The sequence below is a fragment of the Euleptes europaea genome, chromosome 5 (assembly GCF_029931775.1).
Source record: "Euleptes europaea isolate rEulEur1 chromosome 5, rEulEur1.hap1, whole genome shotgun sequence".
Taxonomy (NCBI): domain Eukaryota; kingdom Metazoa; phylum Chordata; class Lepidosauria; order Squamata; family Sphaerodactylidae; genus Euleptes; species Euleptes europaea.
In genome coordinates this window covers 21,778,959-21,851,047 of record NC_079316.1, presented here as the reverse complement: position 1 = coordinate 21,851,047, position 72,089 = coordinate 21,778,959, and the positions used below count along the sequence as shown (strand labels likewise).

General features: G+C 43.2%; 1 protein-coding gene across 1 annotated transcript; it reads right to left on the bottom strand.

Moving 5' to 3' along the window:
• Positions 1–27,009: 27,009 nt before the first annotated feature.
• Positions 27,010–63,027, bottom strand: ZBBX (zinc finger B-box domain containing). Its single transcript, XM_056850377.1, has 19 exons — positions 62,916–63,027; positions 62,399–62,512; positions 54,769–54,856; positions 53,479–53,527; positions 52,257–52,366; positions 50,871–50,966; positions 46,728–46,904; positions 44,007–44,184; positions 41,912–42,032; positions 41,322–41,461; positions 39,491–39,591; positions 37,684–37,760; positions 37,004–37,152; positions 36,118–36,227; positions 33,863–34,025; positions 32,917–33,069; positions 30,163–30,414; positions 29,244–29,379; positions 27,010–27,082 (listed from the first exon to the last, which is right to left on the bottom strand). Exons 1-19 carry the CDS (start codon positions 62,981–62,983, stop codon positions 27,010–27,012), a joined length of 2,355 nt encoding a protein of 784 aa, XP_056706355.1. The 5' UTR covers positions 62,984–63,027.
• Between the last annotated feature and the right edge of the window lie 9,062 nt (positions 63,028–72,089).

The following is a 72,089-nucleotide window of genomic DNA, read 5'->3' as shown; positions in this document are numbered from 1 at the left end:
TGAGAGCTGGCTGAAAAATAGGAAGCAGAGAGTAGGAATCAATGGTCAGTTCTCACAATGGTGGGATGTGAGCAGTGGGGTGCCTCAGGGATCTGTGTTGGGACCAGTGCTTTTCAGCCTGTTCATCAATGATCTGGAGTTGGGAAACAGTAAAGTAGCCAAGTTTGCAGATGACACCAAATTATTTAGGGTGGTTAAAACAACATCGGACTGTGAAGAGCTCCAGAAGGATCTCTGCATACTGGAAGAATGGGCATTAAAATGGCAAATGAGATTCAATGTGAGTAAGTGTAAAGTGATGCATATTGGGACAAAAAATCCCAACTTCACATAAACACTGATGGGATCTGTGCTGGCAGCAACAGACCAAGAAAGGGATTTTGGGGTGGTAGTGGATAGCTCAATGAAGATGTCAACCCAGTGTGCAGCTGCTGTAAAAAAGGTAAATTCCATGCTGGCCATAATTAGACGAGGACTAGAGAATAAAACTGCTGATATCATACTGCCCTTGTACAAATCTATGGTGAGACCACACTTGGAATACTGTGTACAGTTCTGGTCACCATACCTAAAAAAGGATATTACAGAGGTTGCAGAAAAGAGCAACCAAAATGATTAGGGGACTAGAGCAACTGACCTATGGGGAGCGGTTAAGACGCTTAGGGCTGTTTATCTTGGAAAGAAGGCGGCTGAGGGGAGACGTGATAGAGGTCTATAAAATTATGCATGGTTTGGAGAGAGTGGACAGGGAGAGGTTTTTCTCCCTCTCCCATAATACTAGAACAAGGGGTCATCTGCTAAAGCTTGGAGGGTGAGAGATTTTATCAAAACAGATAAAAGGAAGTATTTTTTCACACAACGCATAGTTAAACTGTGGAACTCCCTGCCCCAGGATGTGGTGATGGCTGCCAGCTTGGAGGGCTTTAAGAGGGGAGTGGACATATTCATGGAGGAGAGGGGTATTCATGGCAATTAGTTAGAATGGATACTAGTCATGCTGCATACCTATTCTCTCTAGTATCAGAGGAGCATGCCTATTATTTTGGGTGCGGTGGAACACAGGCAGGATGGTACTGCTGCACTCGTCTTGTTAGTGGCTTCCCAGAGGCACCTGGTTGGCCACTGTGAACAGACTGCTGGACTTGATGGGCTTTTGTCTGATCCAGCAGGGCCTTTCTTATGTTCTTAGGGTTGCCAACCTTCAGGTGGTTAGGAAATCAGTACAGGGGCGACAAAATTGTACAATAACAATTACTGTTAAGTGCAACCAATGTTTATCCTATGGTGTCTAAATACAACTATACATATAAACATACAGTGTTATGTACAAGCATACAAAAATAACAAGCACAACCAAACAAGTCCACATGGATGGTGACACAGACAATAACAAAATTCACAAAAATGCAAGGTCTTTAGCAAGGTGCTGCATTCTTTTATAAGTCCCATGCAGGTAAGTGTGCAATTCTAGCAGGTGGTGGCTGGAGATCTCATGATATTACAACTGATCTCCAGGCAACAGAGATCAGTTCACCTGGAGAAAATGGCTGCTTTGTCAATTGCACTCTATGGCATTCAAGGCCCTCCCCTCACCAAACCCCACCCTCCTCAGACTCCACCCCCAAAATCTCCAGGCATTTCTCAGCCCAGAACTGGCAACCCCACTCGCTTCTCCAAATTCCACCCTCTCGAGGCTCCACCCCCAAATCTCCAGGAATTTCCTAACTCAGACCTGGCAGCCCTAAATTTGATACCAAAGAATCAAATAAATCAGATAAACAACGGTTGGCTTTTTTTTTTAATCGTGGTACAGGAATTCTAAGTAATTTACTCAAAGCAAATTATTCCACAGAGGCAAAATAAAAGTTTTTTTTTAATTAGGCTGTGCAGTGCACATTAGATAGTGAAATGGAGAGAAAATGAATAATATTATGCTAACTGTTTAAGAACACTCCTATTAGAGCCATGCATCATTTCAACACTGTCTGGAGACCATAGGGTTTGGCAGTTGACAACTAATTTTTCCATCTAGCAGAGTAGAAACAAAGAAGATGAATTGCTTACTCTTTAGCATTAAGTCCTTGGAAAAATAGTGCCTCTGAACAGGGAAGTTTAAGTTAGTTACTATGGGTAAAAGCTACCAGTAGATTTCTCTGTTACATTCTTTCTAAGTAAGTGCCCACTGCCATATCTTATAGTATTGAGTTCCATCAGTTAATTATGTGATGCTTCTTAATACCTGTCCGGAACCTACTGCCAATCATTGTGTTTCCATGAATGTGACAATTCTCTGTGTCCCCTTTCCCCACTTCATTCATAATTTTATACACCCTCCTTACCTTTCCTCTTGGTTGTTGTCTTTCTAAACGGGAGAACCCAAGTTCTTTAACTTTGCTTTGAAGGAATGGTAATTCAACACTGGGTCAATTTAGTTCTTCTTTTCATGTAACAGTATGTATTCCATAGAAAAACGTAACAGGAATTTGTGAAGCGAATATATGCAAGTCCATGCAAGTTCAAGTCATTGAGCTTGTGTGTGTGTTAAGTGCCGTCAAGTCGCTTCTGACTCATGGTGACCCTATGAATCAATGTCCTCCAAAATGTCCTATCTTTGACAGCCTTGCTCAGAACTTGCAAACTGAGGGCTGTGGCTTCCTTTATTGAGTCAATCCATCTCTTGTTGGGTCTTCCTCTTTTCCTGCTGCCCTCAACTTTTCCTAGCATGACTGTCTTTTCTAGTGACTCTTGTCTTCTCATAATGTGACCAAAATACGATAGCCTCAGTTTAGCCATTTTAACTGCTAGGGTCAGTTCAGGTTTGATTTTGATCTATAACCCACTGATTTGTTTTTTTCTTTTTTTTTTCTTTTTTTTTTTTTGGCAGTCCAGGGTATCTGTAACATTCTCCTCCAACACCACATTTCAAAGGAATCTTTCTTCCTATCAGCTTTCTTCATTGTCCAGCTTTCACACCCATGCATAGTAACAGCGAATACAATGGCATGAATTAACTTAATCTTGGTGGCCAGTGACACACCCTTACACTTCAGAATTTTTTCTAGCTCCTTCATGGCTACCCTTCCCAGTCTCAATCTCCTTCTGATTTCTTGGCTGCAGTCTCCCTTTTGGTTGATGATGGAGCCAAGGAATAGAAAGTCTTCAACAATTTCCATTTTCTCATTGTCAACCTTAAAGTTGTGTAATTCTCCTGTAGTCATTACTTTTGTCTTCTTGATGTTCAGCTGTAGTCTTGCTTTGGCACTTTCTCTTTTAACTTGCAGCAGTTAAAAGAGAAAGTGCCAAAGCACTTTGAGCTTAGTGCATTTATATGAGCTGAACCCCTTTCCATAATAGGATCAGAGATGCCAACATGGGTACATATGAATCTATTGTACAGGGGCAGCTTTCAATGCAACCCCACATTTCAAAGGCAGATCTGGTGCCAAGAGTAGGCATTACTGAACCGCTGCCAAGGTCCCATGGCTTTGGGAGGATTCCCCACAACACAAAGCAATAATAAGAACCTGCCCCCTCATAGTGATACCAATGGCCCCTGTGGTTGTCCTGGCCCCCTTCATGCCTCCCTTGGCATGCAGGCCACCATCACAGATGCATCAATTCCTCCTCTTTTTCTGTCCAGAAGATCACCGGGCATCATTATTCAGGTAACCCACAAAATCTGGAAGCAGCCCAACTCAGGGGGCCAAGGATCACGCTCTTCCTCAAGGTCTGAATCCAAACACGTGAAGGGCCCAGAAGAACCTGTCAGCAGGCCCGAATGGGAAATATATCAAATCTGTCTTGCAGCAGAATTTGCATACATAATTCACTGTATCTGGTGCTGAAGGTTTATTCTGTCAAATAAGTGTACAGTAATAATTTATGCTTTCTCTCAGCAATCAGGCAAACACTTAGAAATATGTAAATTGTTGGGATTGGAAACAGCAACACTTTGGAGCAAGTGGCAAATCTTCCTTAATTCCATGGGCATCAATTATATTAACAAAACTCATTTAGAATCATTGGTATTAAAGTGGGGAAGGCTCAAGACGCTGCCTTTAATTACCCCCATAACCGTCAAGAGGAAACAACATACATCTTATGCAATGTCCATTTTTATGTAGCATACGTAAATAAATCTTTACAATAATTTATTCGGCGAGTTGCTGGGGGAACCTTATTGTTGATATGACAACCAGCGGCAGAGTAAATCAGTTCACAGCTTGCTTCCAATTTGCCTGTCCTCCCTACCTTCATTAAAAGTGTTTCCTATCTGCTAGGCGACAGTGACATCTAGAGAAAAGGGAGCTCATGCGAGGCCACAAAGGAAGGGAAGGGACACCACATTAGAATGCATAACCACTTCTGGATCTGACTAAGCCTCTTGTCCTAACGCATTTTTAATAGAGACTCCACTCTTGATTCTACCCTTTTGCAACATTCTCGCAAAGGTTGTTTATGCATTGGGAGTTTAACCTGAGGTTCGTCGCTCGCTGGACCCTCACTTTCCTGTTGGGAATCTATGCACCAGCAGTCTCCAAGCTCAAATCAGGAAGTATTTGAATCACCGCCCCTTGAAATGCTGCTCCGTAATTGGCTGTAGTGAGAGAAAAGTTCCCTCCCCTGCAAAACCAATTAGTGCATTAAAATGCATTTTAAGAACATAAAACAAAAAAGAGCACTCTGAAAAGAAGGGGAGGGAGAAATCCAAGCCTGGTTTATAAAAAGCCTTTCTTCTGCTCAGAAAGAGCTCCAAGGAAGCCAGAAGCAGGAAGTATTTGAATCCCCGCCTCTGAACATGCTGCTTTGTAATTGGCTGTGAGTGAAACCAAGCTTGCATGTCCCGCACTTTGCCTTATGCATGGAGATTTCAAGCGGGCTGAGCTCAGGGGAGAGGGAAGAATCAGGTTAACAGAGGAACGGGAAGGTCCAGGATTTGTGAGGGCTGGCAGTGAGGTCATCTCTAATGGAGGGAAAACTCATGCATAATTCCAAGGAACAACCGAGACACACAGGTGAACGTGAGTGAAAGTACCCACACATAAATGACCAAAGTGTTTCTTTGGCATGACCAGTTCCTGTATGTTCCTATGGAGGATCAATTCTTGGTGCCCTAGAGATCCAGTGTGGTTTAGTGGTTAGAGTGTCAGACCTGGGAGGCCATGAAGCTCACTGGAAGATCTTGGGCCAGTCGCCTTCACTTAGCCTAACCTCACAGGATTGTTGTGAAGACAAAGGGAAGGGAGAACCATGCCCGCTGCCCTGAGTTCCTTCAAGCAAAGCAGAATAAAAATGTGTAGGCAGTAACATATGAAGTAATCACACGAAGGGCACAATGCTGTAGTCCCCATGCTGGCACCTTCCTCTCATGGGACTGAGTGATATCACATAACTGGCTCTTTCCATGTGAGTCCTTTAGAATCACTGGGTTGGAAGACACCACCAGGGTCATCTAGTCCAACCTTCTGCACAATGCAGGAAATTCACAAGTGCCTTCCCTTCACACCCCCAGTGACCCCTACTCCATGCCCAGACGATGAGGGAAAACCCCTCCAGGATCCCTGGCCAATGTGGCCTGGAGGAAAATTGCTTCCTGACCCCAAAGTGGCAATCAGCATTACTCTGGGCATGTAAGAAAGGGCCACAAGAGCCAAACACTGACGCAACCCTTCCTGCCCTCTCATGATCAACCTAAGGTCACAGAATCAGCATTGCTAACAGATGGCCATCTAGCCTCTACTTAAAAACCTCACGACCTCCTGATGAAGCCCGTTCCACTGAGGAACCGCTCTACCTGTCAGAAAGTTCTTCCTGATGTTTAGCCGAGTGAGATGACACCACAGGGAAGTGGGATCCCCAATTCCTTGGCATTGTCTATGAAAAGGATGGGAGGGTTGGGATCTGTAACAGATAATTTTCAGCCCCTTACTTTTCCCCGTGCCCAGGATTATTTGAGAGAAGCAATGATTGTGATACATGACTGCAGCGTAGATTGGTCTGTGTTGTAGCTGGAAATGTGCTGTTAAGAGAGATGTGTTTTAAACCATATGTTAAATTTGAGGGAAGTTCTTATATATATAAATTGTCTGGGTGGCCTAAAATGGTCACAATGCAAAAAAAAAAAAAAAAAAAAGGCATATGCATGTGGGAGAGGACTACGTAGCACTCATATACGTGTTAGGTTCTCCCATGATAATTGCCACAGCTGATGAGACAAGCCAGGTGCTAAATTCAATATTATCTTGCTTTTTTGGCAGTAGGAAATAATCCAAGTAAAAATTAAAATGGGGAGAGGCTGTGACTCCGTTTGTAGAGCATCTGCTTGGCATGCAGAAGGTCATGGGAGGTGATGTGAAAGGAGGTGATGTGAAAGACCTCTTTCACATCAGGCAAGGAGGTGATGTGAAAGACCTCTGCCTGAGACCCTGGAGAGCTGCTGCCGGTCTGAGGAGACAGTACTGACTTTGATGGACCAAGGGTCTGATTCAGTATAAGGCAGCGTCATGTATGTTCATGTGTGTTCATCACCTAGCACCCCTGAAGGTGAGGCAAGGGGCAGCAATGACATCATGTGAGGTACTGACATCACTTCTGGGCAAAAACCTGGATGTGATGTCAGTGTGTCAGGCAATGCATTTGGATTTCCCCAACACTGTCTGGTAATACCAAAGATGAAGAAGAAGAGTTGATTTTTATATCCCAATTTTCTCTACCTTTAAGGAAAACTGGCTTATAATGGCCTTTCCTTCCTCTCCCCACAACAGGCAACTTGTGAGGTGGGTGCGGCTGAGAGAGTTCGGAGAGAACTGTGACTAGGCCAAGGTCACCCATGCTGGATCAGACCAATGCCTATCAAGTTCAGCAGTCTGTTCACACAGTGGCCAACCAGCGGCCTCTAAGAAGCCCCCAAACAAGACGACTGCAGCAGCATTGTCCTGCCTGTGTTCCAAAGCACCTAATATAATAGATCTGCTCCTCTGATGCTAGAGAGAATAGGTGTGTATCATGACTAATAGCCATTTTTACTAGTAGCCATGAATAGCCCTCTCCTCCATGAACATGTCCACTCCCTTCTTAAAGCCTTCCAAGTCAGCAGCCATCACCACATCCAGTGGAAGGGAGTTGCACAATTTAACTATGTGTTTTATATAAAGGTAGGAAGCTACCATCAGGCCAGTGGTCCATTTAGCCTACTATTGTCTCCTTTGGCTAGCAGTGGCTCTCCAAGGTCTCAGACATAGGATCTTTCTCTCCCCTGTGACTGAAGGTGCAAGGGATTGCAAGGGAAACCTGCTTACAAAGCATGGTCTGTTACTGACTGATTGACCTCCTCCACTATCTCCCCATGCCCCAAATAACCAGCAACGTGGTGGTGGGTGGGTGAAATTGCAGGCAACTTATGGTGACGCCGTAGATGGCCAGAGGTGGCTTGCCATTGCCTGCCTCTGTGTCCCTGGACTTACTTGGTGGTCTCCCATCCAAGTGCGAACCAGGGTCTCCCCTGCTTAGCAGTAACACACAACCCTTCAGGCAGCAAGGGCACATGCAGTAGCAATTCCAGCAGCTGGGGAAATATTTAATGAACACAGCTGAGAAAAGTTTGGAATCATCCAAAAGTCTCCCAGGGCCTAATTTATAAGACTCCCCCCACCTCTTCACCATTGCCACGTCTCACAATCCTGCTAATAGCACATTTCCAGGCAAACTTAGTTACTATAATTGCTGAGTCTACTTTATTAACAGTTCTTCAGAGGCACTAATGCTACAGTTTTCAGGATCAGCATTTTGCATCCCCTCTTTCAATAGAATTCACAAAGCAGGCATCATCTGCAAACTTCTTATTGATTACTACTGTGGACATGCCATGTGGATTATTCAGCAAGAAGATAGACCCCCATTTGCAAATTAAACAGAATGAGTCATAGAATTTCGGACTAGTTCACCTCTGTCAGTGGAAAGATCAAAGTATTTCAGTGATGACAGCCAAAGTCTAGCAGCATGATTCTCACACTGGGTATAAGAAATCCCATGTTCAAATCCTGGACAAGCTGGCCAGTGATAGTACCTTTCGAAATGTAAGAGTCTGTATTGCATTGCGAGTGCACAGCATCTGTATGCAGAAAGGTCTCTGACATTTCAAGTTAAAACGACCCCAGGTAGCAAGGACAAGAAGGATCTCCTCCGGGGACCTCAGGGAACAGCTGATATGCAGAGCAGATGTACTGAATGAGCTGAAATGATTTAGCTTGATAAAAGACTGCTTCATGTGAGGTCCTCATTAACAGCAATGTATCCTACCACTGTACATAAGAATCTGAAAACTGGGGTGAGCGGTTATTAAAGATTTCTGCAGGTGTGCTCTTCTCCTTGCTCCCTCATTCACACTCTTTGCGTGGCACTCGTATCATACAAAGCTAGCCTTTCTCCCACTGAAGGAGACACTCAGACATTGAATCATAGAGTTGGAAGGGACCACCAGGGCCATCAAGTCCAACCCCCTGCACAATGCAGGAAATTCACAACTACCTCCCCCCACACACACCCCTAGTGACCAAGGGTGGCCAAGTTGCCCTCCCTCTCATTATCTGCCTAAGGTCACAGAATCAGCATTGCTGACAGATGGCCATCTAACCTCTTCTTAAAAACCTCCATGGAAGGAGAGCTTACCACCTCCCGAGGAAGCCTGTTCCACTGAGGAACCGCTCTGTTAGAAAAGTCTTCCTAATGTCTGGACGGAAACTCTTTTGATTTAACTTCAACCCGTTGGTTCTGGTCCGACCTTCTTGGGCAACAGAAAACAACTTGGCACCCTCCTCTATATGACAGCCCTTCAAGTACTTGAACATGGTTGTCATATCCCCTCTCAGTCTTCTCCTCTTCAGGCTAAACATACCCAGCTCCTTCAACCTTTCGTCATAGGACTCGGTCTCCAGACCCCTCACCATCTTTGTTGCCCTCCTCTGGACACGTTCCAGCTTGTCTACATCTTTCTTAAATTGTGGTGCCCAAAACTGAACACAGTACTCTAGTTGAGGTCTAACCAGAGCGGAGTAAAGCAATACCATCACTTCGCGTGATCTGGACACTATACTTCTGTTGATGCAGCCCAAGTCTGCATTTGCCTTTTTAGTTACCGCATTACACTGCTGACTCATGTTCAGTGTTCGGTCTACTAAGACCCCAAGATCCTTTTCACACACACTACTGCTCAAACATGTCTCCCCCATCCTGTAATTATGCATTTGATTTTTCCTACCTAAATGCAGAACTTTACATTTGCCTTTGTTGAAGTGCATTTTATTAGTTCTAGCCTATTTCTCCAGCCTGTCAAGATCATCCTGCATCTTGGCTCTGTCTTCTACCGTATTTGCTACCCCTCCCAATTTAGTATCATCTGCAAATTTAATAAGCATCCCCTCTATTCCTTCATCCAAATCATTTATAAAGATGTTGAACAACACAGGGCCCAACACAGATCCCTGAGGAACTCCACTAGTCACTTCTCTCCAAGTGGATGAGGAACCATTAACTAGCACTCTTTGGCCTTTGGGTACGATCTGTCAACCAGTTGCAGATCCACCTAACAATAATAGGATCTAACCCACATTTTCCCAATTAGTCAACTAGAATACTATGTGGAACCTTATCAAAAGCCTTACTGAAATCTAGATAAACTATGTCTACAGAATTCCCCTGATCCAGCAAGGTAGTAACTTTCTCAAAAAAGGAGATAAGATTAGTCTGACATGACTTATTCTTGAGAAACCCATGCTGGCTCTTAGTGATCAGATCCATCCTTTCTAAATGCTCAAGGACTGACTGTTTGATGATTTGTTTGAACACAAGTTCCCAGGAGGTCTTCTGTCCCAGCACTGGTCAGACTCACACTTGCATAGCTTCCACAAGCCTTTGCCATCATACCCTGGGCCCCACGTGCTTGGCTCTCCATAGTCTAGGCATTCTGATCGGCTGCTGCAGAGGAAAGGGGCAAACATATTGCAACTTAAGGCAACAGATCTCTTGCAGCCCCGTAATAGTGTGATCATACAATCATAGAATAGAATCATGGAGTTGGAAGGGGCCATACAGGCCATCTAGTCCATCTAGTCTGCTTAATGCCAGATCAGCCGAGAGCATCCCTGACAAGTGTTTCTCTGGTCTCTGCTTAAAGACTGCCAGTGAGGGGAAACTCACCACCTCCCTAGATAGCTGGTTCCACTGTTGAACAACTCTTACTGTAATGTGGTTGTTGTTGTTTTTTTGCTAATATGCAGCTGGTACTATTCCGCCCACAATTTAAACCCATTATTGCAAGTCCTATCCTCTGCTGTCAACAGGAACAGTTCCCTGCCCTCCTCTAACAGAGCATTCCTAAGGAGAGTTATTGCAATCTAAGCCCATTCATTTCAATGGACTTAGACTGGAGTAACTCTCCTTAGGAATGCACTGTAAGTGACAGCCCTTCAAAAACTTAGAGAGAGCAATCATGTTCCCACTCAACCTCCTCTTCTCCCCACTAAATATTCCCAAGTCCCTCAGCCTTTCCTTCATAGGGCTTGGTCTCCAGGCCCCTGATCATCCTTATGACTCATCGCTCTCCTCTGCACCCACTCCATTCTGTCCACATCTTTTTTGAAGTGAGGCCTCTGGTTAACATCTGCCCACTTTTCCTGTGTGTGATCCAGCTCCGTGATGACTGTGACTCACATGTCAAGAAAGTAACCAAACCCGTTACCCTTTTCAGGACTTTCTTAAATGCCTACTTTTGATTTCTTCCATGCCGTTTCAGCTAGTCACCCTTCCGCCACCCCCGCCCAGGCCTAACACGTTTACATACTTACATGTTAATGGGAAAATTAAACAGCATGACATCAAAGACTTCACATCTGTGAAAAGGAATATGTCTTCAAAAGACTTCAAGGAGGAAAAAAAATCTTCAGTGAAGTGAAGGCAATTCTTGTCCTGCGGGATTCAGTCACTCCTCTCAAAAACTTATTTGTAAGCTTCTCAGAATAGTTTGTGGCTGCAAATCCGTCTTCTACATTGGTCTTAAGAAGCATGAGTGACCAATCAACAACAAGCACTTAACTATGCCAAAGGGAACCCTGTATTAAATCTGAAGTAGGTCTTTGTTTATTTAAAACATTTAAATAATACCTTTTCACCAAATAAGGTCCCGAAGGTGGGAGCACAGTCACATCTTCAAAACACTTCACACGTATCATATGGTTTCAAGAATTACAACATCCTGTAAGTTAGGTCAGTATTATTATTCCCACAGTGCCGATGTAAGACTGAAATTGAGAGGACGGTGGCTTGCATAAGACCACCTAGAGAGTGAATGGCAGAGCTGAGGTTTGAACATGGGACTTCCTGAATTATTGCTTACTTTCTTTCATTGAATTCAAGGCACTACATGTGGAATTCCCAGAAGGTCTTCCACACAGCGACCATCCAACCCCAATACCTGTTTAGCTCCACCTAAGTTGCTATGTCATATTTGTTTACAAAATTTAAATCCGGACGTTCTGCCCTCATAATAAAAAACACATCTTAAAACCCATGAAAACACACCACTAAATAATTAAAGCCAATGCTAACACAAACATACAATAAAATAAAATAAAAACAACAATTAAAACACAGGACGGCAGGGAGCACTGAGGGAACACCTGACAGAACAAAACACTCTTTATCTGCTGGCTGAAGACGGCAACAGAAGGACAGACAAGTCTCCCTGGGGAGAGAGTTCCACAGTTTTGGTGCCATGACCGAGAAGGCCCTCTCCCAGTTGCCATCCACCTAATCTCAAAAAGTGGTGGACCTGAAGCAAAGATGACTGTAGTAGTTAGGTTAGATCATAAGACAATTAGGTTAGATCATAAGGCAATCCTTCAAGTATGCTGGTTCCAAGCTATATAGGACTTTAAATGGCCAGTCCACCTCTACTCAAGAACCCACATTACTATGGTAGCCAACCTCCAGGTACTAGCTGGAGATCTCCTGCTATTACTACTGATCTCCAGCAGATATAGATCAGTTCACCTGGAGGAAATGGCTGCTTTGGCAATTGGACTCTATGGCATTGAAGTCTCTCCCCTCCCCAAACCCCGCCCTCCTCAGACCCCATCCCAAAAATCTCCCGCCGGTGGCGAAGAGGGACCTGGCAACCCTACACATTAGTGATGTGTGGATGGAGGCTCAGTGACTTGCCTAAGTCCGCCTGGTAAGTTTATGGCTGAGATGGGATTCAAACCATGATATTCCCAGCTCACAATACCATGCTTCCCAAACCTTCCAGTAATAAAATGTTGGTCGACTGTTCTCTCTGTGCCCAGATTTCTATTTCTGTCATTTAAAGTAATACCGTTTTTTCACTTTTTTTAAAAAATGGTTGGGTTTTCTGTTTACAAGATACTACTGTATGCTCCAGATCTGATAAAAAATATTGGTTGCTGTAACCCACTTTAGGTACTGTACCCTGTCTTCTGCTTTAATTCTCTTCAGGATTTGGAGGCTGGTGCACATTCAAGTTATTTTTCTTTCCAATCATCTTTGGTATCTTGCAGAAGCACTTTTCATGCTCTCTTAGTAACGCCGCATGCTCATGATATAAAACAAGAGAGCTGGCACCTGTTTCCAGGCCTCCCACTAAGTACACTATCTGTTTTTCACAAATTGATCTCACCTGGGGTTCAGCTTATGGCAGAATCATGTTTCCTGCTGCACAACACAGCAAGCAATAAGTCAAGCACGTCACTGCCCACGCTCACACATATTCCGAGTTACGTAGGAAGAACGATTTGCATTCCCCTCCATTTTTTGTATGATACTCAAGAGAGTAGCCCCTCAACAATGCAAAAATAAGAACAGTTAAGCAAGAAAATGATATGTGTGTAATGACGTCAAGTCACAACTGACTTATGGCAACCCAGTAGGGTTTTCAAGACAAGAGACTAATAGAGGTGGTTTGCCATTGTCTTCTTCTGCATAGCAGTCCTTGTATCCTTGGTGGGATCCTATCCAAGTACTAACCAGGGCTAACTCTGCTTAGTTTCTGAGATCTGGCAAGTTCAGGCTAGCCTGGACTATCCAGCAGATCAGGGGAGGAAGACAATACCAAACACTAAATGAATCAGATTATTGACTATAGCAGAGGTTTCGACTTTCTGCCTTCAGCGACCTTTTTCCACATTGAACTATCTACTGACAAACCCTTGCATGTCTGCCATAGCAACCCTGCACAATAACGACGACGACGAAGAAGTTGGTTTTTATGTGCTGATTTTCTCTACCTTTTAAGGAGAATCAAATGGGCTTACAATCTCCTTCCTTTTCTCCACAACAGACAACTTGTGAGGTAGGTGGGGCTGAGAGAGCTCTAAGAGAACTGTGACTAGCCTAAAGTCACCCATGTGTATAGGAGTGGAGAAACCAACTCATTTCACCAGATTAGCCTCCGCCACTCATGTGGAGGAGTGGGGAATCAAACCCGGTTCTCCAGATTAGAGTTCACCGCTCCAAACCACTGCTCTTAACCACTACACCATGCTGGCTCTCTCTTGTAGAAGATTCTGCACAACATAGTTTCAGGTTACACAAAGTACTTATCATACCAATTGGGCCTGACAGTTACTCCATGTGAATAGAAAGCATGTCATCGAAAAATACCCAATAACCTTCAAGCAGCACTTTGTAGAACAAACTTGGATGCCCAGACCTTAACACAACACACTCTCAGATGGACCTCAAAAACGGGAGGTTTGTAATTTATTGAAAAATTGTAAACATCCTTATGTTAACCAGAGTCCTGATTATGTCAGACTGTCTTCAGTGGCGACTTTTAGTGGCAGCAGATGCTATTATCAATTAACTCACATTCTCAAATGTATTAACTTTTTCTTTTTTTTAAGTTTAGATTATGGAGGCATGCTTAGCATAGTACTTTATCTGATTTACTCAGTGGGACTTACTCTGGTTTATTCATTTATTTGCATAACTTTCTTTGTGGGCTTGTCTGTCTTAATTACTCCGTTTCTGTGTTTATTTCTGTCTGTCTTATACGAGGCTTATCTTTCTCTCTTTCTTCTCCTTTATCATTTAGTACTTTATTTTACAAATATATAAAATATACACAAGAATACATTAAAAAGATGAAATATGCAAGAGTAGACAATACCATCACCTTATTCCATTATATAGTAGAACCAAAAAATGATAATTAGTTAATAATACCTATCACACATACAAGCTATCTTGAGCATAAAGTAGAATCTCTTGGCAAGATTTATGAGATCTGTATGTCTGGTTCCCATAATTAATGAAAAGATACCATTGTTCTGCAAATGTTTCTGGCCTAAAATCTTTCTTTCCTCTTAAATACAACCGCTTTTATTTTATTCATTAAAGTCAGATACCAATTTCTAAAGCCATTCATTCATATCTGATAAAATGTTCTTTTCCCAAGACTGAGCAATGAAGATTCTCACTGTTGCAAACATATTTAGCAACCATGGTCTGAGTTTCTAAAGGGTTGCTACAGAAAAGAGCCCTAGAAGTGCCATACTTGGATTTTTTTTTAAATCTGCCTAACCTCAATCTTACCTATATGCTCAAATATATTATCCCAATGTACTTGAACCTCTGGGCATTTCCACCAAATATGCAGGAAGGTGCTAGTTGCCTTATCATATCTCCAACATCTATTTAGCACCTTTTTTTGGTGGCATATCTTCACTGTTTTCAGTGGGGCATTTCTCCCATATTTATATTTATTTTTAAAGGGTCTTGAACACATTGAACACATGAAGCTGCCTTATACTGAATCAGACCCTTGGTCCGTCAGAGTCAGTACTGTCTACTCAGACCAGCGGCGACTCTCCAGGGTCTCAGGCAGAGGTCTTTCACATCACCTACTTGCCTAGTCCCTTTTTAACTGGAGAAGCTGGGGATTGAACCTGGGACCAGCAGATGCTCTACCACTGAGCCACGCCCCCTCATTTGTCTCCACAGCAGCCAGGAAGCCTCTGAGGAGGAGGCATGCCTCCACCCCTCTCGGCTGCCACGGATCTACCCCCCTTCAGGACTGTGGTCTTAATCTCAATCACTTTTGGGTAAACTGGGATGCAAAATCAGGTTCCCCAAACCTATCTACACTTTGCAGATGGGTGAATTCAAGATGTCATTGCCACTTGTTTAAACTATCCTGCAAGTTCATGGCAGATATGAATCCAAACCTCTCAGGTGTTAAACTTCTATTCAGTGGGAGGGAAATTCTACAACTTTGACCCAACAAGCAACACACATCTTACCATCCTCATCCTATAGCCTGCCAAGGGCTTCACAATAACCCCATCACAACATTCAAGGGTCTGCCACCTGGACAGGCAGGTAAAATGGAGTTTGTTATGTTGGTAGATTACCAGGCATGATTGGTGTTCATCCTGGTAATGCAGGCCTGCACTGGATTCCATTTGACATCAGAACATAAGAAAAGCCATGCTGGATCAGACCAAGGCCCATCAAGTCCAGCAGTCTGTTCACACAGTGGTCAACCAGGTGCCTCTAGAAAGCCCCCAAACAAGACAACTGCAGCAGCACCATCCTGCCTGTGTTCCAAAGCACCTAATATATTCAGCATGCTCCTCTGATCCTGGAGAGAATAGGTATGCATCATGACTACTATCCATTTTAACTAGTATCCATGAATACCCCTCTCCTCCATGAACATGTCCACTCCCCTCTTAAAGCCTTCCATGTTGGTAGCCATCACCACATCCTGGGGCAGGGAGCTCCACAATTTAACTTTGCATTGCGTGAAGAAATACTTCCTTTTATCTGTTTTGAGTCTCTCACCCTCCAGCTTCAGCAGATTGACCCTGCGTTCAAGTTTTATGAGGGAGAAAAGCTTCTCCCTGTCCACTCTCTCCAAACCATGTCTCCCCTTAGCCGCCTTCTTTCCAAGCTAAACAGCCCTAAGTGTTTTAACCGATCCTCACAGGGCAGTTGCTCTAGTCCCCTTACCATTTTCGTTGCAAATATAATCTGGAATATTTCAAGGCTTCTCTATGACATGCAATGTATGCTACTTTGGGGCAGAAATTAGCCCATCCCACCCAACTCAAACATCTCAACGAAAGCAACAGACCTTAAAAAGTGTCCCACAGAATGACTGTGACAATTTTCCTCATTGGTATTTCAGTTTCACTACTCACTTGATACATTCCTGTATAATAATACTCCATAAGCATCTTTGATCAAAAGCATCCAATTTTCTTCCACTTCTAACTCCAGCAAGTTCCAGGTTTCTTAACTACACACTAGATGAGAGATTTTATAATGAGTATTATATACTTGATCTTCTCAGAGAGGCTCAAACGTGATTTTCTCTACCATGTGTCAAGGCTTCTGAAGGATCTAAGAAATATTTCCTGTCCCGATAGCAACCACATTAGTAAATTAATTATCTCAAATAGCTATAGAGGAGACATAAGTGTCATTATAAAGTGGGGAAATAGCTATGAGGAAACATTCCAATATTACTGGAATTTTGACTATTAATCATGTTCATAAAAGATATATATTTATTTTACCCAGTATAGATTCAGGTTAATAGCTTTCATTTTAGCTCAGATGTAATGCTTCAGTGAATAGCCTTTGATTTATAGGTTGAAGGAATAAATTAATGGGGTATCCAAAATCTTGTATAGCAGTCTTTTCAGCTCCTCCTGAAAGAAAATGGCCATGTCGTACAAGAGGAAAATGTTGATACCACTATAGCAAAAAGGAAAGTACTGGGTCCCACTGATTTCAATGGCCTTGGCCCTATCCGCCCCCACCCCCAGTTGTCATACGCCAGCATGTATGAGCTTCATACATAGCAACAATCTCGAGTTTTGTTAATGCAGAAAAAAAATATTCATCACTTGATGGATTTCAAGCAAAACATACACTCCAAAATGAAACTTTATTGTACTGTGGACATGAATAGACAGCTCTGTCCCCCAACCAATACCACCACAAACTGCTGTACTCTTTGTAGCCCCCAAAACACTGGGTTTTACCTGGACATACCCTGAAATGCACTCTGCCCCAACCCTTGACAGACAAGATTCTATGATTCTATGACCTTAAGCAGATGATGAGAGGGAGGGCATCTTGGCCATCTTCTTGGCATGGAGTAGGGGTCACTGGGAGTATGTGGAGAGGTAGTTGTGAATTTCCTGCATTGTGCAGGGGGTTGGACTAGATGACCCTAGTAGTCATCTGATAACCCAATGCTATGATTCTAAGACCTGACCCACAAGTTTTCCCAGCCCCACCCTAGGTACCAGTTGCCACATACCAAGAGTTAAAGGAAAAGAGCAGTAATGGCTCTAAAAAATGTACACAAACAAGTATTCAATGAAAAAGTGAATTTAGTGCCAAAGTGAAAACTACAAAAAAAAATTTATTATTGTAATTTACTAACTATGGCTCAACCCCTCCCTACCTTTAGCTATTCTTCTTCTGATAGAGACCGCATTCTCAAATTACTCCCTAAGAGCAAGAACAAACCTCCTCCGGTCTCCAAAACCAAAGACTTCACGGTCGTCACTAATTTGTTTAAAAAAAGCCTCCGTTGTGAGGCACATGCCATTAACCTGTCTCAATACTTGCAATTGGACATTATACCTCGAGGCTTGCGAATTCAAAAGGCTCCGGCTTTACACCAGTCTGACAAACAGTTTGGAGACAAATGGGTAGCCATCCTGAATAAGTGCTCTATCGACTTGATGACTTTGATTATTGAACACTCCTTAATGGTTAGGGATGCTGTGCAAGAACAGGCACTACAGGCTCAGGAGGAATTTAAAGCTACAGTGTCTGAGGACACTTTCAACACTCAAATTGAAGCTCTTCAAAAAGAATTAGCTGCCTATTCCTCCAACATTGAGGATTACAAAAACAAAAAGATCTCACGAGACCAGGAGGATTATGCTCAGGATCGGGTTTACTATTGGTTGGGCCAAGGCACACGCCGGCCCCGCAGGTTTCAAGGCAGACCTCCTCCCAATGCCCAATCAGATTCCTCTGCAGAACGCAATTCTTCCAGCACCTCCAGCCTTGGGTCATACGGCTCCTCGTATTCTTTGAGATCGGGACGCTTGGATTTTCGTCGGGACCCCAAACCACGGGGACGTCAGAAACCAAAAACTTGATTTTCAATTTATCCTCCAGAATCTTAACAACCGATGAGCAAAAGGTATTAGAACTCGGCATCAGCTTTGTTCCCACCCCCCGGTATTCCCGTTTCCAAAGTCAAGTTGATTTATTTAAGTTTTTCAGAATTCTAAAATTGAAGGAACAATTCCGAGATAATAAACCTTATTTCAAACCTTCGGTTTCATTTAAGCCTAAATCCACATATGTACCTAAAAATTGTAGCCATTTTCTTGCCACTTTTCAGTCTCTGGTACTTCGTGACTTACAGAAATTGGAGCATCGCAAAGCCAATCATACACAGCACCCCAATGTCTCCCTGGTTCACATGAACATTTTACGTGACTTATCACAGGACACTTCATTAATTTTTCGACCTGCGGACAAGGGCGGGAGCCTGGTCATACAGGATCGCTCTAAGTATGAACAAGAAAATTGGAGGCAACTCAACAATACTATCTATTACAAGAAACTCTCCACCGATCCCACTAAAAGAGTACATAACATCATTAAGACCACTATTTATGAAGCTTCCTCTCTCAATTACATTAATAAGAACACCGCTGATTTTCTACTAGTGGAATTTCCACGTGTACCGATTTTTTAGTCTCCCCAAAGTGCACAAATGTTTAGTCTCTCCTCCTGGGAGGCCCATCATTAGTTTAGTTGGTTTTTTATTGGAACCTATTTCTAAATACCTTGATTCTTTTCTACAAATCTTTGCCCAGGACACTCCCTCTTATCTTTCCGACACCAGGCACCTCATTCGCGATGTTGAAGATCTACTTATTCCTTCAGAAGCTGTTTGGCAACTTTCGACGTCTCTGCTTTGTATACAAACATACCTCTGGACGAGGTTCAGCACATCATTGAAGACCTATTACTTTCTCGTCCTGATCAAACACCTCCTACTCACTTCCTCATGAGCTTACTCGATATTTTATTTGAAAATAACTTTTTCCGTTATCAGGACACTTTCTTTCTACAAATCAGAGGCGTTTCGATGGGTGCAGCCTGCGCCCCATCTATTGCCAATATTTTCATGATTCATTTTGAAAAAACTTGTCTTTTTTCTACCACTTTTTTCACGAGTCAGGTGTTCTGGTTCAGACGGTACATAGATGACATTTGCACTATTCTTAACTCCACAGAAGGTTTTTCCCTTTTTTCCACGTGGCTGAACTCTCTACACCCTTCATTAACTTTCTCAGGATCTCATCACAACCATGAAATTTCCTTTCTTGATGTCTCCATTTTCCGACGGTCTGATAACAGGTTGGCTGTTAAGCCCTTCACTAAACCCACAGATTCCGGTTCTAATCTTCCATCCTTTGCACCTCCGTTCCAACTTACCTTTTAGCCAGTTTTTGCGCATCAAAAGAAATTCTACCAGAGAAGAAGACTTTCTTAGAGCTGCCAATTCGTTGGCGGCCAACTTTCGCAGAAGAGGATATCCATCTGACATTATCCAAAATTCTTTTGACAGAAGTAGTTCCAGATCCAGATCTGAACTGCTTCTTCAGTCTTCATCGTCATCCACTCAAGGCTCCTCTGCATCCAGAGTGGTAGCCTCTCTACAGTATTCACACTTATCCTTTGATATTAAACGAATTTTGATGCGCCATTGGCACTTGTTACAGGACATTCCTGGATGCAAAGAACCCCCCATTTTGGGCATGAGAAAAACCCGTTCCATACGGGATATGTTAATCAAAACTGACTTTCCATCATCCACTTCTACATTGTCTCCAGGACACCATAAGTGCGGCCACTGTTCTATGTGCCCCTATAGTTTACCTATTAAAGATGTCCATTCCACCTGTTCCAAATTTTCTTACACTCTCAAACAATTCAGTAATTGCGGCACGGCCATGTCTGTTTACGCGGTCCTCTGTCCGTGCCGTTTGATGTATATTGGCTGTTCATCCCGTCCTGTTCGCCTTAGGATCGGCGAGCATCGAACGCGCATTCGGGCGTGCAATTTAGAGGCTCCGCTTGTCCAACACTTTATTAATTCGCATCATCTGGATACTGACATTCTATTTTTTGTCCTATGGCATTTCAAACCCAAACCGTTTCACATTCAGGATGCCAAAAAAATCTTATTACAACAAGAGTCCCGCCTGATTTACGCTTTTCGGACTCTCACCCCCCATGGCCTAAACAACGAGTTCAACTTGTCCTGTTTTGTTTAAATTGACACTACCTCTTTAAATGTGCACCCTCTACTGTCAGACTGCTACAAAAGTGCTTCATTTCCTGTTTGCAGCACCGCTCACATGAGGACATATGCGCTTTTGAATTCCACATAGACGCATTCCCTAGGTATAGTTGCTGAATTCGCTATTTCCTTTTATATAATATATTTTTATATAATATATTGCTATTACATGGGTTTTTAGCATGCTACATATGTTATTTATTTCACAGATGACGGTCATCCGAACCTACTGTATCATTCTGTAGCCTACGGGCTGGTAAATGTTAGCAACGTTGGAGCTGAAGAAAGCCTTTGAAACGTGATACCACGACTAGCCACACGTTCTCCCCTTTATGTTGGTTCTTTTCCTCGACTGCATTTTTTGGACTCTTCTACTCATAATTCCTTTGGACTTTTGATATTGGACTTTATGTTTTGGACTGGAAACCTTTGTACCCATTGTGGATTGAATTCATTTTGGAGCACTATCATGTGCTATATGTTTGCCTGTTTCACTGCATGATGTAATGCTTTTCATTTCATTTATTTCTGAATATTGGCTTTATGCCATAAATGTTGTCTTACATTTAGAAGTGTTTTTATGATTTTTTATTGATAGTGTACTTCCTGTTTACGTTTTCATTTTGCTTGGTTTATTTCTGGTTTTTACTCTTACCCCGTGTGGTGTTATATTTCTAGAGCCCTCGTGCCGCCATTTCCCACAAGTACGTTAGTATTGGCACAGGTGTTTTTTATTATTGTAACCTCCAGGTACTAGCTGGAGACCTGCTGTTACAACTGATCTCCAGTCGATAGAGATCAGTTCACCTGGAGAAAATGGCCACTTTGGCAACTGGACTCTATAGCACTGAAGTCCCTCCCCTCACCACGCCCTCCTCAGGCTTCACCCCCAAAACCTCACGCTGGTAGTGAAGAGGGACCTGGCAACCCTACTACACATTCTTGCAGGAAATTTGGAGGGCTTATACAGCTTCAATAAAGAGGAGCGCTCACCGTAGGTTCAGGCAGGGAAATGTGGCAATAATGCTAGGAAACGTTGAAGGCAGCAGGAAAAGAGGAAGACCCAACAGGAGATGGATTGGCTCAGTCACGGAAGGCATGGCTCTCAGTTTGCAAGAACTGAGCAGGGCTGTTAACGATAGGATGTTTTAGAGGACAGTGATCCATAGGGCTGCCATGAGTCGGAAGCGACTTGACGGCACTTCACACACACACATAAAATGCTACCTGTTTAAAAGTAATATGGAGTAAAATCAACACGGGAAATTGTAATTTGAATGCATTCATCAGGAGGAAAATTTGCATGCAAAATATGCTGAAGGAACGTTACTTTGACTTGCAAAGCAGACCTCCCCCACCCCCATCTCTTGCAGCAGATGAAATATAAGCTGGTGATGCTTAAGTCTATTAAGAATTTTTTTTTAATTTGCACTGTAGAATGGAGATGTATATACCAAAGAAGGGCGGCTTTTGAAGTACTGGCACTTACGAACATCTGTTAAGTTGACAAAGGTATTTCACAGTGCTGGACCAACACAGAAAATCTACAATCATGACAGTTGTAAATTGTGTTTTAATTATGAGAATACACCTTTTTTACACAAACATTTTCAGACAATGGCCTTCATTTTTTTAAAAAAAGAAATGTATATATACTACTTTATCTTGGGGTGGTGAAATAATACCCCCGCCCCACACACACACACAACATAAACTTGGAAATATCCTTGGAGTAAATTTGCTACCCTGGTTGTACACCTGAGCCATGGACATAATTCTGATACATCTGCATGGCATTTTCAAAATTTTCTTTCCCACCATGTGGAAGAGTTGCCAGTTCTGGGTAGGGAAATTCCTGGAAATTTGGGGAGGGGGGTGGCACCTAGGAAGGGTGGGGTTTGGGGAGGGACTTCACCAGGGAATAATTTCATAGAGATCAACTCCCAAAGCAGCCATTTTCTCCAGGGGAACTGATCTCTGTCTGCTGGAGACCAGTTGTAATTCTAAGAGATCTCCAGCCACCACCTGAAGAAGAGTTGGTTTTTATACCCCGATTTTCTCTGCCTTTTTAAGTAGACTCAAACCGACTTACAATCGCCTTCCCTTCTTCTCCCCACAACAGGCACCTTGTGAGGTAGGTGGGGCTGAGAGTTTGGAGAGAACTGTGACTGGCCCAAGGTCACCCAGCTGGCTTCATGTGGAGGAGTGGGGAAACCAACCCGGTTCTCCAGATCAGAGTCCACCACTCTTAACCACTACACCACGCTGGCTCTTAACCACTACACCATGCTGGAAGTTGGCAGCCCTACCGTGAGGGCTGGGAACTTGATTTTGTTTTTAAGGAAGTTAAGATTGTTAGGGGGAAAGACCATTTCAGAGACCAGATACTCCTTTCTGCCACCAATCCGGAACAGAATTCTTCAACTGTTTGCTTCCTAGAACAGTTGCAAGTCTCACTGCCGGCAGCTGCATTGTGCATCTTTCAGACAGGTAAGTGGCTAATTATACACAGACTCTATATTTCAGTGGTAACCCTTGTCCATATGCCTCAGTGAATAAAACAATTGTGTAGCTAGAAGGCAAGGGAAGGCGCTCTTTACTAATTAGCATACTTAATCTCCACACGCAGATAATGGTTTTCTGCCACGTCCCATCAGGACGGAAAGTGGGTTTTGCCATTGCAAAGTGGCAAACAAATGATGTTCTGTCAGCTTCCAAATGCTAAACAGAAAGCAACTCGGGAGGGGGGGGAGTCACACACATATAAAATGAGAGCTAACCAAGCATGGTGTGGAATTGTCTAATCTCTGCCTTGGCAACATCAAGCCAACCTGAGAAGCTAATTGGTAGTGGATGTTAAGTATGCTGTGCAAATTTGCTGTTCACAGATGTGGCCTGAGTATTGAACAGTCACTATATATACTTCTGGTTAGAAAAGAGCAAGGGAGCCTGACAGCATTTCTTCCAAAGTAGAGACTGGCCATGAAGAGGAGAAGGAAGAGGAGGAGGAGGAGGAGGGTTACCAGGTCCCTCTTCACCACCGGTGGGAGATTTTTGGGGTGGAGCCTGAGGAGGGTGGAGTTTGGGGAGGGACTTCAATGCCATAGAGTCCAATTGCCAAAGTGGTCAGGCAAACTGATCTCTATCGGCTGGAGATCACTTGAAATAGCAGATCTCCAGCTACTACCTGGAGGTTGACAACCCTACTAGTAGCCAGTGATGGGCCTATCCTCCATGAATCTGTCTGGCCTCCTTTTAAATCCATCCATCAGATGGTTATCAGAACATCTCCTTAAAACAATGCCCCATGAGCAATCATGAAAAGAAAGGACTAATGTTGTTTTCCTCAGTTCCTTTCTTCCCAATTCAGATTGGGATGGTGGGGCAATCTATGCAGATTAGCAAGAAATTGATAGAGGATACCCACTTTCCCCCTTCATTTTATTGTGTGAAGGAGGAAGGTCTCCATGCTGAAGTGCAACATCGGAGCTTTATGACCCTCCTTAACCAATAAAGCTCCTTGTACATCGCCATCTAATGGTCCTGGTGTTTATATACAGTTAACACTATGCTGTCAAGCACCCAAATAAGCTACAGTACATGGGTGGCTTGCTGTGTTTAGCCTGGTTGATCACAGGGCCTGGATGGAAAGGAAAGGCCTTTAAAAAAAGGCAATTAGGAGTTATGAACAACTTATATTCACAAGGCCTCAGGAAACTTTGTTAAGAATGTGGTAAATAAATGCAATAAGTAAATAAAAGGTATCTGAGGAAATCTTTGTATAAACAACTGTCGTTAAAGTTGGGAAAAAAATACACCCAGAAGTGAAGGAAGCAATCTGAGAAAGGTTAATGACTGCAAGAAAAGGGAACCATTACTACTTTATCCATTTCACAACTTATATAGAAGTTTCCTTTGTGCTCACTAAACATGCAGCCGATGTCCTAATTGTAATCATGAAAAGTCTCTTTTTTATTGCAAGAGGCTCAAAGATGGTAAACACTTATCAACATGAGCCGCACGTCAGACCTCGTCTGTCAGCAGAGATTAATATTTTAATGACACATATAAATGAAGCTGGGCATTGCTGACAGGAAAATGAGAACAATTACAACAACAAAGGAGAGTTAAACTTGGTAGCAAACTCGAGATGATCTGGGAAACTACACAAATGTGAAGATTAGGTTGGTATTCATATCCATAGAACATGAAAGGGATCTGTGATCCCTTCCCTGTTCTCATTACAGAACTATCCTGATTCAGTGAACTTTCGCTGTTTTTCTCAACAGCATTAACTTGAGCCAACAAATTAACTCGACATCAATAAAACACGTTTCGGTAGCAGAGTGAGACGTGCCCCAAGTGTGGCTGACTGTGGAACCCATAAATTTGACGATACCACGGCCTAATAGTATGAATCTCTGTGAGGTTAAAGGGGATAAAACCTAGTTTTCTTCGTCAATAAAAAGTACATACAATGGCCATAAATTGCATCATGAATTATTTGCACTGATATTTGTTTTGATGGCTATGCAAGCTGCCATCTAATGCGTTATCTTTCCAAATAAATCTTTTGGTAAGTTATCACAATGTAAAAAGATTACTCTAAATGCACTCAATGCAAAAAAAATAATAATCTACAAATTGCAGTAAACAATGACCTGGAAAGGTTTCTTGGGGATATGCTCCTAACAATGTGGCATATATATTGCCAAATGATGGTAGGACAGTAGAATCAATGCTTTACAATAGAACAAAAATATAACACACATCAACAAGTTTTTAAAAAGGAGTCCAGTAGCACTTTAAAGACTAACAAAATTTCTGGCATGGTATGAGCTTTCATGAGCCACAGCTTACTTCTTCAGATACAGCTGGAATGTGATTCCATCTATCACACAAGTTTGAGACTTAAGCTCATTACAAAAAAAAACATTCATAAACAAATACTGTTAAAAAACTATTTATTTTTAATTATTATTTAATTATTGTAACTTTTAGCAATGGTAGGTGAGGTTTCTGTAAGGGTGAGCAATTCACTGAGCAATTCCTTTTAGCTTTTTATCCCAAAACACCACTATGAGCCTACAAGTTAGCATTTTAAAAAAATGAACACAAAACAGATATAAATCAAAATAACAACTACTATAAAAACGGCCTTTTTCCTCCCAGCAGCCAGCTAATTCTTTGCTCATCAGCAGCAGCCTTCAATCGCTCATGTAAACCTTGTGGAGAAGGTAACAAGCAGACTCAGCTGGACTACTCCTGGGGTTTTTGTGGCCAGCAAGATGGTCATGGATAGTCTTAGGCAGCCTATCTGTGACTCTGTCTGATGACTGCCTTGGTGTTCCTGTTCAAAGATGCCTGCAGTTATTGCCAAGTGGTCAGTCACAGAATCTTTCATGCTGATAGTTTCAGGTGGGTAGCCGTGTCGGTCTGCAGTAGAAGAGCAAGATTCCAGTCCAACAGAACCTTAGAGACCAACAAGATCCCCAGGGTATAAGCTTATATTCCAGGGTATAAGCTTTTGAGAGTCAAAGTTCCGTTCGTCAGATATCTTCCATCAGGTACTTGAAGGAGGGAGGCTTTGACTCTTGAAAGCTTACTCTGGAAATCTTGCTGGTCTTTAAAGTGCTACTGGACTCTGATCTTGCACTTTTTGTCATGTTGCTCCTACCTACTGTGGCTGCAAGGCTAGAAGGCAAGCAACCCTTTACTGCTGCCCTCACTAACTCATAATGAAATAAAAAGGCAAAATGTATTGTTGGCTTCATGGAACATGCGGTAAGAGTTGACCTGGAAACTGACAGGCGTGCTAACCCTGGTGGCGGAAAGTGCTGTCAAGTTGCAGCTGACGCATGGCAACCCCATAGCATTTTCAAGGCAAGGGACATTCAGAGGTGGTTTTCCATTGCCTGCCTCTATGTAACGACTCTGGACTTCCTTGGTGGTCTCCCATCCAAGCTCCCAGGGCTGACCCTGCTTAGCTTCCAAGTTCTGATGAGATCAGGCAGCATGGGCCATCTGGGTCAGGGTGTGCTAACCCTAAAAACGTAAAGGTAGTCCCGTGCAAGCACTGGGTCATTACTGACCCATGAGGTGATGTCACATCATGACGTTTACTAGGCAGACTTTTTTTATGGGGTGGTTTGCCATTGCCTTCTCCAGTCATCTTCCCTTTACCCCCAGCAAGCTGGGTACTCATTTTACCAACCTTGGAAGGATGGAAGGCTGAGACAACCTTCAGCCGGCTACCTGAAACCAACTTCCATTGGGATTGAACTCGGGTTGTAAGCAGAGCTTCGAGTGCAGTACTGAGGCTTACCACTCTGCACCATGGGGCTTTCTGTGCTAACCCTACGGAAAAATAAATTGTCTTTTACAAAGAAGTGTCATAAGTAGAACTGAAATAGAAAAAGCAAGCCTTTGTTTTTTGTTTTGTTTTTTTTGGTTTTAACCTGTATTTTATTTGTACCAAGTAGATTTGTTTGTCCATGGGCTCAAGTTAATCCACCAGACCAGCACTTTGACCTGACAATTTTATGGAATGGAAAGAAAATATGTTGGCAGGGTAGAGTCCTATACTTTCAACGTAGCTCCATCACCTGCTGCTTGTCCTCCCAAAGGTCTTCTTCATCATCTGTATGACTATCATATACTCTAAAAAAAACCCAAAAAAACAGTTCACTTGTTTGTCTCCAGAAACCCAATCACAAGCAAGGTTGTGATACAGATACATGATAAATTATGCAACAACAAAAAGACATAAGTAAATACTGTAGCTCTTTGTGGGCTGGGGTAATCATGGGATAGCTACCCAGAAAATTATTTTAGGTTGAAAAGTCCCAGTTCCTGTGGATTTTTTTACCAAACACTGACCAAATACACAAAAATAAACACAAACAACTTTTCTACAAATGACTAATACATAATAGGAAACAACCACATCCCTGTAATTAACTTTCTGATTCCATTCCCTAGATTTAACAGCCACTGGCTATCCATCAACCACTTCACACTTTAAAAAGGGGGAAAGAAATTTAATTTTTCCTTGACACTATAAAGAGAAAAGTTGCCACATCGCTCACGCAATTGACCGATCTATTTGACTGCAGATAACACAGTATCCTCTTCTCAGAAAGTTTCTTTAGCTGGTTTACCCAGGGAGTGATATATTCCTCATTGAATCAAATAGTACCTTTGAATTCAATCTGAGTGGATACACACCTAACTTTCCATGCAAAGCCCAATCTCCTAACTTTGTTTTAAGCGCCCCCCCACACACACACACACCAAAAGTCCTAGAGAGATAAGGGAAGCCAACAGTCATCGAGGGGAAGAACCTCCAGAGCCATACTCAAGGTATGGCCTATGCCCAGAGATCAACGCAAAAGTAGAAGAAAAGTTGGTTTTTATATGCTGATTTTCTCTGCCTTTTAAGGAGAATCAAACCGGCTTACAATCTCCTTCCCTTCCTCTCCCCACAACGGACACCTTGTGAGGTAGGTGGGACTGAGAGAGCTCGAAGAGAACTGTGACTAGCCCAAGATCTCCCAGCAGGCTTCATGTGTAGGAGTGGGGAAACCAACCCGGTTCACCAGATTAGAGTCCTCCGCTCATATGGAGGAGTGGGGAATCAAACCCGGTTCTCCAGATTAGAGTCCACCCCTCCTAACCACTACCCCACACTGGTTCTCTGTAGTAGGTAGAAAATCAAGAGGGGGAATTCCAATTCGCAAGGGACGTCTGCCTCTGGTCAGAAGGCTCAGACCTCGTTGTAAGTCTCTGCTTGGAACCAAGTCAGGAGGAGACTGGTGAATTTTCAGCCTGTCATTCATTGCCTTATTTGTAGGATTAGCAGCACTGTTAAATCACAGAAAACCAGGGCACTTAAATTAGAATTAGCCCTAGGCAACCCAAAATGCATATCATGTGAAATAACAAAAGGAGGCATTTTGAAAGCCTGGGGAAATTGTTATTGGCCTTTGTGGAGAAGAGAGAGCCCCACCCTTTGGGGGCAAAAGCCTGGGCTCTGCGAAAGCCTCTGATGCAACCCTGGTGAGAAACAGCCAGCTTTCATAAAGCAGGAGAAGAAAGGGTCCTGCACAAAGTTCTCCTGAAAAGGCAAGAGGATTTTTCTAAAAAAGAGGCTGATTTCAACGACCTAGTTTGATCCCAAAAGAAGTTGGTTTCAGGCAGCCGGCTCAAGGTTGACTCAGCCTTCCATCCTTCCGAGGTCGGTGAAATGAGTACCCAGCTTGCTGGGGGTAAAGGGAAGATGACTGGGGAAGGCACTGGCAAACCACTGCCTAGTAAACGTCGGGATGTGATGTTACCCCATGGGTCAGGAATGACCCGGTGCTTGCACAGGGGACCTTTACCTTTACAATTTAAATATATCTCAGTGAAGGGAAGATGAGGTGATAATTAGGAAAGTATATTACATTAGCAAATAATTAGGACTGATGAGCTTACATGTGAGAACCATTACTCCAGCAACCACGGAGACCTGCTGTAGCGCTTGCAGAGAAATCTCGGAACTGAAATGCCAGGCATTTGATACACAAGGAGCCTGCCTTCTGCCAAAAATGGCATGCCGGGATTCCCCACTCCTCCACATGAAGCCAGCTGGGTGACCTTGGGCTAGTCACAGAGCTCTCTCAGCCCCACCTACCTCACAGGGTGTCTGTTGTAGGGAGGGGAAGGGAAGGTGATTGTAAGCCGGTTTGATTCTTCCTTAAGTGGTAGAGAAAGTCGGCATATAAAAACCAACTTTTCTTCTTTCTAAAGTGCAAGTGGCACTTACCTTATAGTAGCTTACCTTATATTATCACTTTTACTGTACTCTTTTATTTCATGGCTATTCTGAAAGGCTGTACAGTCGTGACTTGTCTCCTTTGAATGTCTGTTGAAAGCAGATGAATCAGACAAGACGCCACTGAGTTTTTCCTGAAGATCTGAAATTTTATATACATTTTTTTAGCAACAGGCAATGGAAAAACTACGGCATCGAAAATTTTCGTACAGCAGGAGACAGAGCCAGGCGCTATTTTTCTTTGCTTTTTAAAAAAATTAAGTGGGACATCTTGTGCATTACCAATGAGAAAACACACTCCAAGTCAAAACAGTTCTAGAAACCCTCCGACGTAGCATAAGCCCTTACGATGTAACAGCTTCTATTAAGCGTCTTCCCTTGGGAGCTGGTTCAGCACTTTAGTGCTAAATTGGGAGTGCCAGGAGCAATACAGGGGGAAAAAAGATACCACATTTAGCAGGCTTGTGTGCAATGTTCCTTCATTAGGATGTCCCCGCTCCCCCAGAGCCAAGAATTCTCCCAGGCTGCATGCAGATTCTAATGGATGTGTTATTTGCCCACCCCAAACAGCTTTCCCCAATTTTCTTTTCTCCTCTGCAGAGATGCTCGGGCAGAACAATCACCTGATCGGTGGTGCCTCTCCCCTCCCTAAGGCCCAATGGAGAAATAAGAAAACTGCAGAGCCACACTACATCTGGACCAGAAGCTCTTATGCCTCCATTCTTTCTGCAACTGCACGCGAAGGCAAGAGAATTAGAGGGGTGGTATTGCCTCTATTCCAATATTCTGGACTATTTACTACTTTTAAAAAAATATGGCGCATGAAAACGCCAAGCTGAGCATGCACACACACACAAAACATAGATAAGCAAGCTCATGAAAAGACATCTTTTAGAACGGGTGCATACTGATATTGCATAAATACCTGCATTCATTTGCCATTCGCTTTCTAAATCTGCTAAAGCTTGTCGGTCGATGCTATCTTCCAAGAAAGGATCATCGCTTTCGGTGACATCAACGCCTTCGATTTCTGAAATTTCAGAAGCAGCTCGGGACAAAGGTGCCCGAGGAGAACTTTGGGGTCGTCTCTGAAAGGCTGAAGAAGGGCGAGGACCGTCCTCAGCTGCAGTTCTGCAGCAGGGTTTGTTAGCTGAAAATGGCCTCCGAGTAAGCTTTTCTGAAACATATGCACGAAAGAAGAATTTGCTTTGAACAACCCGATACAAAAACCCTGTCATCTAGAAAGCCTCCCTTTGGTTCCTTCTTTACTCTAGAAAATACATCACAGGTGCCAAAGTACTTTTGAGCACACTAACCAGTGTACTGCCATACCTAGAAGCATCTTCAAATCTTTAATAATACAATCAATGACCAGCAAATACACATACAAAGCATACTAACCTGTACCTATTTTCATATTACAGGTCTAAAAGATAAGGTTAAAAATGCAAGGCATTATAGGCTTAATGATGACCTCTTTATATAGTACATTGAACCACTTATTCTTTTCCTAGCCGGGTACGCCTGATTTTAATAGCTGCGGTGCAGAATTTAGCAGTCTGGAGAGAAACCTGAGGTTTTCCGTCTTTTAATAACAGCTTGGCCAGAGATAAATCCGATGGGCCTGGGAAATTTTTGACCAGTGGAAAAATAAATCTTATATGGACTTCCTGATAATATGGGCATCTAATCAGGACATGTTCTGTGGTTTCCACATCCCCTGACCCGCAGGGGCAGAACCTTTCCGCTGTGGGAACCTTCTTGTATCTTCCTTCCAGAACCACCGATGAAAGGACCTGGCATCTGGCAAGAGTAAAGGCTTTCCAAGCTTAATAATTTCCAGATGAATTAGATAGGCTGGAAACATCTTTAATCCGTACATGAAGCCTGTCCCCCCAAGTCATCTAGATAAAGTGATTTAGTTACATCCCTTCAAGTCCATTTAAAGGTTTACCTCTACTTGGGATTACACTGTTAATGGCTTCATCGTATGCCTTAAAAAAAGAATAAGATATACCTTTAAAATAAACCAAGGACATGGCCTCTCCTTCAGAGATTCATTGAGTGGTTGCTATCTGGGGCAGGGCCTTCTCTGCTTTGGTGCCTTTACTGCCTAACCCTTCCCAAATATATTTGCTCACCACTCACTTTTTAGATCACTTTGAGCCACTCAGTGAAAACTGATTTATTCTCTCAAAGTTTTTTTTTTTTTTTTAATGGCATTCCAAGTTGATTGGATGGGATTTATTTTCTACTGCTCTGGAGCCATTACTCCAGTTACATTCGTTATGAAATTGTACTTGGTTTTTTTAAAAAATTCTGAGCTGCCTTGGAGGACACATGCAGAAAGGCAAGGTATAAAAATTTCTTGTGTGTGTAAAGGGCCATCAAGTCGCAGCCGACTTTATGTCGACCCCTTATGGGATTTTCAAGGCAAAAGACTAACAGGGGTGGTTTGCCAGTCCCTTCTTCTGCACATCAATCCTTGTATTCCTTGGTGGTCTCCCATCCAAGTACTAATCAGGGCAGACCCTGCTTAGCTTCCAAGATCTGATGAGATCAGACTATACTATGCTGCCTTCCCTCCTGTATACCATTTCTTAGATTAATATTTTTATTGAGCACAAAAGTCTAGAAATGTGAAAAATTAGCGTTAAAAAAAATACGTGCATTATATCTAGACACTTGAAGACGAGCGATGGTAAGTGTACATTCACTGGCAAATCAGGATTTGCTGTTCAACGCATACCAGGGTTTTACTGCATCAGCCAGGATATTAATATGGTAATTGTTGTTAAGAGATATTCAATCAATTCATGAACTGCTTTAAGACATATTGTGATTAATACCCCCTTCCTTCCCTGAGGAAGACCTAAATAGCTCAGAAGCAATCTGCTTGAGCTGATCTGTGAGAAAGAAAAACTGGAACACTTACTGACTAGCTGTACTGGGCCTATGCACACTGGACTAAGCTCACAACTGGGAATATGTGTGGGCGCACACAAATGCTTCAGAGAAAGCCTTCTTCCATTACAGAAGAGAGGAAAACGATGTAGCAGGCCCCTGAACTACTCTAGGTTGCTTAAGTCCTACAAACCATCACCCACACCACCAAGATATTGTTCAGCATTGCTCATTCGCCTGGATTGAGGTTCTACAACAAAGCGCTACGGGACCTACCCAGATGTGACTGCTACAGACTGACCTCGCCACGATCAAAATACAGTTGTGTTGTTGACATTAAAAGTCTTCACACCATAATATAATGATAATTTAGTCAAAGTTATTATAGCCAGCGTGGCATAGTGGTTAAGAGTGGCAGACTCTAATCTGGAGAACCGGGTTCGATTCCCCGCTCCTCCACATGAAGCCTGCTGGGTGACCTTGGGCCAGTCACAGTTCTCTCTGAACTCTCTCAGCCCACATGGAGGCAGGCAACTGCAAACCCCCTCTGAACGTCTCTTGCCTTGAAAACCCTACAAGGCCACCATAATTCAGCGGTGACTTGACAGCACACACACACACATTATAGTTTAACTTTTGTTTTCCATGTCTTTAGTTGTTGAATTCGGAAGAGATTTAGCACAGCAAACCGATCTCTCTATGAAATTAAAAACTTAACATGCTGGGTCTAGTGTCCAATTACAATGCAAACATGCTGCTTTAGCAATGCTCTTACCACCGGGTGAGACTGAAAGGGCAGCTCTGGTACTCGGGCTCTGTCGTCCCAATCTACTCGACGGTCTGCCGAGCTCACGGTTCAGGACATCCTGCACTACGGCTTCATCTGCATGCTCACTAAAGCTGAAGTCCCTTATCCATTGGTTGGACCCTCAAGTTGGAAAGACAGATACAATTATGAGAATTAGAACTTCCAGGCAATGCATTTATGTATTCTGGGAACAAGCCCCTGACTCAGAAGGATTCCATACTGATTATGCATTTGCATTTGAAACCTACTCCATTCCGAGGCTTTAAGAGTGCTATACTGCCTACCCACAGTGCCTTTCTATATGCCATTTGGACAAAGATGGGGAATTGGCAGTATGCTTAAAGACAGCAGTTCCAGACTGCACATCTGAGTGACTCGGGAATGCCAGATCCCATCATCCACACTTTTACTGCAGAAGTTCACCAAGGAAAGACACCGCCCCCCCCCCATTACAAATATATTTTAAATGAGTACATAGCTAATTTCGTCAATGAAAAGTAAGTTAGCTTGTTCATCCAATGATTTCTGACCACTAATGGTTTATTAACCATTTCCAAAACAGCTTAATACGTATTACTAGAAAGTAGGCCTTCCTCAAAGCTTAGCTCGAGAGAAAACCATTAAATTTTCAGGTGACACACGTAACATAGCTTAAACCTGAGAATGGTGCATGCCTGTTTGCTAGCAGTTATGCCCATTTATGCTTGATTCACTCGCACACAAATTACACCCTAGACTTGGCATATGCAGATAAAGATATCGCTTTATACCTGAAGATGTAATGTAGGATACCAAGCTCTAAAAGCATGTGTGCTCAATAAGTGACACATATGGAAGTGGGGACACTTATTTTTTAATTTCATATGATTTGTATCCTGCCCTTTCCCAATGAAGTTTAGTTTTGTATTCCTACCTGAAAATGAAACACCAGTGCTTGCAGATTGTCTGCCTGTGCTTGGTGAAGGAAACAAGCCCGCCATGACTTCCTGAGAGCCTGTACTTGTTGCAAAGAATCCCTCAAGTCCTCGATATGGGGCACAAACGGGTTTCTCCTTTAGGGCCACTTCTTGCAACAACTGGGACGACAAAGGGATTGCAAAGATAAAACTATTGGCTGTTTTGAAGCCATGCTGTGTGGACTTCCACAGCATGCAGTGTTTTAAAACGATAAAGCCTGCTATGGGTCTGTGCAGATAAAAGTTTAACCGTGGTTTGCCACCTTAACCTTGGGTCAAGATCCCAAATGAACAATGAAATCAAGATGCGATTTGGTGATCTAAGCCTTGTCCCCAGAGGATGCGAACAGGGAAATCACCAGTCTGAAATGCCTGTTACCTTACAGAGAGGCAAAAAAAGTACGGCTCCGCTCAACACACACATAATACTTAACTATCATTAATGCAAATTTATGACTCAAGAACCCACTTCAAGCCTAATTTTTATATGCTGGTTTGCAGCCAGTCCACAACTAAGGTTCAACCATGGTTAAGGAAACAAACTGTAGATAAGATTAATGTCTGTGTGTGTGTTAAGTGCCGTCAAGTCGCTTCCGACTCATGGCGACCCTATGAATGAAAGTCCTCCAAAATGTCCTATCTTTGACAGCCTTGCTCAGATCTTGCAAATTGAAGGCTGCGGCTTCCTTTATTGAGTCAATCCATCTCTTGTTGGGTCTTCCTCTTTTCCTGCTGCCCTCAACTTTTCCTATCATGACACTCTTTTCCAGTGACTCTTGTTGTCTCATGACGTGACCAAAATACGACAGCCTCAGTTTAGTCATTTTAGCTTCTAGGGTCAGTTCAGGCTTGATTTGATCTATAACCCACTGATTTGTTTTTTTGGCAGTCCACGGAATCCGTAACACTCTCCTCCAACACCACATTTCAAAGGAATCTATTTTCTTCCTATCAGCTTTCTTCACTGTCCAGCTTTCACACCCATACATAGTAATAGGGAATATGATGGCATGAATTAATCTAGTCTTGGTGGCCAGAGTCACATCCTTACACTTCAAAATATTTTCTAGCTCCTTCATGGCTGCCCTTCCCAGTCTCAATCTCCTTCTAATTTCTTGGCTGCAGTCTCCCTTTTGGTTGATGGTGGAGCCAAGGAATAGAAAGTCTTGAACAATTTCAATTTCCTCATTGTCAACCTTAAAGTTGTGTAATTCTCCTGTAGATTAATGTCTGCACGGGGCCTATAAAGCATATGAGCTTGATACAAGTGTTCTTTAAAATGTCATGAGACCATAAGGAAAAAAATGTCAAAAATATCCACATGTATTACCTTGGCCCCTCTCATGCAGCACAGGTTAAGTAAATTTGGAGATATTGAAATCTGCTTAGTTACTCAGGATTGCCTTGATGCATAACAATGAAGAACATATTTTTCAAAAGGTCACAAGAACTGGAATGCCTCCACTATTCTAAGCCTAAGCAGCCTGCCTACCTTGCAATGGAAGCAAAAAAGAAAAATCACCCTTTTATGTTCTCAGTACCAATCAGACTTCAAGGAATAACTCCAAAAATTATCTTATCGCACAGAAAACCAGGTTTCCTTCAATATCGTTGGGGTCTAAGAGCATTTCCAAAGCTCCATCGTTGACTCAAGGCACTGGCCAGCCTTCTTTTTACCCCTCTCCTCTGTCAGTGATTAAATAGGAGCAGTGGCTATAAACTGGGCAAGCACGTATCAGCCCCGTGACTCAGCTTCTGCATTCAGGTTTTACAATGGGGAAAGGGGGAGTTCATATAAATACTATGCACAACTCATATATTGAACACAAATCACAAACTGTCTGTGCGGGCATCGGTATGGCAATGGTGAAGGAAGGAAGCTGGGTGTAATAAAGATGCCATTCCAATTTAGTGTTTCCTGCTTACATGCTAACTTTATGAAAGGGTTCATGAGCAAACTTGCAACAGGCCATCCATGCAACTGTTGTTGTTTTTTTTAATTTGTAACACAGTTCAGTGAAAAGCGATGGAGAACAATTCTTTCTTTTCTTACCACAGAACACTTGGTAGTTACTGGTGAAGCTCCCCTTGGCTCTAGTGGTCTCTTGCCATCTTCAAGGAATTCTGTCACAGGGGAAGGTTCATGACGAGCCAACTCAAGAGGACTAGAAATACGTGCCAGTGACATGCAGGAGCAATCCTTTTTTTCTACGCCGGGTTCTTCTTTTGTTGTTGCTCTTTCATAAGGAATGTTGGAAACTTCTTCTGTACCGGAAGGATCACAAAGAGCATCTGTTCTTTCCAACTGTGCAGGTGAGCTTGCTAAAGGAGTGAAGGAAAGGGACGGGGGAGGGGGGGAGGGAGGATTACGTCAGTGTAAATCCCTGCACACAGCCTCTCACATAATTCTCTCAAAATTGCCCCATTAAAAACACAAGCTATGTCCACCCGTATATAAAACCGGGGATCTGAATTTAGAGCATCCACCCAGACAAAAGCTGTTGCAATTAACAAAAATGGCTGGTTTCTGACTCCTCCCTTATTTTGGCTATTTCTGAATTCAAAAAAGCATTCAAAAGGTTAATCAGAAACACAAATAAGTTCAGGCTGCAGAAGAACTCCCTCGTCCAAGCGTAAAAGCTGGAGCGGTTGTTACTCCCTCCCCCCTTTCTTTCTGTCACACTTCACCCAATCATGTTTTCATTAAACAAGCAGTTACTCGATGGCAGACGCTTGGGTAATGTCCGTATCACATCCATTTTAGTGCTCATCTCGTACTTCTGATCTCTACAGTGCCGATTTCAACAGAGTGATCCACATCACTCACAGCAACAAGCTGGGGTACGTCCAGAGGTGAACTGTTTTCCAAACCAGCTTCGCCAACTTGTAGTTCTACAAAATGTTACTCAACTAGGCACACCAGAAGATGCCAAGATGATGTGACTTTGAGAGCAAACACACAAACTGCTTCTTAATGCTATATCCAAGCAATAAAGACCCTATCTCTGCTTTTGAAGTGTGAACAAGCACTAGATAACGTAACAATAGACAAAAAAAAACACAATGTTGACACAAGTCCTCCGATGTTTCAAGCCTACCTCTAGGAGTTTCTTTATGTTTATTACGAAGAAAAGTTAAATCATTTTCTTTGTCAACTGAAGAAGAAAGAGGTGACCTTATGGAAATGCCGACAGCTTGTGCCAGAAAAATGTCTGGTTCAGTTTTGTGATTTTCCGACATGGTACAACTTGATATACGAGGCAGAAAATGGAACGGGGGAAAAAATTACCAGATTGTCTCATGGGAAAAAAAAGTCTCTTCTTACAGATCTATGTGAGCTGACAATACATACGAACTACATAGTAAGACGTTTTTTATCATCTGTCATACTGATTTTATACTGCAGCCATTTCATACAAATCACTGACACACTAATGGGATAAATAGTTTTTTTAATTGAACATCGAGAAGGTTACAATAACAAACTACTTCGCATTTCTGAAAGGCAGTACTGTACAGAAACACAAATATTAGCGACATATTTAGAAAAGAGAAGAAAAATTATACAATGAAACCATGTTAACCTTTCTCCTTTTATTACTGAAATGTATTCTTTTGTGGGGAAATGCTTAGCAAATGGATTAACTTCGCAACAAAGATCTCGGCTGTCCAGTGCAATCCCCAATGGATATTCACAAAGCTGTGTCAGGGATTCTGACCAAAATAAATCTAGGCAACCGTGTGGACACATACTTCATAACCAGGTCAAAATCATTACCTGTAGTCATCAAACTCTTCAGATCCATCTTCCATAACCACAAAGTAGGCAAATTCTTTTGGCTCTTCCTTGCAAGCCTTATTAAAGCAAAATATATATATCGTTTAAAAAAAAATTCTGAATCACTCCAACCTGAAGTTTCAAGCAGATAACAATATTATCATCTGAAATCTAAAAAGGGTGTTTATTATGAACTGATACTAATATAAGGCACTATAAAACAAGGGAACTCATTTGTTACGAGAGCCAAATATAACATAAATGTCACCATCCCACATCAGGACTGGGGGGGGTGCTGCCTCGGCTGGCTGGATAAGAGCTTTCAAGGGGCCGGATTCAGACCCTGGGCCATATGTTTGACACCCCTGCTATAAAGTTTTGGTTGCCTGAGTGTCAATGCAATATTGTTCCTCCCCCATTTTCCTCTTCCCCTACAACATGGGGGAGGGAAGCCATTTGGAATCTCATTACTCGCTATGCCTTTCTTTTTATGCAACGTGAATGGAGGCAAACTCATTTTTAAGTTAGCAGAATCCATAGTTGTTGCCACTGATAACAACCAGTTTTTCCTCCAGCGTAGACAGCTGTGCATAGTATTTGTGCCAACAGAGTACATCCAGCAATTGATCACTAAAAAGAGAGGTGCCAAGATTCAGAGATCCCCTGTGTTGCCTTCCTAATTCCAGATTTGCAATAGCAGTGTTATGTTTACTGGTCGACAAAGCCAAGCTACTGAAGCTAAGCTCAAAGGCACACTCTTTCTGTATCATCACCTATCTCAAAGATGAGCTCTGGTGTTGAAAACAAGTTCCTGGAAATACTCCAGCTCATAAGAACATAAGAAAAGCCATGCTGGATAAAACCAGAAGTTCAGCCAGTCCCGCATCTTCTCCCAACACAGTGGCCAGCAGTTGCTGTAGAGGGCCAATGAACAGGGCATAGAGACCAAGGCCCTTCCCCTAATGCTGCCAATTCCAATGCTTGTAGACTGACACCCAAGAAAAATTAGGAACAAGTCAAGCATGAGGAAAAGCCCCCAGTTTAGATATCTGTATGTGAAGACATAAACCGATTCCAATACTTGTGGATCGACTCCCAAGAAAATCAGGAGTAACTCAAGCATGCAGAAAAGCCCTCAATTTAGATATTTGTATAAGAAACACATAAACCACATTGAAATATACAGGCAGCTCACACAGCTACATTCTACTGGGAGCGGCTGTGGCCCCTCAGTGGTAGAGCCTCTGCTTGGCAGGCAGAAGGTCCCAGGGTCAGTCCCCGGCATCTCTAGTTAAAGGGACTAGGCAAGTAGGTGATGTGAAAGACCTCTGCCTGAGACCCTGGAGAGCCGCTGCCGGTCTGAGTAGACAATACTGACTTTGATGGACCAAGGGTCTGATTCAGTATAAGGCAGCCTCATGTGTACTTTGTACTACATTTGCAGAATCACATTGGAGGTCAGTCCCCAGCACCTCTACTGTTTATCACATAAACCCACGCTCATATTTCTGACTACTGACAAGTGTAATACAGCAGTTCTACATCTATTGTTTTATGTGTTGCAGATTTTTAGAAGTTCATAAATGATCAGGGGTCTTCCCCCCCCTCCCGTGCCTCTTCCCACTGGAAGTTATCATCAAGACATATGCGGTTATACAATATAATCAGATGCGAGCCTGTGACCGACTGCCACGGAGATTAAGCTGTCTGAAATGGACATGGAGCGAGATCACTTTACAGATGTTTACGAGGGCTTTATCTGCCACAAATAAAACAGAACAGGACAGACTGTGCAATACGTACTTACATCTTCAAGGATCTCAATTTTCAGAGAAGACTCAAGGTTTACAGGAACTGCCTCTGGCTCTTCTTTCCTAACATCTGGCCAGTATTTTTTCATCTCTTCAGCTGGAATTTAAAAAAATCTTTTTCTTTTTTTTAAGACTTATGTACTAACACATGTTCCTGTTTCAGAGGGTAGCCACATTGGTCTGCAGCAGTATGGCTAGATTTGAGTCCCGTAGCTTGGGAGCTTTGACTCACAAAAGCTCACACCCTAAAAATCGTGTTGGCCTTGAAAGTGCTACTGGACTCAAATCTACATACTCTTATGTAACTGCGAAATACTCATGCAGATGAACAATTCCAAATTAAGAATACATTAAACATGAAATCAAAAAGGGCAAGAGTCCAGTAGCATCTTAAAGACTAACAAAAATATTTTCTGGTAGGGTAGGAGCTTTCGTGAGCCACAGCTCACTTCTTCAGATGTGAAGAAGTGAGCTGTGGCTCACGAAAGCTCATACCCTACCAGAAAATATTTTTGTTAGTCTTTAAGGTGCTACTGGACTCTTGCCCTTTTTGACTACTGCAAACAGACTAACACGGCTACTCACTGTGAATTAAACATGAAAGTACACTCCCTGGTTTCATATTCTAGGAGCGAGCAGTTGGGATACATTGTCAAGAGAAGGCAACTGACATTAAATTGAAAAATCCTAAAATAAAATAAGTGCTTGCAGCATCTCAGATCTCTGAGATGATAGCATTAGGGAACCACATGAATAAACTGAGAATACCACAGCAGCAGAACGTTCCAGAAAAAAAGGGGGAGGGGAGAATGGGGTACAACCAAGGATTATCGGAAGGGAAAAAAGAGGGCTCATTCAGATATAAGCTTCCCACATTTTATAGTTCTATGCTCCAACAAACCAACAGGCCATTCAAGATGTTCCTGTGAAAAATGCATGGGTCCTTCCCATCCCAATATTCTCCCCCAACACACAAAGACATATACCTAAACACAAAAAGACCCACTCAATCTAAGAAAACAGCAGGGTTATCCCACGGATTTCACTGGTATTTCAATCAGTCCTCATCTGCTGCACTGACTGGCAGAGAAACAGAAAGGGCTGAAGTACCCCGCACACCTGGGATTTGAGAACTAATGCCATTGAAAGAGGGCATAGGATCCCGAGTTACAGTCTTCCAGACACAGCCATCAAGAAAAATAAATTAAGGTAGTTAGCTTGTACCTATCATCGTGTTTCCTTCTTCTCAGAACATCCTCTGTCCCATTTTGTAGAAAACAAAAAATATCTACAATTTCTAATTCAAGGTTGATAAGAAGCAGTCTCCCGCTAAAGGATGGCATGTTCCACCCTTGTTTGGCTCAGTGAGAGAGCTGACCAAGTATTCCTAAAGCTAATGACCAAGTATTCCTAAAGCTAGACCAAGGTACTATTGGATCCATAACTGAAAAGAAGTCTTGTCATAAAAGCAACGACCATCTTGTGTCAAAAGCACAGGAGACAGAGAGGCATCTGCAGCCCAGAAATTTTGCTACAGCCTCTCACTTGAACAATGTTTCCTGGCCTTTCTCCATGCAAGCAGAAAGTCTCTACCCTTCTCGTCGCAGAGATGCCTTTTTCCTTATGGAGATATAAGGAAAATGGCTAGAGACTTACTTTAAAAAGAAATTAAAAAAAGAAAGAAAGCTTGGAATTCAGAGAAGCAAGTGTTGGGCTGAGCCCCAATTTTCATCCTCCCAAAAAACTGATTAACCAATTGGATTCTTATAATGTTTTGCCTATGGGAATACTAAAGTACTCCATAATGGATCAAGATGGCCAGCAAACCTGCTAAATGAGCATTTGCAACTTCTTCATCCTCTTCTTCTTCTTCTTCTCTAATGCAAGTATCATTAGCTTCATTTATTGGGGATTTGGTAGGCTTAAGTTCCTCTTCTAGAAAATCCGGCAACATATCAAGTGGATTTCTATATAGGTAAGAGAGAAACAAATACTTCAGAGCTGCAGTAATACACTGTGAATCCCAGCACATTTCAGCTGAAGTTTGGTCTTCAACCACTTTGCCTGGCTCTTCTAAGAATGGCTGCATGTTATTGCTGGGTTCCAGGCAGAGTACAGCAAATCACTACAAGTCAGTACCAAACGCAGCTCTTCTCAACACTAAAATTCATACCCGCAGTTTCTTCTATGAACACAGCAAGTAAAAAAACATTCCAACTTGCTTGCTAAGTAACGACACAAACCCTTAAAATTAAACCATTCCATTTAATATCCGTAACATATCCAACTACAAATCTATAATTTCCAATATCTTTCTACAGATTCTTTGATTAAACACTACATTACAAGAGGCAACTAGATCAGGAGCAGGGTTTGTTTTTGTGTGTGTGTGTGTGTGTAAGCAACTTAATGAATACCTTTTATACTTCTTAAGCCATAATTTTTCCATATATTTCAAGCTATCCTCTCTGAATTGAAATTCCATAGTTTTCCTCGTAACTGGAGGACTCGTCTGCGCCTCACAGGTTTCCGTGTTTTCTATAAGCATACAGAAAAATATATTAGCTACCATTCAAACGTATTCACGTAACAATCACAACTCATAATCAGTAAGAACTCTTAAGTTCTAGCAACATAAGCAGAAGGGGGAAAGCTCAGGAAAATAACTCTAAGGGTCCGATTCATTAGCCCGGTACACACCCTGGTACACATGTCCAACCCATGGAGCGTACGCATAACCCTGGTCATGCAACCACTGCAGATGCTTCACTAATCAACGACTGGCGCTTGTTAACTTACCAGTGTAGATGCATGTTCAGTAGACCCGAACCCAGCAACCAGGACAATGCTATCGCAGAACTGCCAATTTTCATTCTCCAAACCAGATTCATTAATTGGATGCATACAATTGAATGCTGACAATCCTAATTAGGTAGCTGTTAACTAGGAGCCCTGTGGCGCAGAGCGATAAGGTGCAGTACAGCAGTCAAAGCTCTCCAGTACTGATCTGATTTTGATCCTGACATCCTTTCGAGTTTGGCAAAATGAGTACCCGGTTTGCCAGGGGTAAAGTGTAGTTGACTGGGGAAGGCAATGGCATATAAAACGGTAAAGGTCCCCTGTGCAAGCACCAGGTCATTCTTGACACACGGGGTGATGTCACATCCCGACATTTACTAGGCAGACTTTGTTTACAGGGTGGTTTGCCAGTGCCTTCCCCAGTCATCTTCCCTTTACCCCCAGCAAGCTGAGTCCTCATTTTACCGACCTCGGAAGGCTGAGTCAACCTTGAGCTGGCTACCTGAAACTGACTTCTGTCGGGATCGAACTCAGGTCGTGAGCAAAGCTTTGGACTGCAGTACTGCAGCTTACCACTCTGCGCCACGGGGCTCCAATGGCATACACTCCATAAACACTATCTGCCTACATAAGAAAGGCCATGCTGGATCAGACCAAGGTCCATCAAGTCCAGCAGTCTGTTCACACAGTGGCCAACCAGGTGCTTCTACGAAGCCCACAAAAAAGACAACTGCAGCATCAGCATCCTGCCTGTGTTCCAAAGCACCTAATATAATAGACATGCTCCTCTGATACAAGAGAGAATAGGTATGCATCATGACTAGTATTAATTTCGACTAGTAGCCACGGAGAGCCTTCTCCTGCATGAACACATCCACTCCCCTCTTAAAGCCTCCCAAGTTGACAGCCATCACCACATCCTGGGGCAGGGAGTTCCATAATTTAACTATGCCTTGTGTTAAAAAATACTTCCTTTTATCTGTTTTGAATCTCTCACCCTCCAGCTTCAGCAGATGACCCCGCATTCTAGTATAAGGAGAGGGAGAAAAGCTTCTCCCTGTCCACTCTCTCCATACCAGGCATAAGTTTATAGACCTCTATCATGTCTCCCCTTAACTGCCTCCTTTCCAAGCTAAACAGCCCTAAGCGTTTTAACCATAAATGTCGTTTTGTAACATCACCCCATGGGTCAGTAATGACCTGGGGCTTGCAGTAATGACCTTTACTTCTTCTTTTTTTTACCTTACCGCTCCTAAGAGTATCCTTCATTCATCTTGGGGCGGATCCAGACTAAATTTCCCACTGCTCAATTGAACTTTCCTGCTTGTCCCCTTCTACTGCAACCCAAAAGTTCTCCACAAAATACTCCTTCTGGTGGGGGGTAGGGAACCCAGAGGAATGGCATTAAAAAAGACTACAGTGGGAAGTGAAAAATCAGAGGGAAAAGTAGATTACAGAAACATTTAGTCTGGAATCGACCCTTTGCCTGGAGCGGCTGCAACTGCCATATCCTGAACAGAAGATCTGACATTCTGCTTTTAAAATAATACAGGGAATTGTTGTATTTCGTTTCAGATGTGGAAATGATACCGCACTTTTCTTGAAAGACCAGTGCAAAATCAGAGTTGTGCTTATTTGTTCAGAGTGAAGGAAGTGCTTCTACGCCAAATGTGTTTTTTCCTCAAGCGTTATTTAGCAGCTATTGTTCTATACCTGACCCAGACTGACAGCCGCGTTCTTCCACAGGCTTCCGAGGGGAATTCCCACTTCTCCACTGATTTAGTGCTTCCTGGAAATGCTTTGCAGACTCTTCTTCATTAAAGGTACCATCAAGTAAACACCCACCAGACTGGCACTTGGACATATCTCCTGTTGGTACTGTAGAAACCACCTGGATAAAGTTCAAGAATTACCTGTGACTAACTGAACTTCATTGATTCCAATATACCCTAGGCCAAACAATTAATAGAGATGCCAGGTGACAGCTTTATTATTATAGAAAGCCCCTATGTGTTTCGCTGTAAAAGCTCTGTCAAGGAAATGAACACATGAACACATGAAACTGCCTTATACTGAATCAGACCCTTGGTCCATCAAAGTCAGTATCGTCTACTCAGACCAGCAGCGGCTCTCCAGGGTCTCAGGCAGAGGTCTTTCACATCACCTACTTGCCTGGTCCCTTTAACCGGAGATGCCGGGGACTGAACCTGGGACCTTCTGCATGCCAAGCAGATGCTCTACTGCTGAGCCACAGAAAGGCAGAGAGAAACAAAGTGCTTTTGGTGGAGAGCATAAGCTATGTAGGTTATAAATAAGCCCAACTTCTCACAAACACATCTGCAAGGGGGGCAAGAAGATCTCAGGACTCCATGTTTAGAGGCAAACCCACTAAGATTAAAACATTAATAGTATTAGCCAAAGATAATGCTATATATTATTCAACTCTCAGCTTGGAGCCAGTGGATTTTGTGAGGCATTTTAAAAGCCTCTTCTACCAAACTGCAGCAGACAATTATTTTTCCTTTCCTTTTCCCCTCAGAAATGAGGCCTGCTCTACCTATGCATTATGTAACAACGCCGTACTGAACTATATTTAGACTTGTTTTTAAGAGAAGCCTGTTATCCATTCTTCACTCCAAATTAAGGCTTTTAAAAAAAGCATAAACAGAAACATTTTGCAAAGGATTCAAAGACCTACAAATGAAAAACAACATGCCGAGAGAGTGTCTTCATTTCTCTAGAATAATACAAAACTGTGAAGTTGGCTTGTGTGAACTTGTGAGACTACTGGTCTATCTAGTACTGTGCGGTCTACCTCTGCAGGCAGCGGCTCTCCAAATGCCCAAACCAGAGGTATTCCCCAGTTCTGGAAGTGGAGACCCTTTGTTACTAGAAGGACAGAGATTAAATTTGGGACCTCCTGCTTGCAAAGTTTATGGACTATGATGGAGCTACAATTCTGATTTGTTTGTTTTTTTGTCTTAAGAAACAAAACAAACAAAAAACGTATTTGTTTAAGGGCCTCCCTGTTCTCTGCCTGAAGCTACAGCTAGCTGAGAAAATGCAATTCCCCAGCAGGACAAAAAGAGGGTAAAAGTCCACCCCCTCATTTTCAACTACTTCCCATTCTCCCAGTTACTTCCCAACTCATTTCACAAAGAGAAATACATTTTTTCTCCTCATTTACAGGGAGGTGGGAAAAGGAGGGGGCATCCCTGTGTACATTTATAAACATAACCAAGGACCATTCACAGTCCCCCACTCACCAAGCTTTTTCAACAGAGATGCTTGCAGTAAGCAATTTTCCCCCTAATAAAGTCCAGAGGGAGGGGCACGTATCACTGGTTTATAAAACATTGATTGCAAAGTTAAATTTTGCTTCGTGCAAATTTTAGTGCAAACACACGGCTATCTGCACATGGAAAGCTAGCAACTCAGGGAAAAGGGTTTCAGACTACACTTCTCTATAGCAATGGTACAGAACAATAGAAAGCTGTATGCTGGAGTACTTCAGCTCATTGATGTGATGGATGAAGTCCAAGGATAGAAATACTAGGAACATCGCACAGCTTTGCATCCTCGTGTGTGTGTGTGTGTGTGTGTGTGTGTGTGTTAAGTGCCATCAAGTTGCTTCCGACTCATGGCAACCCTATGAATCAAAGTCCTCCAAAATATCCTTATCTTTGACAGCCTGGCTCAGGTCTTGCAAATTGAGGGCTGTGGCTTCCTTTATAGACTCAATTCTTCTCTTGTTGGGTCTTCCTCTTTTCCTGCTCCCCTCAACTTTTCCTAGCATGACTGTCTTTTCCAGTGACTCTTTGTCTTCTCATAATGTGACCAAAATACGATAGCCTCAGTTTGGCCATTTTAGCTTCTAGGGTCAGTTCAGGCTTGATTTGATCTATAACCCGGTGATTTGTTTTTGGGTTTTTTTGGCAGTCCACAGTATCCGTAACACTCTCCTCCAACACCACATTTCAAAGGAATCTACTTTCTTCCTATCAGCTTTCTCATAGGGTGGGTTCTGAAAAACCTAACTGATATGCGGAAGCCTCCTCCAAACACATGGCTACTCCTCAAGATGTGTCAAGCTAGAAAATACGCATAGGGATACACTACTGTGTATCGACACCACTTCGCATATACTTACTTTGCATATATCAGGCTTTACCTTGGTGCTTGAACAGATGTGTAACTTCTGATTTGTAACCTACACTTAGCTATTAAGATAGGTCAAAATAACTATCTAAGAGCACACTCTAGCCAAAGTTAAGTACTTAGTCGATTTCAGGAGGACAGGGAAAGCCAAGTCCACTGAAATAAATGGAGCATAACTGTGCTGGATTCGGAGTGGACTGCATCCGCAACAAATGAACTTTTGATACACTTTTGATAAGAGACAGAATGGTTCCCATAACATACTTCTTAGATTACCTCTATATCGTCTGTTGGCATTTCTGGTAAAGGTGAAGAAATGTCTAGTGGATCCTCTGAGACATTAACTTCTTTCTTCTGTTCATAATTTATCTTGCCGTTAGATTCATCAGGATAGATTTCTTTCAGGAACAGCTGAGCGGCCTGCAGTTTCCCCATGGGAACATGTGGTTTTGCCTATGAAAAAAGAGGAGTCGCATACTGACTTCAAAAGAGAACACACACTACAGAGGGTTTTTTTTTTTTTTTTGCCATCTTCTGGGCATGGAGTAGAGGAATGGGGGGGACGTACTTGTGAATTTCCTGCATTGTGCAGGGGGTTGGACTAGATGACCCTGGAGGTCCCTTCCAACTCTATGTTACTATGATTCTATCCCAATGACTTGTATTTTTGGCTGTCCAAGATATCCGTAAAACTCTCCTCCAACACCACATTTTGAAGGACTCTACTTTCTTCCTATCTATTAGCTTTCATCATTGTTCGATCCTCCTCTTTTCCCATCTCTGCTCTTTGTCTTTCTTAATACAACTTTCTTCATACACACACACACACACACACTTATTTTCACTCACTCCCCGCCAACCCTGAGCTGTTATAAATACAGCTCTTTTCTTACACTATTTGCTCAAGGCCCAGATCTCTATTCCTCAGGAGCACTACACAGTCACAGGCACTGGGGGGTTCTATTAAAAACCAGCTAAGGGTGGCGAAAATACACCTGGCACATAAGATGTATTTATGCTTAGATAATCTATAGGTGTCTTTCAGACATTAAAAGATTGTTGTTAAGAACTGTTTCTAGAAGGGTCTGTTGCCCCCTTTTTATGTCCACACATTGTTAGTTTAACAAAATCAACTTTCTTTACTTGAAAAGGTCTGTCTTAGTTCATAAAAAAATATTGAATCAAGTTTGTGTTTTGTGTATATACAGGCTTAAAAGATCCCTCAACCAAAACTGGGTCGGGTTAGGTGCTGAAAACCTGTACTTTTCCTCTATTACTCAAGGAACAGAGGTGGTGTCGCCTTACGTTGGAGGAATGTGCCACCATCTGCTAAGAGGAAGGATAAAACCCAAGGTAGTCAAAGGCTGAACAAACAGAAGGGCTTACTTACGCAAAACGCTAGTTTTGTCTACACTAATCAAACATGAGAAAATCTAGCACTCAACAGTCTCCAAGACAAAGGTATCTGCAAACAGCACCCCCCCCAGCATATTTACAATGTGATTTTTCACCAAAAAAATTCTACCTACCCAAATGGCTAATGTCTAATACAAAAATGGAGACTGCTCCATGCAGTTTACCCTTTTTCTTATTTAAAATATGCTCCTTATTGCTTATACTTTAGGCAGATGAGGCACCTGTACCCCTGGCAATGTCTCTTCCCTGCTTGGAAGGCGGTTCGCTTAACAGATGTTCCATCAGAATCAACAACCTGCGCAATATACTATGCAAATTCACCGACCTTCTGCGAGAATTAGAGAATGCTCTTACATTACAAAGAGGCAGCCTGACTACTTTGCATTGCCTGTTGTGTTTAATGTTTGACTCTCTCCGTTGCAACCGCAATGTGCATATCTGTCCTCATCTTTCACTTACAGTGCCACCCTAAGTAGAGCAACACATTTCTAAATCCAATGAGTTTGATAAACTCAGAGTTGTGTAACTCTCCTTAGGATTGAATTGTAAATATATGGAGGCATCCTTTCCTATTCCTTGATTATTAGCATTCCCAATATTTTCATCAGTGTAACTACTAGGATCAGTTCTAGGCCATTCATGTATGTATTTATTCAACATCCTTATTTAAAAAAGCAAAGTGCGGGTGGGGGGGGGATATCAGCCGGCATCAAAGGGACAGCAACTTTAAATTGAACCAGAGGAAAGACAGCTAGAAAGTATTTCTAAAAACACCAAAAAATAAATATTATAACAATTTCCTAAAGCATCCAATCAGATCATGAAAAAGATTACACAGAAAAAGAAAGGTCCAGGAAGAAAAGAGCTTTCGCTCCAGCATCAAAAGCTCCCTCAAATCAATTTTCTTCCCTGAACAAAACACAGCACACACAACTCAATCCTTCCATCCATCTCATCTCGCATTCCAACATTTTGTCGTCTCCCTATATGTCCCATACATAACAACCGGGCGTGTCGATAACTTGTCCCTTTCCTTCACGCCTCGCCCATTAATTTTTGCCTGTATACTCTCTTAAGCATACCCTAGCTCCTTTATATCATTAAAACTTCCAACATTCCTCGGTTGGAACCCTGGCAACATGCTATATTTGCAATCGGCTTAATTTTGTAGAGTGGACATAAATTAAGGTTCGGATTCTAAGCTCTGCTTCTCTTTGCGCTCATCTTCATCTATTACGGCAGTGGAACTCTGCTGCACAGCCCTTCCCTCTGGTGGTAGCTGCCTTTCTGCCCTCACAGGAAGACCCTGGCACAGCAGAGGATTGCCCCAGATGACAAAGGATGCAGCAGAAGTAGAAGGAAGAAGTGGGATCCAAGGCTGGAATCCTATAAACACTTCCTTGAGAGTCGTCCCTATTGAATAAAAGGGGGTTTACTTCTGAGTAGACCTGTTTAGGATTACTGCAAGGAACCATTGGTAAAGAAATTCTAATAGGTGTAAAGCACTTCAGGTCTCCATCAGGGAAAAAGGAGGAGTATAAATTAAGTAAGTAAATCAGTGTTTAACAGACAAGTTGGGTGACAATATTGTGGCATGCTGTTCTGATGTTCCTTCCATGTAGCCCTCACTTTCCCCCTTGAATTATCTTTTTCCCCCTTTCTTTTTTCCAAAGAAGAAACCATTATGAACACATGAAAGCACATGAACACTTGAATCTGCCTTATACTGAATCAGACCCTTGGTCCAGCAAAGTCAGTATCGTCTACTCAAACCGGCAGCAGCTCTCCAGGGTCTCAGGCAGAGGTCTTTCACATCACCTACTTGCCTAGTCCCTTTAACTGGAGATGCCGGGGATTGAACTGGGGACCTTCTGCATGCCAAGCATAGGATCTACCACTGAGCCACGGCCCCTCCCCATTGAGTCATTGAGCTGGGCTTAATCTCTAAAACAGGGTCCGAGGCACTGCTCTGCAAGGGAAGAAAACGATGAACATCCAACTGAGAGAGATGCAGTATGTACACTTTTCCAAAGCAGGATGCAGCATTCAAGGAGGAAGGAAATGATCCACATTGTTCACAAAGATTTACTCAAGCTAAAGCTTCTCATGCTGCTGCCAACAGTTTTAGAAAATGATCTTGTATGGGAAGGTGCCAAAATCATGGGTCCCTCTTAGTCTATGACTGCCCCGTTAGCAAGAAAGGCAACGATCAGGGGAGGAGGACCTACACGCTGTGGCAGTGGCATGGGAAGAATCTACAAGGAAGTTCACCCCCCCCGGAAGAAAAATTACAGAGGAATGAAAATTCAAGCCAGGGTAGGGTGGGGTGGGGGGGAATGACACACAAGAGATGGTGCAGGAAACCCGTAAGCATTAGAAAATCCGTGCTACCCGAAGCACACTGGTGGGCCTAAGCATTTGCTCTCAAAGTCACAACCCGGCGGAAATAAAGCATTCCGCCAGCAGGAACAGCCAAGCAACCATGCAACGTTAATGGTTTCGTCACAGACACGGAGACTCACAAAAACAGACATGAAGCCCTGTCATGATAGCTGGCTTCAGGCAAATGGTTCACAAACTGTTTATACAGCGAAAACCTCATGGCGTGTGAATTTTTCTGCTGCCGTGGGTGGAGGGAAATCACCCTGGGATGAGTAAGCCACCCTGGGATGAAATCTTCACTACCACGGTCCTGCAAAACACAGAGCTGCCTCAATCTATGCATGCATTGACAATTATCTGGTTTAGTTTCAGGTTCAGCCTAAAAGCAGCTACGGCATTTTAAAAAGCCCAGACAGCCTTCTGTTGTTGTTTTTTCTGTTGACTCACAAATGTTTCAGAATAAATAATTAAGGATAAATGGATAAGGTGATCATGCCATGACAAATTAAAAGAAAAAGGATTTCTACATAAGACAAGCAAAAGAACACACGGGGCTTCTTAGACAGAAAGATTTTACAATTATAAACTAGAGTCTTGCATATACAGACAAAACACACATACCTGCAAGCAAGTTGTTCTATGGCGCTTCAGTGCCCCCTTCTGATGGACTCTGGCAAAGCAGCTAGGACAATAAACTTCTCCACAATCTAAACACACCTTGAGAAAAGGGATAAAAATGAAGTCAAAATCCCCCCAAACCAAGTTTCTACTTTTCTCCTGCTCATCTCACAAAACCGTTTGAATCATAGGAGGTACAGGTGGCAGCTATAAATGGAATCTAGGCTACAACTTGTGTTCAATCACCCTTTTGTTAAGTATAGCTTCTTCTCAGACCACTATCAACACAGAAAGGGGAACACATTGTTGTCTACAGTTGCCTGGAAGAAGTTAACGGTAAAACCAACATGAATTTTAGAGGTGAGGAAGCAACAATGTAATTGACACGGAAACCAGTTTTCTGGGGGGGGGGGGGCAGGATATTAACACAAATAAACAAAGAACAATAAAGATCCATACACAGAGCTTGAAACCAGTAATCAAGTTGAATTGATTTTCCACTTGACAAGAGGGCGAACATGAAGCAAGGTAGCTTGCACTTTCTGGTGATCGTTTATGCCAAGAATGCACAGATGATGCTGAACCATTTGATAGGAAGGGTTGAAAGGCTTCCTTCTTTAAGTTCTCAATATGCAGCGACTATGTGAACTGATCCTGGGCAAGCAGGCAGAGAAGGAAGCATGCAGAGAAATACTGAATGTTCCACATGCACAGCCTGCCATGCCAAGAGGTCCTCCACTGGTATTAATCAAGCAATTCCAGTGAGATAGCCATGTTAGTCTATTATAGCAAAACAAAACAGAAGGCCTATGACACCTTAAAGACTAACAACATTTATTCCAGTATAAGCTTCTGTGAGTCAGAGCTCACTTCTTCAGGTACAAAGGGGGGAAAATATCATTTTCCTCATTTTTACAGAAAACGACAGAAGGGGATGAGAAAAGCGGGAGGAGTTGAAAAGAGAGAGGTCTAGCATGGTGTAGTGGTTAAGAGCGGCAGACTCTAATCTGGAGAACAGGGTTTGATTCCCCGCTCCTCCACATAAAGCCTGCTGGGTGACCTTGGGCTAGTCACAGTTCTCTTAGAACTCTCTCAGCCTCACCTACTTCACAAGGTGCTTGTTGTAGAGGAGGGGGGAGGGGAAGGCAATTGTAAGCTGCTTTGAGACTCCTTTTGGTAGAGAAAAGCAGGGTATAACAATCAACTCTTCAACTCTTCTTCTTCTAGTATAATAAATCAGGTGAGACTCCCTATGTGAGTACCTGGGCAGTTTAATGATAACAGGAGAGGTCAGACATTCTGGCCTCTCTCACACATATGGTGAAGGCTGAACTTACATATCTCTGCCCAGAATGAGAATAAGACTAGCCGCTCCCCCTCCACACTTACCAGCAAAGCAGTCTTTGTCTCACACTGACCACATGGCTTTCCCTTCACTTTCGGCTTTTCCATGGTTGCAGCGCTTGCAACTCTAGGTGCAACTAACTGTTTAGACGGCTCTGTGGAAGTGCAAAGATAAAAAGTTACAAACTGCGGCAAGCAGAGATTATTGCATTGGACTGAACGGCATGGGGAAGAGAAACACTGACCCCAATAAAACTTGATGCTGCTTGAACAGCTGTTAATGTGGAAACATCTGGAAACAGCAAAGCACTGAAGTGAATGCTTTTAAAAAAAATTCCAAATAGAGCATGAAATAAAAACTTAGCAGCTCATTTCTGTTCAAAGGAAAAGAGGACTCCCATTTACATTACTAAGATTTCGGTAACCTTTCTTATAGACAGACTTTTTAGCATGTTAGTCAAGTGAATGCTACTTGTTAGAATGGTGGGGGTTAGGTATGCGGAGGGGGCACTACTCTATGATACTCTCTCCAATTAATCTTTCATTTAGAGAGGTTGAATATCCCTTATCCGGACATCTGATATCGGGACTGATCTGGAAACTGGACGTTTTGAGCGGGCATGCAGGCATTACTCACAGGACCTCAGCAGTGCCATTGATGGTTCAAATGTACACAAAATTATTTAAAACATTGTTTAAAATTACATCCAGGCTATGTGTATGCCTATTATATTAGGTGCTGTGGAACACAGGCAGGACAATGCTGCTGAAGTCGCCTTGTTTGTGCGCTTCCTATAGGCTCCTGGTTGGCCACTGTGTGAACAGACTGCTGGACTTGATGGGCCTTGGTCTGATCCAGCAGGGCCTTTCTTATGTATAAAGTATATATAAAACTTATATAAAACATAAATGAATTTCGTGTTTAAACCTGGGTCCCATCCCCATGGTATCTCATTATGTTTATGCAAAAATTCCAAAACATTCCCAAATACAGAAAGATCCGAAATACAGACCTCTTCTGGTCCCAAGTAATCCGAATAAGGGATACTCAACCTGTATTGTAAAAAGGACAAGTGACAAAAGAGGGTCCTCAGCTGGAGTTGGGTCCAGGCAGGATGGTGGGGTGTATGGCTGCTGCCCTCACTCCCTTTGATGGCCACAATTCTTAGGGTAATGCTCAAGAGAAGCGTCCTTCAAAGCCCAACTTAACAAATAGCCCAAGTTCTCATACCTGGTCAACAGCTGTCAAATACTGACAATTCGTTACCTTGCGCTTGCTCTTTGAGTACTCTCAGCTTCACCTTGCCTGAAGAAATCTGTTAAAGGAAAAAGAAGACGAAGGGGTAGTGCTTTCAACAGGGTGGATTTTGCCTTTCAGATTTCTTACCAGCTATACCAAATTCTGGGCCCCTCAAGTTATTCTTCTGCAAGGTTAAAAACAAAAACAGTAGTTTAAGCTCTCCATTATACCCCCAAGGTCATGCAATTATTATTTAAAACATCTCTGACATGAGAAAAAACATCCCCCCCTCTCACACACACACTGATGGCCCTGCATACACGAGAACTTTGTAAAAACTCCTCTTTCATGGTACAAATTCAACAGAAGCTGGTGGACAGAACAATGATACAAACAGCAAACACATAAAAAAAAACAAAAAAACAAAAACAAAATTAAAGCCACATCCATGCTCACCATCAACATGCACATGTAGGCATAAGGCTAGAACAATTCTGAAGCCTTTTTAGTCAGCAAAAAGAAAAAAAATCAGCCGGAGTTGCCATCATGAAAGAACGAACAAAACAAAACTTCTTCAAAATCAAAAAGAGCCTTGCATTCTTTTGCAATACAGACTCAAAAGCAACTTTTCTGTATAGGAAGACCCATTTCTTTACCCCTGTTTTTTTTTTAAAGAGGGACAGATGAGATGGGGAAGGAATCATAGAGTTACAAGTGTCCATACAGGCCATCAAGTTCAATCCCCTGCTCTATGCAGGATCAGCCTAAAGGATCCCTGACAAGTGCTCATCAAGCTGCTGCTTGAAGACTGCCAGTGAAGGGAATCTCCCCACCTCCCTAGGCAGCCAATTCCACTGCTGAACTACTCTTTCTGGGGGGGAAAACCCTAATATCCAGCTGGTACCTTTCCACCCATAATTTAAACCCATTATTGTGAGTCCTATCCTCTGCTGCCAGCAGGAACAGCTCCCTGCCTTTGCCTGACAGCCCTTCAATTACTTCAAGAGAGCAATCATGTCCCCCCCTCAACCGCTTCTTCTCCAGACTGAACATTTCTAACTCCCTCAGCCATTCCTCCTACAGCTTGGTCTCCAGGCCCCTGATCATCCTCGTTGCTCTCCTGTGCGCCCGCTCCATTCCATCCACATCCTTTTTGAAGTGAGGCCTCCAGAACTGTGGCCTGCCCAGTGCTGTATACAGTGGGACTATGACGTCTATTCCTCTTAAAATTATTATTACAACCATATGAACACAATGGAAAATTAGCTAAGCAGGCAAATTCTGTGACCTCACCTGGAATCTCAGCACCACTCTTACCTTTGCAGTGTTCTCTTTGTTTTGTGGCAACTGGGGCTGCAGGCCCAGGCCAGCCTGGCCAGATTTCCAATGATATCCATTTGCTTGTCTAAAAAAAGTCCCAACAGCAGAATCAGTTTACTTACTTCTATGAATGCTGTTTTTCTTTCGCTCCCCTCCCCCAACGGGCAAAGCAAGCTTTTACAAAGAGGGGAGTTCAGAAACATTCGACAGAGACACTGTGTGGTGTGACAAAATGCCGTAAAACGGTAAAATGCGAGGCATGCCTTTAAGTCCCGCTGATTTCAACAGATAGGTTAAAGGTTGAAATCAAAGGGCCTTGAAAGCACTTGATTTCAGAATGGGCCCAAACTTTGAGTTGAGCTTTCCTTGTGAAAGGTGGCTTTCCTCCTTCAGCCCGATACGCTGCTCGAAAAGTTGAAGAGTTGAAGGACCACAAGAAACAGCGCTGAATGTTGGGGGGGGGGGGGGGAGCAGTGCTGTGCAAAAGTTTTAAAATGTTTTAAATAACGATAAATAAATAAAAGAAGGGCAAGCAGAAGTGCCCCTCTCCCTCTTGAAAGAGCAGATGTGTATCCAACCCTGTGGTTCATTAGATGGGCTAATGATGATGTCACTTTAAACTGATTGCCAGTTGGCTTGTGGATCCATAGGGATCAAACGGTAGGGTATAAATATCTTGAATAAAAGTAAATGAATACATCTTTCCTACACAAGAGGAAGAGGAGGAGGAGGAGGAGAAGAGGAGCTGGTTTTTATATACCGGCTTTCTTTACCACCTAAGGAAGAATCAAACCAGCTTACAATCACCTTTTTAGAACCTGTGTGTTCAAATATTACCTAGCTTGTGTAAACCAAACTTGAGTGGTGACAAGGGGAAGATTGTAGTAGAGAGAGAAAACCCTTTCTTCAGACACTAAGTGAGAGGTGGCTCCTGAGATAGGGAGACTCCTGATTCAGTGTTTCGGGGAAGAAACTTCAAATAAAAGTGAGCTCTATCCTGCAGTGTTTACTGTGTCATCCTTCCAGCATCATAGCTTTATTGAGTCATCCTTCCAGACATAGCTTTACTGCGTCATCCTTCCAACGTCAGCAAGACAAGGTTCCCTTTCTGGAACAAAAGTGAGATATCCCAAGGGTGTAGAAGGGCTTCTCTGCTATCCTCTCAGAGTTAGTCAAATGAATGCTGCAGGTTACAAGGTCCACAAAGCCTAGCATTTTCCAGCTTTAAGGGTATTGTCAACAAGGTGGGGAAAACCACATCTTATGAAACTGTAACTGCTTCCAATTCCAATACCATTGCGCTTCGCTGCAAGCAACTAGCCAAGCAGATTATTAAAATGAGAAACTGAAGAGCGGCTGCTTTAAACAAACAAATAAATAAATAAATAAAGGCTTCTCAAAGCGAGAATCCCCCATTAAATGCTTTGAGGAAAGGATGTAGAAATTAATGGCGATGATCCAAGGCAATTAGCAACACTTAACACTTAAATAGGACTATACATCTTGTTAAGTGCAACGGAACACTAATGACTGCACCCTCTCAAAGCTCTTCCGAGAGAGGAACGTTAGCGTTATTATTCACGTTAGTGAGAAAGGGAAGCAGATTCAGAGAGGTTAATAAAGAACAGAAATGAAAAGAATTACAGATATTCAGGGTTCTGCTTTGTCTGCAGAACATTCTGACTTCCTAAATTGTTTCTATCAAATACAGAACAATTACAACCTTCCTGGTTTTTGTAAATGCATGCATATGCACTTAAACTTATGTAGGGCTGAGATTCCATTAAAAGATAACTACCTTTAAAAAAAAAAAAGGAAGAACTCCACAAGTACATAAAGTGAACTTCAGTGGGTGAGAGGGTGCTTAAAAACTACTCTGATATCAAAATGCTAACAGGGTGAAAAAAGACAAAAGGTAAAGGGAAGGACGACATGCGCACCGGGAGCCGTCTGAAGTTTCTACTACAGTTGCTTGCACAGATGAACAGGCAACCTGATTTTCGGTTTCAGATCAGCTTTGCCTGTTCAGCTGTTTGAGAAGAAACTGAAGTATCTACTAACTTACAAGTGAACATGCAGTTCACTCCCGAGGAGCGCATGGAAGGATTAGCAGGAAACCAGCTTGTCATCTGCCGTAGTGATCATTATGGAAAAAACTGGAAACACAGTAAGAAAGCATCTGTTGCGGAGAGGTGCAGGAAGACTTGGCAACAAGTGTAATGTACAAACTTCTGGCCGGTATACAACTGTGGATAAGAACTAGGGCCATGAATGTATTTACAGAAAACTGACACCCATTCATCGCCTACTCAAATATGTAAACAAACCCAGAGAAATTGGTTCTTGTAGGTTATCCGGGCTGTGTGACCGTGGTCTTGGTATTTTCTTTCCTGACGTTTCACCAGCAGCTGTGGCAGGCATCTTCAGAGGAGTAACACTGAAGGACAGTGTCTCTCACTTGACACTGAGAGACACTGTCCTCACTTGACACTGAGAGACACTGTCCTTCAGTGTTACTCCTCTGAAGATGCCTGCCACAGCTGCTGGCGAAATGTCAGGAAAGAAAATACCAAGACCACGGTCACACAGCCTGGATAACCTACAAGAACCAATGAACTCTGACCGTGAAAGCCTTCGACAAAACACAGAGAAAGGCTATGATAACAAATATTGTCAGTAATGGAAAACAGGCTATTCTTTTTACAGCAGAAATATTTCGTGAATGTGTTTTACACTACACTTATTTTTCTTATGGATATACTGTTCATTTATTAAAAGAAGATGATGATGAAGAATTGGTTTTTATATACTGACTTTCTCTGCCACTTAAGGGAGAATCAAACTGACTTACAATCACCTTCCCTTCCCCTCCCCACAACACACCCTGTGAGGTAGGGAGGGCTGAGAGAGCTCTACGAGAGCTGTGACTAGCCCAAGGTCATCCAGCTGGCTTCGTGTGTAGGAGTGGGCAAACAAATCCAGTTCAACAGATTAGCCTCCACCGCTCATGTTGAAGAGGGGGAATCGAACCCGGTTCTCCAGATCAGAGCCCACCGCTCCAAACCACCACTCTTAACCACTACACCATGCCCTGCCTTCCTTGTGGTTCAAGGTGGCTGTGACATGCCGAAACATCTTTTAAAGGTTTGTAGGACTGGAGCCAAAGATAGGTGACGCAGCCAGAACTGGCCACAGCATCAATGAAGGAAGGCAGTAACACTATCAAGTCCCCTAGGAAAGTTAAACTGCCATCAAGCCCAGCGGCTCTGGGAAGAACTGGATGGCAAGAGCGACTCTGACATCTGTCGAAGAAGTTATTAACTCCTCTCTGCTCCACTCCCAAACTAGTTAGAATCATAGAGTTGGAAGGGGCCATACAGGCCATCTATTCCAACCTCCAGCTCAATATGGGATCAGCCTAAAGCATCCCTGACGAACATTCATCCAGCAGCTGCTTGGAGACTGCAAGTGAAGGGGAGCTCATCGCCTCCCTAGGCAGCCAATTCCACTGCTGAACTATTTTTACTGTAAAAAAAAAAGTTTTCCTAATAACCAGCTGGTACATTTCTGCCCGTAATTTAAACTCTGTTACTGTGAGTGCTTATTCAAGGAACGGTGTTTCTGCGAAAAGGCTCTAATCTGGAAAAGGCTCTCTGCTTCTGTCCACAAGACTAAGTGGGGTGCAGCTCATCAACATTTCTGCCAGGTGATGCGAGAAGTCTGCAAATTCTCTCCCTTGAGCTCTTTATTTTTTTTGGACTCCTCTGCCTGCTACTTACCAAGCAAAGCCAGAGTGTGTAATAGGAAAAATGTACTTAGGACAGTCTCAGACCACACACGCATAACAGTAAAGCATATAGGTTTATTGAACTTAACGAGGTTGTAAGGCAAAGAGAAAAATAATACTTAGACAGATTTAACAACATCCCACATAGAGACTGATACACAGACAGACAGACAATAACAAAGGCCTTTGGGTCACTTCCAAAGAGACAAAGATGGCATCCATCCAATGGGTCTGTGGTCTCTCAGTGGAAGGACAAGGACTGGGCATTTGGATCAGCTTTATATGGGCTGGACCGTGAGGAGAGGGTCTCAAATGACCCCTCCCTGTCACATTCTTTAGGAAATGAGTTTTCACAAATCATGACTAGATTGTTTAGAAATATCTTGTTCCATAATAATTCTTCCAGTGTCCAAGTCTGATATCTGATTGTCCTATCCATCCGTCAATGTTCCAAAACAATCTCCCCCTATGTGAGCAGACAATTTGCCGCCTGCTTGAACGGCCTTGATTTGGAGCACGTAATGTGCTTTAGTTGACTAGCTTCTGTGCCCTTTAGGGTCAAGAGCATAATTAGAGCTGATGTCAGCTAAAAGTCAGGTCTTCATATTGCTTCTAAGTTATAGGTTAATAAGCTACAGCTTAATTGGTTTTTCTTAACACAAACTAATAATATTTAATATAAATTAATAATTTTAATATAAACTAATGTTCAATAACAAAAATTCTCACGACACCAGGCTAAGAGGTAGGAGAGGGAAAGCAGCATGGTATAGCCCGATCTTGTCAGATCTCGGAAGCAAAGCAAGGTCAGCCCTGGTTAGTATTTGGATGGGAGACCACAGAGGAAGCCACTGGCAAACCACCTCTGTTAGTCTCTTGCCTTTAAAACCCCATAAGGGGTCGCCATACGTCGGCTGCAACTTGACGGCACTTTACACACACAAGAGGTAGGAGGGGGCTCTTTTGAGCCCTCTGAAACATTCTGCTGGGGATCACAAGGCATGATCTACCATAAGGAGTCTCAGAGTGGCTTGCAATCACCTTCCCTTCCTCTCCCTACAACAGGCACCTTGTGAGTTAGGTGAGGCTGAGAGAGTTCTGAGAAAAACTGTGACTGGTCCAAGGGCACCCAGCAGACTTCATGAGTGGGGAAATAAAACCCGGTTCTCCAGATTAGAGCCTGTCGCTCTTAACCACGACACGATGCTGGCTCTCAAGACCCCCATGCTTCTACTGATCCACAAAACTTGCAAAACAGAATTGTTCAGGAGGGCTTTCTTGCACAAGGAACAAAGCTGCTGGTGTAACTGTTCAGCTCAGGAGGTGACTTTTAATAAGGATGAAGTCTTCCCTACACTGACTATCTTGCTGACTTAATCAGATACATTTGCATGCTGTGCTGGTTGTCCTGTTGCCTTAAACAAGCACATTTGCATATGTTGTTCAGGTTTCTTTACCCTGTTCTACAACCCCAGCCTAACTGCATTTTTGTCTTACTAGGAATCTTTGCTATTAGATTTAAACAAGTGGGAACCCGCAAAGACTTCCAGGGGATCTCTTCTCCCTCCCTACACTATTTCCTCTTTCCCGTCCCTGGCAGCACCCAGCGCTCCCCTTTTCCTTTCTCTCCTTCCCACCCCACAGCCAATCTGCCCCTATCTTCAGCTCCCCTCCACACAGCCTCTACCTAGGAAAACTATGGCCCAGCTGTGTGGCACTGGTCACAGAGCCAAGCCCACTTTCATGGTAGGGAACCCTTAAGGACTTGAGGGGAAGCACATCTTCTCCCCCAGTATCCCCTCCCCACCTTATTTCCCCTTTCCCTCCTCTTGACAACCTCTGTATCCTCTCCCCTTTCCTTGCCTCATTCTCTCCTCAGCCATTCACAAACCTACCTTTTATCTTCCCCTCATCTTCAGCTATATTTATTATTCATTTTCATAGGAACATAAGAAAAGCCATGCTGGATCAGACCAAGGTCCATCAAGGTCCATCTTTTCACACAGTGGCCAACCAGGTACCTCTAAGAAGCCCACAAACAAGACCACTGCTGCAGCATTATCCTGTCTATGTTCCACAGTGCCTAATATAATAGGCCTGCTCCTCTGATCCTGAATAGGTATGCATCATGACTAGTATCCATTTTTACTAGTAGCCACAAATACCCCTCTCCTCCATGAACATGTCCACTCCCCTCTTAAAGCCTTCCAAGTTGGCAGCCATCTCCACATGCTAGGGCAGGGAGTTCCACAATTTAACTATGTGTTGTGTGAAGAAATACTTCCTTTTATCAGTTTTGAATCCCTCACCCTCCAGCTTCAGCAGATGACCCCGTGTTCTGGTATTATGAGAAAGAGAGAAATTTATACCTCACCTTTCTTCACAGTGGGGACCAAAGTGACTTACATAATTCTCTTCTTCTTATTTTATCCTCACTAGCCTGCTTGCAGCGGCTTTGGGCAAGCCGGCAAGAGTTGGGGGGGGTGGCCTCCCTGCCTTGCTCATTTGCCTAGAGCAGCTTCAGGCAAGCCAGCGAGAGCAAGGCTGTGTGTGGGGGAGGCCACACCCACCCAAAGCCGGTCTAGGTGAGCAGGCAAGGAAGCAAGGGAGGCCTCCCCCTTCCTCCACCAAAGTTGCACCAGGCCAGGTGGATCCCTGCGGCCGTTGCCACCACTTCAACAGGGAAGAGCTTGTCTGCACATGAGCAGACAATGCTATTTTTAAAGTCAGGGGTATTTAAACCCTCTAGTTTTTCAGATTTTTCTGCAGACCTAGGGGGTCCCCCAAGCCTGCAGAAAAACCTGTTGGGGGTGAGTGTGCCCCCTATCTGAAGATTTAGGTATCCGCAGACAAGGGGCACATATAAGCCGACCCGAGCATAAGCCGACCCCCCCAAATTTGAGGCCAGAAAAGGGAATTTCTTATTGACCCGCGTATAAGCCGAGGGTCAATAAGAAATTCCCTTTACCTGTAATGCTGCGCTCTAAAATGGCGGCCGCCATTTTAGAGCGCAGGGATGATCTCGCCCCTGCCCCAGGTCGCCCTCCCGGGCCCTCCCGACCCACCCCGACCCCAGTGCCATCCAGGGGGGAGAGGGGGAAGAGCCCCTGAACCCCCTACTCACCGGGAGAGGCAGCGAATCGTCAGCGGCGCGGCCTTCCTGCGCCTGCAGGAGGCCCCCCCAGGCCGCTGCCGGCCGAAGGAAGCCGTGCGGGCGCGGCAGCGCGGCCTCCTGCATGCCCAGAAAGGCCGCTGCCGGCCGCAGGAAGCGGTGCGGGCACGGCGGCGGCACGGCCTGGAGGGGCCTCTTGCTGGCCCAGGAAGGCCGCTGCCGGCCAGGGAAAGGTGTGCGGGCCCGGCGGCGATGGCGGCGGTGACGGCGGTAAGTTCCCCCCTCCCCCCTCTACCGTATTGACCCGTGTATAAGCCGAGGCCGGCTTTTTCAGCTCGGCTTATACGCGAGTATATATGGTAGCTATATAGATGATGATGATGATATCAAATCTTATAATCTGCTTACTGATTGACTGAAACTTTTTTTATCATTTGTGTAATCCGCCTTGGGACCCAGTGAGAAAAGTGGTAGTATAAATGAAAATAAATGAATAAATAAATAAAGCCATAATGCGAAAAAGAGGTTAACAGCCAGATGGCAGTTAGTCAGGCAAACAGATTGAGGAATATTAAAAATAAAGAGTTCATGAGGTAGAACAGACGTAAAGAAAGGGAATGAACTCAGAGGAAACAAAGCCCTACGTTGTCTTGATGGGCTTTTACCCATTCCTAGTTCCCTCGATAAAAAATATCTTCACTAGAATCATCACTCTTAATGCCACTTACTCTCTCTCGAGCTTCTCTCTGCTCATGTTTGACTGAAGCTGCTGCAATTTCCTTTCCATTTCTTTATTGTCAAGTTCCAGTTGAACCTTCTCCAACTGCAACTCTCGCACACTTCTGCAGAGATTAAATTTAAAACACACACAAGAACAAAATGTGGCACTCAGATATGATTTTCTTACTCTGCATCAAGTACTTGAAATAAACAAGAAGGAAAAAGAGACATTATCTTTTGGTGTTTGGAGACCGGCCTATACATGTACGCCCCGACCTGGATAGCCCAGCCTAGCCCAATCTCAGAAGCTACAGAGGGTTAGCCCTAGTTAGTACCTGGATGGGAGACCACCCAGGAAATCCAAGGTCACTATGCAGTGGAAGACAATGGCAAGCCTCCTCTGAAAGTCCCTTGGCCAGAAAACCCTAGGGGGTCGCCATAAATCAGCTGCGACTTGACGGCACTTTCCACCAACCACTATACATGTGAAGAAATGAACAATATTTAATGAGGAAATGAACTTACTTTGCCTTCAGTTTTACAGACATTCCTGCTTTTGAACCAGGGAGTATCACAAAGTCATTGGCATTCATGATTGCCAATTTAAAAAATTACAGTGATCTGTCAAATCATTCAGCCTTGAAAGCCTGCTGCAAAAGAAGAGGAAAAAAGTAGAAATTTAACAATTGTTTGTTTATTTCAATTTATATCCTGCCCTCCCACGGCAAAGAGGGGCCCAGAGTGGCTAACAACAATTAATAAAATACCTTTCAGTATCCAATAAAATACAATAAATACAATAAGGACAATTTAAAAACTCTGTAGAGAAATACAATTTTACAAATATAATTTAAAACTCCAGTCAGTTCAAGATTATAAATAACTGTAACTGCAATTAAGGTAACAGCATAATCTGTGACCAATTCTATTATAGTGTGGAGGACCGGGAGAGTAGGGAATTCATTTTTGCACATAAGGCAACACTGGGCTGTTATAGAAACATACAGATTTACTCAGAAGTAAGCCCCACCAAGTTCAACGAGTCTTAATCCTAGGCAAATGTCTACAGGAGTTAAGCCTTAAAAAATTTCCATAAAAATTTCAGTTAAATTCTGTTCTCTGCTGAACACAAGTAAACTTGGTATATAGACTCTTACATGAATGTCATACATAAAACAGACACTTGCTTTTCGAAGCTCACAACACACATGTTTTTCTGGGTTTTGCTGCAGCTAACATGGCTTCTCATCTAGACTTTGTGGTTTTTTTACTATTCATCAACACATTGAACATATGAAGCTGCCTTATACTGAATCAGACCCTCAGTCCATCAAAGTCAGTATTGTCTACTCAGACCTGCAGCGGTTTTCCAGGCAAGGGTCTCAGGCAAGGGTCTTTCACATCACCTACCTGCCTAGTCCCTTTAACTCGAGATGCCGGGGATTGAACCTGGGACCTTCTGCATGCCAAGCACGTGCTCTGCCACTGAGCCACAGCCCCTTCCTTAATTTTGTTAACTACATCTACAGAAAGTAGAAGCAGCTGACAGTGCAATACTGAAAGCTGCAAATTGATGCAAAGAGAGACTGTAAAAATCTTTGCCATTTTAATTCAGACAGATGAAAGTTGCCTGTTCTGCTTACAGAAGTCAGAATTATCCTAAAACCATCCTAAAACTTCTAACAGCAAGTGTCCTTCAAGACACAACCATTCGTCAGCACAGCAGTCAAACAGCACAGGGATGACCAACTGACCAAGCAGCATGGTGTATTGGTTAGTGTCAGACTAGTTTCTGGGAGACTCCAGTTTGAAATCCCACTGTGCCACAGAAGCTCGCGGGGTGACCTTGGGCTAGTTACTCTCTCTCAGCCTATCTAGCTCATACAGTTGTGAGGATAAAATGAAAGAGGGCAGAACGCTGTTGTCAGTTACTTTGGGGTCTCTACTGGGAAGAAAAGTGGGGTATGAATATCTAAATAATGCCTTATCCTTTACCCTAATATCTGATACAGGGAATATTGAGCACTGGAAAGTTTTCTTTTGAATTGCATAGTTTTAGTACAACTCCCATATGCAGAAATGATGTTAAATATGTTGACAGTTGCAAGGACAATGTTTGCAAGGTCCTGGAAAACCCAACAGTTTCCAAATAAATGGAAATGGTCTTTGACAGTGTGTGTGTGTGTGTGTTAAGTGCCGTCAAGTCGCTTCCGACTCATGGCGACCCTATGAATGAAAGTCCTCCAAAATGTCCTATCTTTGACAGCCTTGCTCAGATCTTGCAAATTGAAGGCTGTGACTTCCTTTATTGAGTCAATCCATCTCTTGTTGGGTCTTCCTCTTTTCCTGCTGCCCTCAACTTTTCCTATCATGACGGTCTTTTCCAGTGACAGTATGGGATTCAGCAAACATGATTATGCTAACTGCTCTACAACAATGCACTGTTAGATGCATTAAATGTGTGGATCAAAGCTGGTCTCCATTAATTGAACATCTACAGTCTGAATTAGTCTAGTTCAGTGGTTCCCAACCTTTTTTTGACCAGGGACCACTAGGACTTTTTTGTTCGGTGCAGGGACCCCAAGGTTCAAAATAAAAATGCCGAGAATTTGAAAATAAACTTTAATCATAACTGTTAGTTAAACATTAAACTTAGAATAATATTTGAATATATATTTTTTATAATAGAGAACTTTTAATTGAAAATATTAATTTATTATGGGTTTATAACTTTGTTTCACGGACCTTAATTTAGTTCTCGCGGACCCCTGGGGGTCCACGGACCCCCGGTTGGGAACCAGTGGTCTAGTTAGTTAATATCTATGTACTTACACTGTGGTTATGGACAAATAAAAAGTACATTTGAGTTTGAATTTATGCTTATTAACTGAATTGATTATTTGAAAAAAAATTAAAAATCTAAGTAAATAAATAAAGCTGCATCTTCTGAATTTCCTTATAAACCCAATCCCTCCATTTTCCACAGAAGGCTGGAAATAGCACACTAGTCTCTCTCCTACTGGTTATTGCAACACTGCTCCTCAGAGCAACATGCCCTTCATACTGGGATAGTGTCATTTGTTGCGTTCTTCTGCCCATACCACAAAGTGAATAATAACAATATGGTCAGAGCCTCCCCGCCCACACACACACACACACACAGAGCCCAGCCCATCAGGCTGAGGGGAAAAGATCAGTTACTGGGTCGGATCCAATCAGCTTTTCAGGTGGCAGAAAAGGAAGGAGAAACCTTCTTTTAACCATCAAAAAAGGCTATGATGGCATTCACGGGACCTGCACAGATAAAAGCCATGTGGGACAGCGGCTGTGGTAAGAAATAGGGTAAGATTGGGTGAAAAAGCTGGCTGGATTATACATGAAGCTGCCTTATACTGAATCAGACCCTTGGTCCATCAAAGTCAGTACAATCTACTCAGACCAGCAGCGGCTCTCCAGGGTCTCAGGAAGAGGTCCTTCACATCACCTGCTTGCCTAGTCCCCTTAACTGGAGATGCCGGGGATTGAACCTGGGACCTTCTGCATACCAAGCAGATGCTCTACAACAGGGGCGGGGAACCTTTTTTTTCTGCCAAGGGCCATGTGGATATTTATAACATCATTCGCGGGCCATACAAAATTATCAACTTAAAAATTAGCCTGCTATAGTTGGTCAATTATTTAGCCAAGAGGCACGACCAGAGATGGCTCTGAGTGTCTGCCATGTAGAGCGACTCACTTCTGAGCAGATCGCCAGTCTTAGATCCTTCTGAGCTAGAGATCTGCCAGGACCAATGAAGGGCCAGACAAAATGATTTCGAAGGCCTTATATGGCCCCCGGGCCTGACGTTCCCCACCCCTGCTCTACAAACTGAGCCACAGCCCCTCCCCTCCAGTCTAATGTGTAGCAATTTAAAAGAAACACGTTTTGAAAATGCTGTTAGTATTCTGATAGAACACTGCAGTTGCTACACAACAGAAGCAGGCACAAAGGAAAACAAACAACGGTGTTATGGCATCCAAAAGACACTTAAAAAAAAACCCTCTAGCATAAGTTTTTGTGCAGACCATTGTTCAGCCTTCTGAGGCACAGATGGAGCTGCCACCTGAGACGCTGTGCTTAAAATAAAAAAATCAACAGGTGAAGCTTTCCTAAGCAGGCAGGAAGCATTGTTATCTGTACATGCTTCTGTATCAAGCCAATGTTACAGGCATAGGAGTGGGATCTGGGAAAACTGGCAACAAACCTAGCTACAGAAGGAAACTATTCATTTGGATGGTATGAAAATATAAGACAGGTTGAACATGGCACAAGATCTGAAGACCTACATTCCAACCACAGAGGAACGCTTCCATACCGAAACATATTCTGTTAAAAATGTAAGAACTGCATGCCATTTCGGCAAGCAATTTTTAATAATCCCTTCTTGGGCAGCAATCATCAAAGTATAATTCTGTCCCTAAGAGAACTGTAGCTATGCACTAAGCCAATTTCGATGGGACTTTCTCCCAAGTGCATAGAACAGGACTGCAGCCCTAGAGTAGCAATGCAGAAAATGGTCATGAGAAGAGACAGAGGAGTTATTACTCAGGGTGGGATTAGGTATCCATTGAATGAATGTGATTCACGAGGGAAAGTCTTTGTCTTAGAGCCATTCTACTGAGTGGGACTGTACTGCTGTTCCTTATAGGAAGATGGCCATACTTCTCACCACATTGATATGCAAAGTTCATTGAAGTTTCAGGAACATGTTTTGTTATTTTAACTGGATATTTTTAAGTTTGGTTTTTTTTTTTTTTTATGCATCTATGTTGCCCAACGCAGATATTCAACAAAGGGCAAGAATGCAACCTAAATAAGTCTGCCAGTTCAAGACACACTGCCATTTTTTTAAAAAAACCTAGCTCCTATAATTGTCCTTTGATATGTGGAAAATCAACAATAATGTTTAGCTAAACAAGAGTCTTGTGACACCTCTTCAAAGTCTAGCCATTTTTATTCTTGAATAAGCATTTGAGGACAAGAACTCGCCAGCCTGCACAAGATTGTGCTAGAGCAAAAAGGTGCCACAAGATTCCCATGTATCTAATTGTTATTAGTTGCTGAGATTTTACAAATCAAAGGTGCAGTCAATTAACCTTTTGAGGACCAGAACCCTGAAAAAGATTACACCAGAATAAAATGTAGTTAGTTTTCAATGTACCACGAGACTCTAACTCATCCTTGCTAAAACAGAATAACAGAGGCTACCATTCTGGGATTAAAATTAAACCAACGTCCAGTGGCATCCTTAAAGACATCCTTGTAAACTCCAATGTATTTGATGAAGCGAGCTCTGACCAGGGCTGCCAACCTCCCAAGGGTGGGTGGGTGGAAATTTCCCAGCATTTATCTCCAGACTATAGAGATCAGCTCCCCAGAAGAAAATAGCTGCTTTTGAAGGTGGGCTCTATGGCATCAAACCCTGCGGATGCCCTTCCCCTCCCCAAATCTCTCCCCCTCCCCAAATCTCCAGGGATTTCCCAGCCCAGAGCTGACAATCTTAGCTCTGATTTATGAAAGCTTGCCCTGGAATCAATTCTTAAAGGTGCCACTGGACTCCTGTTTCATTTTTGTAGTTACAGACCAACATGTCTACCCTGGAAACTAACAACATTAAGTCCATGCTATACTACCCAAAAAAAACCCCCAAAAAAACAAAACATCCCCCACACACCCAGTTTTTCAAGTAAAAAAAAAACCCAAAAAACAAAACATCCCCCACACCGTTTTCCAAGTTTAACCCCCCCAAAAAACATCCCCACACCGTTTTCCAAGTAAAAAACCCCCCAAAAAACAAAACATCCCCCACACCGTTTTCCAAGTAAAAAAAACCCCAAAAAACAAAACATCCCCCACACACCCAGTTTTTCAAGTAAAAAAAAACCCCAAAAAAACAAAACATCCCACACACACCGTTTTCCAAGTAAAAAAAAACCCCAAAAAACAAAACATCCCACACACACCCAGTTTTTCAAGTAAAAAAAAAGCCCAAAAAAACCAAACATCCTCCACACACCCAGTTTTCCAAGAAGTAGACTTCTTCTGTGTTAGACAGAAGAAAGCTAAGCTAATTGTATCCATCGAGCCAATTATTTTAAGAGGCCTCTGCCTTTAAAAAATGTGGACCTTCCCCACAGCCACAGAATGAATGAAATGCTGGGAAGGCTTCTTTCCCTCCCCCCACTGGCTTCAGGAACGACAAAGAAGCTCCACCTGTTACACAGCCACCTGTCAGGCTGCTGTTCCTGACGCAGCTTCAGTGGAACGAGCGGGGGGGGGGGAGAGAGAGAGAGAGAGAGAGAGAGAACCCCAAAGCCGGCCATTCGGATTGCCCTCCTTTCCCCCCCCCCCATATTCAACCACGAGCCCTGTTCCGTTGGCGCGTAGTTTTAAAGGGTCGAAATTCAAACGAACTGAAACGTTCGCCGCCTGCTCGCCCCCCCCCTCCCTTCCAATCCCGGCGTTACCCTCCGGCACCCCCTCTCAAGACCGCCCGGCCCGCCTCGCCTCGCGCCTCCCGCCGCCTCCGAATCCCCAGGCCGGCCGGCCGGCGAGAAACAAGCTCGGGGCCCGGGCCCGCCGTTCCCCTAGCAACGGGAGGCCTCGGCGCTTCCCACTCCACAGGCGGGGAAAGGGGGGGGCGGAGCCGGCAGGGTGCCGCTCTCGGGAAGGTTCCATTGCAGAGCGCGGGGGTGCGAGGGGGGGGGGAGAAGGTTGGCGCGGAGGAGGGGCGCGTCTTCCTGCAGCCCGGGTAAATGAATGGAACTTCTGGGTTCTGGGCACCTTGGAGCTCGGCAGGGCGTGGCTCCCCGTAATTCCAGGAATAAATAGTTCCAGTAATGAATAGCCATATCTATCTATCTATCCATCTATCCATCCATCCAGGGCAAGAGTCCAGTAGCACCTTAAAGACTAACAAAAAATATTTTTTCTGGTAGGGTATGAGCTTTCGTGAGCCACAGCTCACAGGACCTTAAAGACTAACAAAAAAATTTTCTGGTAGGGTATGAGCTTTCGTGAGCCACAGCTCACTTGTTCTGAAGAAGTGAGCTGTGGCTCACGAAAGCTCATACCCTACCAGAAATTTTTTTTGTTAGTCTTTAAGGTGCTACTGGACTCTTGCCCTTTTCTACTACTGCAGACAGACTAACACGGCTACCCACTGTGAATCTCTCTCTCTCTCTCTCTCTCTCTTTCTCTCTATCTGTCTATCTATCTATCTATCCTATCTTTTCCACTGGAAAAGACATGCTAGGAAAAGTTGAGGGCAGCAGGAAAAGAGGAAGACCCTAGGGTTGGATAGGTTGCATTCATTTTCGGGCAACTTGTCTGAAGAATGCAGGACATGGAAGCTCACGCTTGCCCCCTCTGTGTAGCACATCATGAGACGACAAGAGTCACTGGAAAAGACAGTCATGCTAGGGAAAGTTGAGGGCAGCAGGAAAAGAGGAAGACCCAACAAGAGATGGATGGACTCAATAAAGGAAGCCACGGCCCTCAATTTGCAAGATCTGAGCAAGGCTGTCAAAGATAGGACATTTTGGAGGACTTTCATTCATAGGATCGCCATGAGTCGGAAGCGACTTGACAGCACTTAACACACACACACACACTATCTGTCTGTTTGTCTGTCTGTCTATCTATCTCTTCTGTGTCAGAAACAAAAACGAGGTTCGAGGCGCTAAAGACTTCTTAACAAAATTTATTCCAGCATTAGGCTTTCTTGAGCTGGAGCGTGATTTTTTCGGTAGATCAAACTTTAGCCCGTTAGGCGGAAGCATTTTATACACAAAGCTGCAGAGAACACCAAGGGGTTGGTGTAGGGTTGCCAACCTCCAGGTGCTAGCTGGAGATCTCCTGCTGTTACAACTGACCTCCAGCTGATAGAGATCAGTTCCCCTGGAGAAAATGGCCGCTTTGGCAGTTGGACTCTATGGCACTGAAGTCCCTCCCCTCCCCAAACCCCGCCTTCCTCAGGCCCTGCCCCAAAAACCTCACAATGGCGAAGAAGGATCTTGCAACCCTAGGTGGGTGGGTTACTGTGTTTATTTTGCTTCTGCATAATAAGGTGGCAACTAGGGTTGCCAACCCTGGGTTTGTTAATACTTGGAGATTTGACAGTGAAGCCTGGGACGGTGGGCTTTAAGGAGGGGAGGGATCTCAGTAGGGTTTAATGCCATGCCGCCCACCTTCCGAAGCAGCCATTTTATCCAGGAGAAGTAGAATAAATGTTTTCATAGAATCATAGAGTTGGAAGGGACCACCAGGGTCATCTAGTCCAACCCCCTGCACAATGAAGGAAATTCACAACTACTTCCCCCCACACACACACACACACAGTGACCCCTAGTCCATGCCCAGAAGATGGGGGGGGGGAAACCCCTCTGGGATCCCTGGCCAATTTGGCCTGGAGGAAAATTGCTTCCTGACCCCCAAGTTTTAAATAAATAAATAATCTATCCATGTAGTCTGGAGATCAGCTGTACTTCCAGGGGATCTCCAGCCCCCACCTGGAGATTGGCAGCCTTAGCAGCAACCCGTCTGGAATTATTGCAAAGCATGTGACTCTTCATTTATTTTTAGCCTCCTACCCTTTCACAAAGGAGCTCCAGGTACATCATTCTCTGCCCCACCCATTTTATTTTCACAACAACCCTGTGAGGTAGAAAAGTGACTGGCCCAAAGTCACCCAGTGAGCTTCCTGGCTGAATGGGGGCTTGAACCCAAGTCTGAGTCCAATGCTCTAACCAATGCTCTCTTGAAAGACATACACTGCAATCCTAAAGACACTTTGCTAAGAGTAACTTCCACTGAGTAGAATTCTGAGTAGACTGGTTTAGGATTGCTAACTGATAGTGGAATTAAATGGGTTTAGACTGGACTAACTGCATAAGATTACACTGTTAACAGATTTACTGTGGCATTAAAGTTTTGTGAACAGCAACTCATAAGATGCAACTTAGTCTTGGAAAGCACTCTTGTCTCCCAACCCTCCGCCCTTTCATTTATCATTATTTTGCAAGCAACTTTTTAAAAAATGGCCTAAAGCAAAACAGATCAATACAAAATATAAAAGGTTAGCCAGTGCAATAAAGTAATAATTTTTAAAGGTGGCAGAGGTGAAGGCATAATTTACCCAAGAGATGAATCCCACAAGAAATAATCATAGACTTACACATACATATACAGGAGGAGAACTTGAAAGAGATGTAATTAGTGGAACCACTACAAAAATCCTTATAAAATTGTCAGTGATCAATAAACACAAAATAAACACTATTTGGATGGCTCTATACTGTGTAACCCTGGGTTATCTATATCAATTATAAATCTGAACAAACCTCTGATCAATGTGCCTAGTTTATACTTACCAAACCTACCAATCCTTGAGGGCTCAATTTCTCTGTTTAAAAAAAAAAGTCTCAAACGTTGTTAACCATTAAGCAACATAAAGGAGCTTTTCAAACGTTCTTAAAATGTTGTAGGGGTACCAAAAATAAGACCCACTGGGTTCAATGTAGTCTACTCCCAAATAAGGCTGCAAAGGGATACATCCCAAGTGCTACAAAGGTTATGCCTTAAAAAAATAATAAACTCTATACCTGAACAAAAGTACCTCTGTGCACCAGAGTGCATTTTCCCCACAACTATGGAAGGGG

What these genes read in the sequence shown, in the direction of transcription:
- ZBBX (XM_056850377.1), bottom strand. Translation starts at nt 62,983, where the DNA reads ATGAATGCCAATGACTTTGTGATACTCCCTGGTTCAAAAGCAGGAATG. An exon ending in AAATTGAGATCCTTGAAGAT is followed by an intron (nt 37,761 to 39,490) that starts GTAAGTACGTAT and finishes TGCTTTAATAAG; the next exon opens with GCTTGCAAGGAAGAGCCAAA. An exon ending in CACTGGTGTTTCATTTTCAG is followed by an intron (nt 33,070 to 33,862) that starts GTAGGAATACAA and finishes TTCCAACTTGAG; the next exon opens with GGTCCAACCAATGGATAAGG.